This window comes from Pinus tabuliformis, chromosome 9 (assembly GCF_031772625.1).
Source record: "Pinus tabuliformis cultivar Carrire ecotype Pingquan chromosome 9, CPIR1, whole genome shotgun sequence".
NCBI classification, from domain to species: Eukaryota; Viridiplantae; Streptophyta; class Pinopsida; order Pinales; family Pinaceae; genus Pinus; species Pinus tabuliformis.
In genome coordinates this window covers 5,125,918-5,198,006 of record NC_142307.1, presented here as the reverse complement: position 1 = coordinate 5,198,006, position 72,089 = coordinate 5,125,918, and the positions used below count along the sequence as shown (strand labels likewise).

Sequence of the window (72,089 nt, the reverse complement as noted above, 5' to 3'; positions counted from 1 at the left end):
GTATCATGTAGAACCGATTGGAGGCATCGTTTTTGTTTTAAAATAAAATGTGATAATGATGTAGAATATTCTAAACAACGATAATAATGGAGTAGTTGATATGGAAACAAACTGTATCGATGGGGATCAAATAATATAATAATGTTTCTTAAATATGGATGCATCGTCATTAGATTTTTATGGTGTAGTCTAGATTTTTAAGTTTTTTATATTTTATTATTGGTATATGTGTTATGCTTTATTTTGTATATTTTAAATTGTGTTTTTATGAGATTATGAATTTTCATTGTTTAAAATGTGTTTTTGAATATATATTGTGCAAATTGTAGAAATTCTCTTGTAGATTAAACTGATAATGCAATGTAACTAAAGCAATATACTTAATCTATTTCTACAATCAAACTTGCAGAGGCTTAATCGATTTTGAGTAAGATCAAAGATAACACATATAACAGATGAAGAAAAAATCAGTCATACATGAAACACAAAAGAATACTCTAGGGAAAGCCTCAGCAAAAACCTTGATCTCTGTATTATCATACAAGTGGAAATATCTCAGGATTACACAAAGCTTTAACTCACAAACTATTCAGTTCTCAGTACAATCCATCACTGCTGCTCATAGATAGAATAGACAACACGTATGCCTTTCCTCTGCCCTCCAAGCCTCCTATTTCCTTTCACAGTTTCTCCTGGGTCCTCCAGCTGTCACTTGTGTAAAAACTCACCTCACACACTGCTCTGACCTCTGTAGAAATTGCGGAATCCTCAAGGAAAGAATTTCTTCTGCATGCAAGGGATATCCTCATGGGAATAATCCTGCAACTGATAGTACACTGTCCCTTCCTTTAATCTCAACTAGGTCTTTGTTTGAACTGACATGCATGAGTTATTTATGAGAGAATATTCAGTTATCTGAAGTACACTAGTTGCATGCATGCATGCATTAACTAACTGAACTCACAATCAGTTCCACAAACTGTTGGAACTAATATAACTAGTCTTAACTCAGTTAACTGAGCTAACTAATTACAACTCAAGTACAACTCATCCCGATCTCCTTAATTAAGGGATAACTTCCTCAATCAAAGGGATAACTGTTGCATGACTTCACAAAGACTTCATGTTTGATTTTCTCCAACTAATTAACTCAAGATGAATTAATTATTTTTTTTCAAACAACTGCCGAGACCAAATTCGAATTTTAATTCTCTATTTTAATTTAGGGACTAATTAAAATTGGAATATATCCTGAAATGCTATCTATAGCAATGCTATTTTTAGCATTTCTTGTTGCTATTTTCAACACTCCCTCTCAACAAGAAAGGGACTATATGCCATCCCGATCCTGTCTCTATGGAACTCGAATTTACATTTTGACAATGCTTTAGTCAAAATGTTTGCATCCTGCTCCTCGGTCGAAACATACTGCAACAACATGATCCTGTTCACCACACAGTCTCGAAGATGATGATACCGGATGTCGATGTGCTTGGACCTGTCATGAAATATTGGATTCTCAGAGAGTTTGATACAACTCTGATTATCGCAATAGATCACAGTTGGATCCATCCTCTGATCAAAAAAACCAACTAGAATTTTCCGCATCCAAATGGCCTCACATGTTGTCTGGGTTGCGGTCATGTATTCAGCCTCTGCTGAGCTAAGTGCAACTGACCTCTGTTTCCTGCTGTACCAAGAAACTGCAGCTGAACCAAGGTTGAAAATTTCTCCTGATGTGCTCTTCCAATATGATGGACTCCCTGCCCAATCTGCATTTGTGAAGCCCTAAAGCTTCACTCCCTCTGTCCGTCTGTACCATAATCCATATTGAGATGTGCCTCTGAGGTATCTCAGCACATGCTTAGCTGCCTTCCAAAATAACTTGGTAGGTTGAATCATAGCTTGACTTAGCTGGTTCACTGCAAAGCACAAATTTGGTTGTGTGTTCACTAAATACATCAATGAACCCACAAGCTGCCGATATAAAGTAGCAGCTACTACCTCACCTGAAGTAGCATCCTCCTTCCTCCAATTACCTATTAGAGGAGTCTGCATGGGCTTGCACTGCTCCATGTGGAATCTCCTGAGTATCTCATTGGCATACTTTCCTTGAGACACAAACACTTCCCCATCCTTATGCCACACTTCCATGCCTAGAAAGTAGTGCATGAGACCCATGTCTTTCTTCTCAAACTCTCTTGCAAGCTCCTCCTTGCAAGACTTGATCAACTGATCATCACTTGTTAATATTAGATCATCAACATAAAGAACAATGATCAATGGCTTACCTTCTACCATGATGTGGTATAGGTTCACATCTACTTCACTCTTTGTGAAGCCCAACCCAGTGAAGTAGCTGTTGATCCTGGTGTACCAAGCACGAGGTGCTTGCTTCAGCCCGTACAAAGCTCTCTTGATTTGGCACACATGTGACTCAAGATCGAAGGTCTCAAATCCTTCCGACTGCTCTATGTACACCTCTTCCTCAATCTTGCCATTGAGGAATGCAGTCTTCACATCCATCTGATGGATCATCCAACCCATCTGTGTTGATAGTGCCAACATCGATATGATAGATGAGTATCTTGCTACAGGAGCAAAAGTCTCATCATAGTCGATCCCCTCGACCTGTGAGAAACCACGGGCAACAAACCTTGCCTTATGTTTCTCCACACTACCATGAGCAGCTTACTTTACCTTTTAAAGCCAATGAGAACTCACAACTGACTTGTTCTCCTGTCTTAGAACCACATCCCAAACACCGTTCCAAACTATGGAGTCATACTCCTTCACCATAACATCCACCCAAACTGGCTGTTGCACTGCTTCCTCAAAGGAGGATGGTTCGGTCTCTACACACTCCCCAACAAGGGCCATGTAACCAGTGTACCGCTTAGGTGACCTCCTCTGTATACACTGAGAAGATGGCTCTCCCACATTCTCTCTCGCATCCATCAACAATCTGTTAGCTTCCCTTGTGCATTTCCGCCCCTCTCTAGAAGACACTGCATGAGTGGATGTCTCCACTCTTGGAACCTATGCATGCGGCTACTCTGCATTAGTTTGAGGCTCCTCCTCCTTAGGAACCAAAAGTTCCTCCTCTGCATGCAACTTGAGCTCCCTCTCAAGGGAAACTCGCATGGCCTTTTGCTCGTCAAACTTTAGATCTCTGCGTACCACTGTCCTCTGACTAGTAGGCAAGAACACCAGATAGTTGTGGGGTGTATTAGTGTACCCCACAAGTATCCCCAACTCAGCTATTGGCTCAAGTTTCTTCCGGGCATCTTTGGTCACATGGAAAAATACCAATGAGCCAAAGATCCTGAAGTGACTCACATTTGGTCTCTTCCCGGAGAAAGCTTCCTCCGGTGTCTTCATCCCAAGTATGCGATGCGGGCTTCTATTATGCAAGTATACCGCTGTATTGCATGCCTTAGCCCACAATTGATGTGGTAGGCCTTGGTCATGCAACATTGCCTGAGTTGCTCCGACAATCATTCTGTTCTTCCTCTTGGCCACCCCATTCTGCTGTGGGTTATGGGGTACCGTCAACTCCCATTTAATTCCTTCTGCTGCACAGAAGTCCTTAAAATCTTGAGAGACATACTCTCCACCGTTGTCACTTCTCAAGGCCATTATCTTCTTCCCTGATTCCTTCTCAACCAAAGCTTTGAACTCACAAAACTTGGAGAAGGTCTGATCCTTCTTCTGCATGAAATAGATCCAGAACTTATGAGAAAAATCATCAATGAAAATAACGTAGTACCTTTGTTTTGTGGTGGATGCTGTCGAGAATGGTCCACACACACCTGTATGAACTCGCTGCAAGATCGCCTCAGCTCGAATATCTCGATCATGAAAGGAAGATTTTGCATACTTACCCAAGTTACAACCTTTGCATGTATCTACTTGCTCAAGTTTACCTTTGGGAAGTCCAGTAGAGATCTGTTGCATGATCTTGAAGGCCCCATGATGCAAGTGGCCCAACCTTCTATGCCATAACTCGCCAATATCTTGGCTTTGCATCAACTCTGCTTTGGAACTCAATACAACACAATCATCTACCTCCAGCTTGTAAAGATTCTTTACTTGAATCCCAATCCTCTTGGTCTGACCTGTGGCGATATGTCTCAGGAACACCTTTCCTTTGCTGAAGACTACATCATAGCCTTTGTATTCTAACATAATGACAAATACCAGGTTCTTCTTCAGTCCAGGCACATGCTTTACATCAGTCAGGGTGAGAGGAACTCCATGCTTCCTCAGAAACAAAACCATCCCTTCACCTGAAACACATTATTTTCCATCATCGCCAATCTCTATGCGCATCTAGAGGTCTTTCTCCTCTAAGGTACTGAATAAAATCTTATCGCCGGTCATTTGGAATGAGGCTCCACTATCCAGGTACCAAACACAACCCACCATCGATGAAACCATGCATGCGATGAGGGTAAAATCCAATTTAAACTGTGAGGCCAGTGCCTCACCATCCGATGCCTTCGAGTATCCCTTCTTGGATTTCTTTAATGGAAAATTAGTTGCATAATGGCCCACCTCATGACAATTAAAGCATCTCACTTTAGATTTGTCAATATTCTTCTCACCATGAGAAGAACTTGATTTGGAATGGGAAGCTTTCCCTTTCCCTTTCCTCGCCTTACTGGCTAAGGATAGATTTTCTTCATCATCATGCTTAGATGAAGAACCATATCTGGTGCTTCTCCTGATCTCCTCCTGCATCAGATCCGACCAGAGTCGTTCCCAATCTAGTAGTTTCTCTCTTCCATTCACTGAGTCTTGGTAGCTATGCTAGATCTTAGGAAGACCGAGGAGAGCAAGACTCAACATATCATCATCAGCTGTCGTGATTCCTAGACTTCCAAGCTCATATCTGCAGGTGGTGAGCTTGTTCAGATATGTAAAGATCGCGTCGCCCTTTTCACACTTGATTTTCCGAAGCTTATCCTTTAGTGCCAGTTTCCTTTGGTCACCGCTGTTCTGATATAGATCCTTCAATGTCTTCCACATTGAAAACGAAGTCTCCTTCCCATGGAGACTCGAGACAATATGGTCTCGAATTCCCTCCAGAAGAATCCTCCTCGGTCTCACCACACATTTCTTCCATTCCGCCAATTCTTAGGCATTAGCTGCTGCTGGCTTGGGGACTTCTTGATCAATGAAGCCCTTCAAACCATTTTCCTTTAATACCGCTTCCATGCAATCCTTCCATTCTATGTAATTCAAGCTGCCATCCAAGGCATGCTCAACTCTCAAGCCATTGATCGCCATTGGTGAACTTTGAGATGTGATAAGAAATCGATTTTGTACCTACAATCAAGAACTTCAAAAACTTCGAATTTCTCCCTTCACAGTATACTGTTCTCTACTTTGATCACCTTTGCTCTGATACCATGTAGAAATTCTCCTGTAGATTAAACTGATAATGCAATGTAACTAAAGCAATATACTTAATCTACTTCTACAATCAAACTTGCAGAATCTTAATTGATTTTGAGCAAGATCAAATAGAACACATATAAAAGATGAAGAAGAAATCAATCACACATGAAACACAAAAGAATACTCTGGGAAAAGCCTCAGCTAAAAACCCCGATCTCTGTATTATCATACAAGTGGAAATATCTTAAGATTACACAAAGCTTTAGCTCACAAGCTATCCAAATCTTAGTACAATCCCTCACTGTTGCTCGTAGACAGAATAAACTACACATATGCCTTTCCTCTGCCCTCCAAGCCTCCTATTTCCTTGCGTAGTTTCTCCTGGGTCCTCTAGCTGTCATCTGTGTAAAAACCCACCTCACACACTGCTCTGACCTCTGTAGAAACTGCGCAATCCTCAAAGAAAGAATTCCTTATGCATGCAAGAGATATCCTCATGGGAATATTCCTGCAACTGATAGTACACTGTCCCTTCCTTTAATCTCAACTGGGCCTTTGTCTGAACTGACATGCATGAGTTATTTATGAGAGAATATTCAGTTATCTGAAGTACACTAGTTGCATGCATGCATGCATTAATTAACTGAACTCGCAATCAGTTCCAAAAACTGTTGGAACTAATCTAACTGGACTTAACTCAGTTAATTGATCTAACTAATTATAACTCAAGTACAACTCATCCTGATCTCCTTAATTAAGGGATAACTTCCTCAATCAAAGGGATAACTGTTGCATGACTTCATGTTTAATTTTCTCCAACTAATTAACTCAAGATGAATTAATTAATTATTTTTCAAACAGCTTCTAAGACCAAATTCGAATTTTAATTCTCAATTTTAATTTAGGGACCAATTAAAATTTGAATATATCTCGAAATGCTATCTATATCAATGCTATTTTTAGCATTTCTTGTTGCTATTTTCAACACAAATTTCAGAATTTAGACTTATATATATATATATAGCCCATTTATACTGATTTGATATATGTTTCCCATTGCAATCAAAAGTTTCTAATCTCAGTGGTTCAAGAAACACATATTTTAATTATAAGAAAAAATCACAATTCATTTGATAAAAACTTTACTATCATATTAAAAAAATTAAAAAACTAAAATGATAAAATCACTCAATTATATTTATAATTTTTTTGTCAATGGTTGTTTAAACAACCAATGATTTGCTTCATGAGAGTTTCAGGTTGAGTATTCTTTCACGAAACTTGATGCTAATATTTAGTAGTAGTGTTATAAAACCTATGCAACTCGAATCAACAATTTCAATTAATTTATGAATAATTAAACTCTTTGGTATATAATGAGATATTTTATGGAAAGGAAAAAAAAATATAACATTTAATTTATGGAAATAAAAAATTAGAAGAATGAGATATTCTATGCAAAAAGTTTAAAAAGTGAAAATGATGTCGCACTGAAAAATTTAAGCATATTTTGGATGGGGTTAAACAAAATAAAAAATTGAAGTAGTTGGTTTATGAAGCGATATTAACAAATAAATACATACATAATTTATAGAGAAGAAAAATTTTATACCATTTAGTTTATGGAAATAGAAAAATGGAAGAATATGAAATTTTATTAACAAGGTTTCAAAAGGAAAAAGTTTTCAAAATTTTACATCACACATTTAGATTAAGTTTAGAGGGATTATATTTCTTAATAGTGTAAACTTTGTAAACTTTGAAAAATAATTTATAATTTGAGAGATTTAAATATGGAAAGAATTACACATCCTATTCATTTTAAGTAATACATTGATAAAATGTTTTAACCAACCAACTGTTGGGACAATTAATTGTTCTAAAGAAGCAACTAATTACCACATATTAATTTGTTAACCCGAGGTTTCAACTAGTTATTTCATGGTTGTCCGCAAAGTATATGCAAGAGATAGTGCTGAAACTAATAGTGACTAATTTTCCAACAACAATCAAAGTAACTATGATGAAGAATCAACTCTTAGCTTGAAACACACATTCAAAATATCTATCTCTCAGGAAAACCATATCTTCTAGAAACAATTCAAAAATATTGAATTCTAATTACTCTTCACAAGAAACAACAAAGGAATCTATTGAATTATAAGCTTCTAGTTAAGAAATGATAATCACATAATTTAAGGAACACTAAGAAACTATACTTGTCACACGGAATGAGTCATTCTTGCGAACAAGATTGACCTTCCTAGTATCTAATGATATCTAGTGACAAGCAAGCCAATCAAATCCTATCTTTCTCTAAATATGCAATTCATAAACAAAGGCAAACAAGTGTTTTAGGCCTACCTTGGGTCCAATGCAAGTTTGTGGAAGCCTCGCTCCTTTGATCCAAATGAGCTCCCTTGTAGCGAATCTGCAAACACAAACAAGCACACAAATTAAATAGCACCTGAAAAGCCAATACCATAAAGCATACTTATCATGATGATCAAGGAATTCATGAAACAAATGACATAAGACAATTTGTTGAGAAAAATGAATCTGATTGTATTAATTCAAATCAAAGAAGAACTTTACAACCTGTGCCTTGATGTTGTACAAGCTCCTCCCAGGGTCCAACAAGAAGTCTCCTCTACTTTGACAAGTTTCACTCTCTTCCCAATGAAGCCAAAAAGGTATGTGATCTCTCCTCTCAAGCTTAACTAGGAAGTCTCAATTCCACCAGCATTTACCCTAAAAAATGTTCAGCTTCTAACCTCCCTAGCAATCAGCTCAATGCCTTAATTTATAGTGCAATGGAGGGAAGTTTCTAGGTCCTCCTTCAAAGGGATAGCTCCTCTCATCAAGGGATTAGCTCCTTCTCTTTTGGGATGCATGAACCACCTAAGAGCAAACCATCCACGTCAAAATTCCTTCTAGAATCATCTAGAATTAACCCAAAGTGAGTTTTTTAGAATAAACTTGCGCCTTTTTGACTTTCACAGGGGTCTGCACCCACTCCTTTAGAGACAGAGCAGGCAGGTTCGCAGGTAATGTGAACAGGGGGTGCGGGACCGCAGGCAATAGTGAGAGATAGTGAGGAACTAGAACTTTATTGATTTTCAAAGGTCTTTCTCTCATTTTCAAAGCTTGACATGAAGAGCTGAGGTCTGAGACTTGCTTAGGAGGACAGTATAAGTGATGATAGACCCATACTGACTGCAAATAGTCATGGTGACAATATTTTGTGTAACAATACTTTATGGGATAGAAAAGACAAAATAATAGAAAAGAAACTAAACTAGTGCATAAGCATCCACGATCTAGAGACAACCTTTAGGGAACAACTGTAAAGCAACAATAATTATAAATTGACTTATCTAAAGAGAAATCCATGCGAAGCAATATTAGGACTACTAATATTATCCCTAGTCAAAATAAAGCACATGATTTTCAATTAATCTAACAGATAAATGCTTGACATAAAGAGATAAAATGCAAAGATAGTGATACAAATGAAGGCAACACCTCATCCAGGAGTGGACCCGAACTACTAGAGTCATATTGCCTTGTAGAAGAAATCAAAGAAGTAAATTAACCCTCAACAACATAAACTTGCATTATATTATGAAGAACAATTACAACACTTCAACGAGTTTATCAAATGTATATAAAATTATTACATCTAAAATCTCTCTTTCAGGACGCAAGCCCCCATATTTATACCACAACCACGGAAGATAAAAATAGTAAATCTTTTAACAAAGAGCGATCCTGAGAATCTAAAGTTTCTTAAGATGCTCATTTTTAGTTACAAAAGAGTATTAATATGTCCTGGATGAGAGAATCAAAGACTTTGTCACTAACAAATTTACTCAGATAAGAATTGGGCTTGTTTTTCTACTATAATTAGCTGAGATATTATCACACTATCCCTATTTCACCACAAACAGATCAAGAAACAGCATCGAATTCCAACTGTCGTGAAACCCTTGTTCATAGTAAAGGTTCAATCATGAGAAAATAGTGCCTTTGTAATCAAAATAGTTCATCAGAAAGGCGAAATAGTAAAAATAAATTAATTCGTTCCAAAACCTACATTATATAGGTTAATGTATCATAAATATAGGAAAAAGACAAGAAAACAATATGAATACTAAGAAATAGAATAAGGGAATAATGACAATTGTGAGGCCCAACATCACCCCCCAACTGACCTTTTTACATGTCCTCATGCAAATAAATAACTAACATGTAAGGCAGTTAAGGAGTAGGCTCCATAGGGTTCTTCTCCTATGAGTTTCAATCTAGTCCTACTTTTGATTTCCTGGAAAGCCACATACTTATTTGCCTTTGACGATTCATAATCATACTTGTAGTAAGACTGAGGGCACCAAATCATTGGATATTTGTACCTGCATCCAATTCATTTGACCCCATATTCCATCACAATGTTGACATAATCTTTCACTCTGGACATAGTTTGTTGTAAATTATATAAGCCAAAAGGTTCCCAGTTTTTTATTTCTTTGGATGACACTTGCCATCTCATCTTGGCTCTGCGGATAAATTCATCTCTCATGTCTTCCAGTTGTTCCCACCCTGAGTGTAATACCTCGTTATGAATTTTCCCAAGTGAGGGAGAATTATCAGGCTTCTCTATAATGGCATTATGGCAGAGAAATGTAGCAAATGGATTTTTTGGCTCATCCCTAACCCAAAGATCAATATTATGATCTCTTCATTAAGATGTATGATAGGATTTTTTCCACTTTATATGATTTAATGCAAACGATATAAAAGCCCAGAATTGGACATCTCTGATGAATGGGGTAATGTTTTCATTTACATGTTCTTCTAAAAGAAATTTGTGCATGTAGAGATTGCACAAGAGATACTTTGTTTGCTCATATTGCTGATGGAAAAAAATGATGAAATCTAACACATTGTTGAATTTTGTTGACTCCTAATCACAGGGATTGAGTGAACAATTGTAAATAGTGTAAATAAATAATAGAGAAAATGGAGAGTCATATGGAGATGAAACTCAATAGTCACTCCCTCATGTATATAATAATGAACAACCTAAATGAATAACATAATCTCATTTTGAGGAGTTACCTCTTGGCCTGACATGGTATCAGAGCCAGCTCCATTCTTGGCTTCCCTCTTTGCCCTTGTAACTCCCTCCTGCCTATGTTCTGCCTATTTTGCAGAACTGACACCTTTGTCATGCTCCTGAGGCCTGAACCCACCTTACCTACACTATCATATGCGTTTTCTATTCCCTTCCTGAATGACTCGTCTCCCCATACCACTCCATCGTTGAGCGCCGAGACCTTTCAAGCCCCTACTGGTCATGTGGAAACCGAGACCTCGTTCTGGTGATGGCGCTACCCGGACATGGTGTATGATGCATGGTTTGTTGGAGGCGCATTCAACATCAAAGTGGAATGGCATTAGAGTGAAGCAGCGGAATGTCATATGGCTCAATGGTATTGAATTCCATTTTTTAAATGCAATATCAGTCAACTGTGTAATAACACCACTCGACTCCTCCGACGTTGCTTCCACAGAGTTGTAGAAATCTGATTTGTCTGCCTCCATAAGCATAGTGCTCGACCTCCATTGACTGCGTTACCACTGCCATACATAGCCCCAACACTCAGCCTCCATACTCGTGTAGTTTTTGTCTCATTATTTATTGTTGTAGCGCATAGGTTATGGACTCTGTAAGTTTCATTTTGTTGGGTTTGGTTTATGCCTTTTTTGCAGTTATGGGCGATGAATTTTTGATTGGGGTATTGATTTAATGCTTGGAGCGTTCCTTTGGAAGTCAATATTTTCCAAGGATCAGTTGTATGCATTTTTCTGTCTCCACAACTTGTTGTAGATCATGGATTTTGAAGTGGGCTTAATTAGATTCTATGATAGCGGTAGAACAATACCTTTAGAGCTAGTATTTGCCTGTCACGTGAGCCTTTTTTTCTGCAATAATTATTCCGGACCAACGCCTTGAATCAAATTGTAGGACATGAATTTTGTCTTGGATCTTAACCACACATTAATGGTATATAAAATTGGTATATACCCCGCCATACCGCTTCAAATACCATCAAATATACCTCTGCCATATATATATCAGAATTAGATTTTTTTACCATCAGGAGTAAAATTTTGTAGCAGAAGTATATTCTTTTTACAGTACACAGATTTTTTAAAATTCATTCATTGATATCTATTGTGGTAGTGGTTCTCACTGACAAGGAGAACTATCTAGAATGGTCATGGAAAATCAAACAAACTCTCATTTTTAATGAGCTATGGAAAGGAGTGTGTGTTGGAGATGGAAACAAAGAGCCAGGACAACCTACCTTAGACAAGGAATTCACCATTTGGAAAAATAAGAACAAAAAGGCTTATGCATTAATTGCAGCATCAGTAAATGAAGAGGTAAGTCGCCATATTTTTCCATTTTCAAATGCTTTCGAAGCCTTACAAAAATTGAAGGAACTCTATGACTCGCACTCTACACTTGAAGTTGTTCAACTCATGATTAAATTGTTCATCCTTGAATTACAAAATGATGATCCTCTTTCTCTTGCATCATAAGTAAAATCTATTATGCATGATATCAAAGTCACTAATGTTGAACTGGACATTCCTCTGATAGCTTTTCTCAAGGCACTTTATCCCACTTACTCAAATTATCTTGAGTCATTGCAAGCAAATGGAAACCTCAAAGATATTACCTTTGACTCCCTTGTGAAAAAATTTGTTGAAAGAGAGAAAGCTTTTTGGAAGAAGACAACCCCTCAGTCTTCTGAAGAGGCTATGTGTCTTGCACATAGAGAGAAGAATCTTGCTCAAGATTCTTCCAGAGGAAGAGGTGGTCGAAGAGGAAGAGGAAGAAATTTTAGAGGCAGGGGGGGCAGACACTCTCAAGGAGAAAAGTCAGATTTGCATTGCATACGTTGCAAAAGAGATGGATCACATGATGCATCCACATGCAAGTTGCCTTGGGACAGAATTGAGCAGGAAAGAAACCAACCCAAAGGTAAAACTAATGACAAAGAGAAAGGTAAAGCACCTAAATTCGCTCACTATGTTGTGGCACACTGTAATATCGGAGTAAATGAAGACTTATTTAATGCTTCACTTGCTTCGTGGAAAAGTGATTGGTTTCTTGATTCAAGAGAAATTTTCCACATGACTTTTAGAAGAGATTTTATTGAAGAATTTACTGACAATATTGATGGAGCAGTATACTTTGCAGACAAATCGAAACTCAAGCCATAAGGGCTTGACACAATCAGGATTAAATTGCTTGGTCTTCCAGACTTTCTTCTGTATCATGTTTTATATCTCCCACAGCTAAGGAGAAACTTGCTTTCCTTGGTCCACATCCACTAGCAAGGAAACTCCATTAATATGTTTGATGGCAAGGTTGAGGTGAGAAAAGCATCAGACCACTAACTTGTCATGATAGGGATAGAAGAAGAAAGGCTTCTCAAGCTGCAGGGTACCTCTGCTCGTGCACATATTTTCTCATACAATTCTCATTATGAAGAAGGTACATTTCCATCAAGTTTATTATGGCATGCTAGATTTGGACACTTAAATTATGATAGCCTCCACTTGTTGAAGAAAAATGGTGTTACTTGTTTGCATACAATTCCTAGGAAACTTAAGCAATGTGATTCTTGCATTCTAGGAAAGCATAACAAACAATATTTTCATGATTCACATTCCAGAGCACATAGAAAACTTGAACTCATTCATTCAGATTTATGTGGTCCAATGCCTATTCCTTTTGCAAATGGAAATAAATATATGATGACATTTATTGATGACTACACTAGAATGTGTTGGGTTTATTTATTGAAGAATAAATCTGATGCTTTTCAAACATTCAAGAACTTTCTGACATGGATTGAAAATGATGCACAATCTCATATTGGCTCTATTCGCACTGATAATGGAAAAGAATACACTTCAAATGAATTTGAAAACTATATTCGCCAAAATGGGATCAAACATCAAACAACTGTGCCTTATAATCCCAACAGAATGAAGTAGATGAAAGAATGAACATGACAATCTTAGTTATGGTGCGCTCCATGATGTTTTTCAAAAATGTAAAATTGATGTTTTGGGCTGATGCAGTTCTATGTGCTATATATGTAAAGAATAGATGTCCATCTAATGCTATTAGAAACAAGACTCCTTATGAAATGTGGTATGGACACATTCCTTCGGTAAATCATCTCAGGGTCTTTGGTTCCATATGTTATGCCTTGATACCAAAGGTACATAGAAACAAACTTGGTGCAAGGAGTCTTAAGTGTATCTTCCTGGGGTATTCAAACACCTCCAAAGCATACCGTCTCTATGATGAAGTCAATAAAAAAGTTTGCTGTATCCAGAGATGTAATCTTTCTTGAATCATCTAAAGCTGACAATGTTTTTGAGTGGCAACTTGATCGCTTAGATAGATTCGCAAATGCAAAATCATTTCAAGAATTTGATACTCAGATTCTACATCTTGAAGGGGGAATTCCTATACTGGATAAACTTGTGGAATCATCTTCTAAAGCACTCTCTCCCCTGCATGAAACTCCAACAATGAATGATACTTTGAGTGATGTGATTGACAGAATTGGGAGACTCAATCTTGATCAGTCCCAACTCAATCAACTCAGCAACCTAGACCATCTCAGAAAAGTCCCCCAAAGTGGCTGACAAAGACACTTGAAAGTGTTCATCCAGATGAGGTTGGAAAGACATGAACTAGAAATTCAACCCGACAAAATGGAGGTGATGTAGATGACTCTGATTCACCTGTTGATATGGATGTTTCTTATGATTCTGAATTGAATTTGTCTACAGATTTTGTATCAAATTCCTTCAAAGAAGCTGCTTCTCATGATGAATGGAAAGAAAAAGGAGTATGATGCCTTGATAAAGAGTGACACTTGGAAGCTGGTTGATCCTCCATTGGGAACCAAACCAATTGGCTGCAAGTGGGTCTACAAGAACAAGTATAAAGTTGATGGCTCACTTAAGAAGCACAAAGGTAGGCTTGTGGCAAAAGGTTTTGTACATAAGGAAGGGGTCGATTATGAGGAGACTTTTGCCCCCACAACAAAATGGGCTACCATCCGGACACTCTTTGCCCTAGCAGCTCATAACAGTTGGAAAGTCCATCAAATGGATGTAAAAACTGCTTTTTTGAATGGATATCTAAAAGAGAATGTTTTTATGTACCAGCCTGAAGGATTTGCTGTGAAAGGACATGAACATAAAGTATGCAAACTTGTGAAATCCTTGTATGGCATCAAACAAGAACCACAAGCATGGTATGAAAAATTAATTGAGCATCTTCTGAAACTCAATTTCGAACATTATGATCTTGATGATGCAAATTTGTTTGTCAAGAAAGTTGGCAAAACAGTTGTATATCTTGTGGTATATGTAGAGGATATTTTGATGACAAGGAACAATGAGAGCTACATTGCATCCATAAAGAAGGAATTGAGGAAAGGTTTCTAAATGAATGATTTGGGCTATGTTCATTACTATCTTGGTATTGAAGTAACTCAACATCCGAGTTCCATATTCCTTTCTCAAAAGAAGTATATTGGAGATATATTGAACAGGTTTGGCATGGCTAAATGCAATCCTATGACTACTCCAGTGGAACAAAAATTAAAGCTCACATCCATTGAAGGAAAATAATTTGAGGACGCAACAAAGTATAGATATCTTGTAGGAAGTCTCAACTACCTGACTACTACCAGACCACACATTTCGTTTGTTGTTGGAATCCTCTCTAGGTTTATGCAAAAGCCTTGTGAGGGACATTGGTCTGCTGCAAAAAGAGTTCTAAAGTACTTGAAGGGAACTCAAGACTTTGGACTCAAGTATACACAGGTGGGCGACTTCAGCTTGATTGGATACTTTGATTCAGACTTCAATGGAGACAAAAAAATTGGGGTATCTACTTCGGGTTATGCTATGAGTCTTGGATCATGAGCTGTCTCCTCGAGATCACGCAAACAATAAGTTCTAGCAGGTTCCACAACAGAGGTAGAATATGTGACAACAGCTGAGGAAACAAAAGAAACTGTGTGGCTCAAGAAAATTCTGGAAGATTTGCAGGTAAAACAAGTACATTTGACTCCACTCTTGATTGAAAATACCTTGGAAATAAAGTTGGCCAAGAACCCAAAGTTCCATGATCGAACAAAGCACATCAATACACAATATCATCTGATTCGACATCATGTTGAGGCCAAAACAATCCATATTCGCCATTGTTCCACTAATGAGCAGATTGCAGACATCTTCGACAATGCACTTGGAAGAGAAAAGCTTGAAAGATCCAGAACAATGCTTGGACTCACCAACGTCCCTTCAGATAAAGGGGGGAATGTTGACACCTTATCATAGGGATTGGGTGAACAACTATAAATAGTGTAAATAAATAATAGAGAAAATGGAGAGTCACCGGGAGATGAAACTCAACAGTCACTCCCTCATGTATATAATAATGAACAACCTAAATGAATAACAAAATCTCATTTTGAGGAGTTACCTCCTGGCCTGACAAATTTATATGGTTGGCCACATTGTATAGCCTTGGATTTGAGCAACAAATATTGTTGAAGTAGAAATAACACATAATTTCATGTTGGATATCTACATGCTAAGGCATCTGAGTAAATAGAACAATTTTCATCTCGTTGTTCTATGATCTTACAAATACACTCCTTCAAGGCCTGCGTTTTCTTTTTGGCTGCTCTTAACTTTGCATGTGTTTCATCCTTTATCATGGTTAGTGCCTAAAATAGTTGGAGTATTTTTTGATATTCCCTCTGAGGCACTACATCCCTTCGATATCTAGCTACGGTCTCTTTATCTTCTACCATGGTTTTATTCAACACCTTTATTGTGGCATCTACAATCAACAACGTATAAGGAGGTACAACATTTGTTTGTGCTCCTTTCTCAATAAAATGGGTACAATATTAGTTTGAGTCTAAGATTCAGTAAAAATAAGCGGAGGATCAATCTGAACCTTTTCTTTAATAAAGACAGATGAAAAATCAGTTTGGGTTCCTGCTTCAGTAGAAACAAGGACAAAAATCAGTCTGGACACCTGCTTCAATGGATAAAGGTACAAAATCAGTCTAAGTTTCAACTCATCTAGGTGGATATTGGTGGCCACTCTCCTATTCCACCTAGACCTCCATCCAATTTCATCAATTTCCTTGATTATAGCAGCATTTAATATTTTTATTATTTTTCGGGCGCTGAACTTCCAGGCTTGTTTTGACCCCCTAAACAATGTTTTTTTGAGGACCACATTAGCCCTGTTGCCGTAGGCATGAGATGACTATGGTCCTACTGCAAATCTTGCAGTACTTGGAGAGATATTTCCAACGCGGTATCATAGGCACCAAACGAAGATCTTATGACCACGTTACAACCCTGGGAAGTTGGATGCCCAACTAACCCCAACAGGGCCCACAAACTCTTGGTGTTCCATCTCCTGGGGTTAGGGTTTTGGTTGTTTAGGGTTTCCATTTATTTTTCAATATTAAAATGGCCCTTGAGACTCATTTTAACACAATTTAGAGCCATGTAGCTGCCACATCTATTCTTAGAGATAAGCTACCATTGTCTGAGCTAGTTTATTTCCATTATGCTTGTAACCATCTTCCAATTCTTTGATATTAATGAAATTGAATTTTTATTTTTGCTGCATTTCTATGTTTATGTTTATATCTATATTCTGTTGCATTCTTGCGTAAGTCTGGATCAGTGGTATCAAAGAAATTTGATCTTTCTCTATTTTTCTTTGCATGTCCCCAACAAGGTCAGGGTATAAGGATTTAAGGCTCCAACTGGTTGAACCTTTGCAAGACCAACCTCACAAACCCACAAGGCCTCCCATGGTGGAAGAAAAGAAGGTGAGGGAGCAGGAGATCCTTTCAAAATATTGCTCGAGGAAGCCCTCGAGAGACAAAGGAATGTGATGATGTATAAATTTTCCCACATCCTTTGGCGACTACCCACATGCGACACATATTCATCCGGAAACCACTCTGGAGGCACCATTCATTTTAAGGTACAATCCAACTTTGAAATTCCCATATTTGAAGGCTAGATAGATGAAAATGCTGTAGATAGATGGTTAAATATGTTGGAAGGATATTTTTTGGTTCACGACTTTTCCAATTAGGAAAATATTACTTTTTCACTCCTCAAAGCCACCCCCCAAGTCAAGAACTGGTGGGGAACCTACTATGAATAGAAGGACGAGAGGGAACCCTCACCATTTTCAGCCACACACACTTGGAATTATTTCCAAGACACCATTAAGGAACAATATTACCTGTTCAGGAGCTATGAAGATAAATACATAAATTGGACCGCGCTGTGGTAGGGAAGGGACCAAGACGTGTTAGAGTTCACAAATATTTTTCATACCCTTCATACGAAGTTGTGTATCAAGGATTTTGAGTAGAATTTGGTACTTAAGTACCATGAATTTATACACAAATACATCTAAAATGAGATGGATTTCTTGGACATCTCCTCACTTGGCGTTGCCTATCGATACACTATCAAAATTGAGCAGAAATTTAAATAGAATAAGTGATACTTGGATATACAAATTCAAAGCAAGGGAAAGGCGCCCCCAAACTGCAGAACAAAGCACAAAGCAAAGGATGGGTGACCTAGGTGTTATCACTCTGTAATTTCTGAGGTTGTGAAAGAAACCACAGAGGTAACGACAAAACCACTTTGGAGCTTAGGATCTAGCCTTCCTAAACTCAGAGAGGGATCTCTCTGTCAGATTTAACTTTGTTGTATTTGTAATTATAGGCAAGTTATGAGAGTTAAAAGTTTGATTTTAAAATTGGTTTGGTTGATTAAATTCCTGAAACTTCCATTGGGATATGGAGTCTACAAACTTAACGTGGATCTGTCTCATATTTTCAAAGGAGTTTCACAGGGAAAGGTAGCTGAACTAACTGGCTCTTTTAGATTTAAATGAAATGTAATGGAAGAAGAGAAAAAAGTTCAATTAAGCAAAAGATAAATTAAGAATTATTTAACTTAATATCAGAGGAAAACATTTAAATTATCCACAACCATAATTAGAGTGTATCTTTCAACAAATTCTGTTTATCAACTTTCTGTAGAATAATTCAGATTTAAGAACACGTAAGTATGAAAAAAAAGAAATAAACACATAGATAGTGAGAGAAGCACTTCACCAAATAGTCCAGCACATGAAAGTTCAGAAGAATGTCCTTTTTATTACTGATCAACCCATCAAATGGAAAAAGTACAATAGCTTTCTGGAATGCAAAAATCAACCCTTAATACTTCAAAAAGAGAAGTATTTATAAGTTTATTTACAAAATATCCTGTCAAACCTGATCAAGATGTATTTTAGGAATTTCTAAAACCAATTCTATCTATTTGTTACAAAATATAGGAAAATTAAAACTGCTTAGATTAGTGGCCCTAGCTTTGTGGAACTGCTGAATATCCGACCCTTGAATTTCTGCTGTGCTGTTGGGCCTGTGTTGAAAATTTAAATCATCTTATCACTCCAGTAACTAAAACAATTTATCCCAACATTGTTCACTAGGAATAGACATCTTGAGTAACTTTCTGTAGACCTCATCCACTTCAGTATATTTGGAAAAAGTTGGCTTGGAAATAAAGATGTGCTTGATTTCATACTGGATGTCTAAATCATATGTCAGTGCTTCTAAAAATGCTTTCCTTGTTATGCTGCCTTTCACTCCTACAAACTTAGTATTGTCTTTAGCAATGGTCATCAATTTCTGGCTATAATCTGGCCATGTGCTGAGCTTGTCATTTATCACTAGTAAACTGGGAAGTCCCTTTTTGTAGAGGACTTCCAATTTGCTGAAGAACCTCTATACACCTATGTCTAGAACTTGACATTTTTCTTCCAACTGCCTGATTAAGTTTCTTTTGGTCAGCACCTTTTTTACCTCTAGTATTGTCTCAGTCCTGTCCTCAATCTCTAGTTCTTCTAGCTCCTACTTGTTTTTGGAATTTAGGAACTTAATGAGCTCTGTAGCTTCACTTGGTTTATCGCCTAGCTGTTCTTTGATCTATTCAATAACTTCACTAGTTTTCTCAATTAATTCCTTCTGAAAAATATGATATGTATAGATGGTCATATTTCTATCATGGCTTCATTTCTCCTTTTCTAGATGTTCTCCTTGACCTGGGCTTGGGTATTACCCATGTAAATTTCCTTCTCTATATGCTGCATTCTTTGGGTAAGTCTCTAGGATTTCTGCATCTCTGTTAGGAGAGAGTTTTCATATCTGGTATTCTATTCCAGTAGGACCTTTACAACCTCCTGCAACTTTTTGATTTCTTCTCCTAGTATTGACATATTTTCCATGGATTGGGCCACTTTGATAGAATCATCTGTAGTTCAAGTAGAGGGTGTTGTAGAGGCAGATGCTCCTACTATTGTAGCTGATGTAGAAATGCATGTTTGAAGTATTGATGCAAGAGGCATTGCATCAAGGGGTACCAAAGCAAGCTGAGAATTATGCTCTTTCTCCTTGATGAGTTTGTCCATTTCTACTTCCATTTCCTTTATCTGAGCATTCTGCTCCATGATGAGCATGCACATATTTTATTTCTGACTTTCAACTTCTCCCATATCCTTAGCTTGAGGGTATTTAGTGGCTGGTAGTTTTTTTTTTTTTCCTGAGAGAAGCAATGTCAACATTTTTCTTTTTGATGATTTCTTCCACTGGATTTATGTTTCTTGGATCATACCCTGCTTTGATAACTAGATATTCTAAGGATTTTATTCTATTATCCTTAGCCAAAGAAGAAATCTTCTCAAGTTTTAGCTATGATTGAATGTTACTTAAAGATACCTGCAATTTGGAAGCAGTTATTGCAGTCTGTGTGAATGTGGAGTAAACCATCTCTATATTTGCATATGCACGTCCATCTGGTCCAAAGGATAGACATCCTTTGCCTCAAACTCAAGTGTGATTTACTTGTAATATGCTGCTGATTATGGATCGGGGACCTATGCTTGCAAGAATGCCATATGTATTATCCCCTTTTCTGTGTCAAATGAGGACATGAGCCTATGATGAGTGGTGGAAGTTTGCTTCCAAAACTGTGTGTAGGTGTTGATCTCTTTGTACTTTCAAAATATTTAATTCTTTCTGCTTATGGACAATTTCTAATGCTGGAGTGTTTTATGGATTACCCTACGAAAATGATGAAGTTGGGGACCCTGTAGATATATCCTCTGAATGTGTCTGAAACAATAGGCCTTTCAGAACTATTGTAGATGGTCCTTGTTCTTCTTCTTGTTCTGCAAACCATGTTGTAGGATTCTTCTTGGCTTTCTTTGTGTAAATATTGAACTCCTTGGCTGAGACCTCTGTGACTGAAGGTGAGTCCTCTTCTCTTGGTATTTTCTCTGTCTTTTCATGAGGAACAAGAGTATGTGAAGTGGTCCTCTGCAGAAGTTGTTCCTCTGCCTCTTGTAAAGTGTTTTCTTCCCACTAAGATTGGTTCATATATTTTTCAATTTCTGGTCTCTGAGTATGCACATATGGTGTAGTCTTCTGCTCCATCCTAAGATTTGAAATTATTTGAAATGGGTCATATGACTAGGTAAAGATTAGGGGAAATTTCATCTGTTTTAGAATTTCATCTACTTCCTGCCCTGCTGTCCTGCTATTACAGATAAAAGGTCCAACTTGCATTTTTATCCTGAATTGGGATTTTTTCTTGGCTGCAACAAAATGGATTTCATCATAATTAATCATTTGCCTAATGTATTCCAAGGCAAAAATCCTCATTGGAAGGTATCTGGGTAGCTTATAGGGTGGAAATTCACACCCATATACTCTGATTTCGGTGTAATTTTGGTACAAGTACCAGTCACCTGTCTTTGCTTGCTCACTATGATGTAGGATCTTATGGATTTATTGAATGACCTTGGGTTCTATCTTTTTTTTTTTTTTTTTTTTAACAAAGTCGGGTACTTATGTATTATAAAACCAACATTACAGAGTTCCAATTACATACGGGAGATGTTTCTGAAGTCTGAGGATCAAAAGTGGGTTCGCAGACCCATATTCCTCGTTGCTTCTTTTGATTTAAACAGAAAGCAAAACAAAGGCGACTATATTGCCTAACATAGGAACCCCCTAACCAGCTAAATTTACAATGCATTCCTTATGGAAAATGTTGTGTGACTGAATCATCCGGATTCCTGACACTTGCCATGGTTGAAGCTTCCGCCTGGTAACTCTGGGTAAGGGAGCGGATGTGCTCCATAGCCGCCTCCAAGTGGCTGCATCTCTCTTTCAATGCTTCAATCTCATTCTTGCTTTTGTCCAATTTTTTGCGCTTTGAGTTCCTGTCTGCATGATAATCCTCTTGCAGCTCTTTCAGCTGCTTGGTCAGGCTGTTGATCATGATCGTGTGGGCCTTACACATGTTGCAGTCCCTGTTGTTGAAAATGTTGTCCAAAAAGTTACCGGGTTGTGCCTGATCCGCTGGAGGATTCTGCTGTTCAACCATTCTGTCAAACAGAGGATCGGAGCTTGAGGGCTGGGAAGACCTGTGAGGAATCGGGCCTATAGAGGGAGGAGAGGGGATGACACTGAGATGCTGACTCAGAAGATAGAGGAGCGACGTGCTTAGAGGGCCAAGAGTGAGCTTCGGGGATATGCCTAAGACACTGCTGCAGTCCAGAAACAAAGAAGTTAGCGAATATAAGCCAACATAGAATAAAACTATAGTTACCAAGAGCGCGCTGCAGAGCTCTATCTCCTGGTGGAGGAAGAGGCCGTCCACGGGCTGCCTTCTGATGCTGGAGTCGAAATGCTGATGCGGAGCTTTCCCCAGAGCAGTGCGATTCCTTGGAGCCCGACTGCAATATATAATATCATGGAGGATCCGCATATGCTTGGGTCGATTCCGAAAGGATCTACTCTTGGGAGAGGAGAGGTCAGATGATTTGATTTGGCTGCTGACAAGGAGTGTGCGAAGGAAAAAGACACTAACCCATACCCTGAGAATGGCTGCGTGGATCAGATAATGAATCCCAAAGAGATATGAATCTATGATTAGATTCAGGTCATGAGGGCGATTCGAATTTCGATGGTACCAGGTAGAGCAGAAAAGAGATTTGGGGAAGGGCCAAATACGGAGGGGATTATACCTGTGGTGACTAAGTTTCTTGGGAGAGGCGATGGGAGAGGCCCGCTTAGGGGATATCTTTCTCATAAACTGTGTCATTCTCCTTGACTTTACCTGTTTGCCTTCCTGTAGCCTTGTTCGCTTGTTCATCTGCTTCCACATTGTTTGCTCTGAGGATGTGTTTGAAGGTGACATCGCCAAGAGACCTGATATTTTCCATTATCCTTACTCTGATGTTGTTTAATGCTGTTTGTCTGAAGTCTTTCCCAGAGGTTAATGCTGCTATGATGATAGCAGAATCGCCAAGAATTAAAAGGTTTCTCAGGCCAAGTTTCCTGGCAATGGAGGTCCCAAGAAAGAGGTTGTATGCCTCTGCCTTATTGTTTGTCATGATGCCTAGTCCCCATTCAAAAGTAACTATGTTTCTCCCTTGACAGTCCTTGATAACTCCACCTGCTCCCGCTTGGCCCGGGTTGTTCTTTGAAGCCCCATCAAAGTGGAGGGTAGGGCGGTTTTGATTATGAATCCAGTTTTTAACTTCTTCCCTAGTCCCTCTTAGTTTCCAGTTCGTGTTCCTCTTCCCTGTATTTTCTTTCTTCTGAGTTCTCCTTCCACATTTGAATTTGCTGATCCACTCTTTGACTCTTGTATCCGTTGGTTCCAGTTCTGCCTGGTTAATGCCATTTGCCTCAATGGTCTCGGTGATAAGTGCCATCGTTTTGGCTAGAACGCTGGAGATGCTTGGCTTTTTGCTCTTAAAAATACACTTGTTTCTGGCAATCCATATTTGCCAGCAGAGATTGGCTGGGATGCTGATCCATATCCTTTTGACTAGACCCTTGCATTTGCCGGGATGAGGGTAGCTATTTCCCCATTGTTTCTGTAGGATAGTGATTTGGTTGGGAAGATCGCTGATGCTTAGGGGGTTAGTGATAAGATTCCAGCATGCTCTTGCAAAGTGGCAGTCTATAAAGAGGTGGTTAATACTTTCCTCTGCATCCTTACACATGCAGCAAATTGATGGGCCTTGAATGCCCTTCTTCCGGAGATTTTCAGCAGTAAGAATTTTACCATGCAGAAGGGTCCAATTAAAAAGCTTCACCTTTGGTATACACTCAGTTTTCCATATTGCTTTCTGGAGTGGCCAATTGTTAATTGCTGAGGCGTTTTGCAAAACTTTGTAGCCCTCTTGGACTGTGTAGTTACCCCCATTAGGGTCCCAAACAAATTTGTCTTCCTCCCTTCTGTTTGTGGGGGCAGAGCCTATAAGCGAATTCTTGAGCTCAACCCATAGGTTCTTAAGGTCATCAGGGAGGGGAAGAGGTCTCCAACCAATCCAGCAGTTCTGATCCCAAAGAGAGATGTCATAAAGAGTTTTGATCTTTGCCTCTGCCATCCATCTTTGCAGTGGCCTGTAGTTAATGATCGTTGCCCTTGCCTCCTTGCCCATTATCCTGTCCTCCCATATATTGATATCCTTGCCATTACCCGGAGCTCTTGATATGCATGAATTAAGTTGAGGAAGAGTCTTTTTGATCAGCTTCCAAACAGGGGTACAATGTCTTTCAATGATGTTTCCTGCAAGGATGTTGCTTTTGATCCCATTTAAGTACTTCCTCTTGATGACCTCTGTCCACCAGGTCCCTTTCTCATTGAGAATTCTCCAGACCAATTTATAACCCATTGCCATGTTTGCTAGTCTTGGTATCCTGATTCCGAGCCCTCCTTTTTCTAGGGGAAGAGTGACCTTGTCCCACTTCACCAAGCTGAACTTTTTTGTATCTTGCTTTCCTCCTTGCCACAAGAAACTTCTGATGATCAACTCCATGTGCTTGTGGATGCCTGCCGGGGCGAGTGTGGTAGCAAATTGATAGATTGGGAGGGCTGATAGTATGGCCTTTATGAGAATGGTTCTACCTGCCAAGTTTAGCCAATACACTCCCCAAATCTGAAGTTTCCCTCTCAATTTCTCGATTAGTTTTGCCCAGATCTCAGCTTTGATTGTTTCCTTGGCTAAGGGAAGCCCTAAGTACATGAAGTGGGTCCAATTCCCTTGGGCAGGGATTTCCATGATTATGGAGATTCTCTGGGTTATGTTTCTTGGGACATTCCAGGTGTATATCATACACTTGTTGTTGTTTAGTTTGCCTCCTGAAGCTTGTAGGAAGAGTTCCAGAATTTTTTTGAATCTTCGGGCCATGATGCTAGAGGCTCCCCCTATCAGCAGAGTGTCATCTGCAAAAAGGGAGTGATTGATTCCCTTAGATCCTCTAACTATATCCACCCCTGTAATTTCTTTTAATTTGCGCTTATTCTCCAAATGTAAGCTGAGGGTTTCAACCATAATAATGTAAAGAAAGGGTGACAACGGGCATCCCTGCCTCAATCCTCTTGAACTCTTGAAGGCAGTGCAGGGCCTTCCATTAATGAGTGGAGCTGTCCAATTGTGGGAAATGCATTCCATGACCCTGCTTGTAAAGGACTCTGAGATGCCAAATTTCAATAGGACTGCTTGAAGGAATGAGTGGTTTACCCGGTCGAAGGCGTTCGCCATGTCCAGCTTGATGATCATACCCCTCTCCTTCCTGGATAAACTGCTGTGAATTACCTCCTGGATGAGAATGACATTGTCCGTTATGTGTCGCCTAGGAACAAAACCTCCTTGATTCTCGGATATGAGGGAGGGAAGGATTTTTTTTAGCCTGTGCGCCAAGATTTTAGTGATGATTTTGTAGGAAACGTTACACAGGGAAATAGGGCGGAATCTATCAAAAGATTGGGGATTTGGTTCTTTGGGGATAAGAGCTAAATGAGAGGACTTAATGCTGCTGCCCAGTTTGCATTTTGTAAAGAAGTTTTTTGCCATTCTAATATAATCTTTCTTAATAACTTCCCAATGGGTTTTGTAAAAGGCCACTGTAAATCCATCAGGGCCTGGAGCCTTATCCAATGGCATGCTTTGGATAGTCCTTTCTATTTCCTCCTTCGTGATCTCCTTTTCTAATTCTGCGTTTTGTTCCTCTGAGATTTTGTTCTCTATTATATTTAGAAAATCCGGATTTTCTTTGTAATGGGGATCAGCAGATAGAAGATTTTGAAAGTGACGAGACGCTGCTTCCTTGATCTCCCCTTGCTCTGTTAGAACTCTGCCCTCCATTGCAATTTTCCCAATATTGTTCCCTGCTCTCCTCAGTTTGATACTGTTATGGAAGAAAGAGGTGTTCTTATCGCCTGATTTGAGCCAGAGGCACCTCGATTTTTGTCTTTGCTCTTCCTCTTTCGCTCGATTATGCTTATATAGTTCCATGTACAATTCGTTTTCTTTCCTTAAGTCTTCTTCTGTGTCTTGGCCCTTCTCTGTTTCTTGATTCCACTCCTCAAGTTTCATTTGGAGGTTGATTTTCCTTTTTCCTTCCTCTGTTGCGAAAGTTCTGGCCCATTGCTTGATGGCTGTCCGTAGAATTTTGATCTTTGTCTCCCATATATAGTGCGGGGAGCCCATAATTTCTGTTGCCCATTTCTCCTTTACCAGGTTCCTGAAGTCTTCACTGTTTTCCCACGCTCTGTTATATTTAAAGGGTATTGGTCCCATATTTTCTCCTTTAACCAGATGCAGTGCCACTGGTTTATGATCTGATATATATCCTTGTATTACTGTGCTTTGGATCCTAGAAAAGTTGGCCACAATTCTTTCTTGAACCAAAATACGGTCCAGCCTCTCTTTGATGTTGTTTTTACCAGTTCTCTTGTTTTACCATGTGAAGCGCCCGTTCTGAGGGGGAATATCCACGAGGCTGTGAGTTTGGATGATTTTTTCTAATGCATCCCTTGAGGGATCTGCAAAAAAATTTCCCCCCATCTTCTCTTCCGCATTTCTTATTAAGTTCAGGTCTCCTCCCAGGAAGATATTTTTGTCCTGAGCATTCATTAAATCCATGATGATTGACTCCCAGCAAGAGGCTTTTTCTCTATAGTGGGGGGGTGCTTAGACATTGTATATTGTGTATTCTTCAGTCTTTGATATGTTTTGCATATATGTTCTTAGCCACCATTTATTCTGTCTGCTATCTTGGAGTTTCCATTTACTTTTGTCCCATATTGTTCCTATTCCACCTGAGGCGCCTATTGCACTCAATCCTATTCCTTCATAGCTTCTGCTTCGCTTAACAGTGTTTTGAAAATCCTGATCATTGATTTTGGTCTCCTGGAGTAGTAGAAAGTCTGGGTGTTCCGATTTGAGAAGGTCTCGGACTGCATTAATTTTTAGGGAGGAGCCCATCCCCCTACAATTCCAAGAGACCAGATTCATCATTTACTTTGTTTATTGTGTATTCCACTTTTCTCCTTCGTCTTCTCCCCGCTCCCCTTGGTCTTGTCTAGATATGTATCCATTGGCTGCTGGCTACCTGTAGCCATTTCCTTTGCTGCGTTCTCATCCCTTATCTCTTTGTTTGACTTTCTTCCTACTTTTCTGGGTGGGTCGGTGGATGTGATATTTTCCTTTGTCTTGTTCCTTGTTAGGATTCTCTCAACCGTTGGGGGAGGGGAGGCCGGGGGGGGAGAGGGAGGGGTTGCTGAAGGGCCTCTCGGAGAGGGGGGGGGGATGGAGGATCCTCTGCCGATAGGGATTCGAAAGGGTTGGAGGAAGAGGGGATAGAAGGGCCAGATCCGGATGGATGGGGGAGGGGGGGTTGGGGTTTCATTTAGGGGTTTTGAGACAGTTCCAGGGGGTGGATTTGACTTCTTCTTCTTGACTTTTTCCCATGTTTCTTCCGGAGCTTCAACATTATCAGAGTCCATTGGTTTATTTTTACTACATCTATTAGCAAAATGCCCGTATTCATGACATACCTTGCATTTGAACGGCAACTGCTCGTAGTCCACTTGCTGTATGTGCGTCCACTGGTCTACCTTGAGTTTGATCGCTTCCGGTAATCCTTTCCCCAAATCCACTTCTACACATATCCGGGCACATGCATGCATGTTCTCCCTTGGTTCCGATCTATCAATATATTTCTCCACAGCGTTTCCTATAGCTTTCACCGATTCATCTCCCCAGCAGTGGAGAGGCAGATGGGGAAGGCGGACCCAGACCGGGACAGCACTGGGGACATCCATCTCGGGATCAAAGTCGGGGGTCCATCTGTTGAGATACAGGCCTCTTGTGTCCATGAAGTAAGGACCATTCCTGAAGATGAGATTACGGTCTTCCACCGTTTCGAAGAGGAAGGTGAAGAATCCCCTCCCGCAGAACCTTATTGCTATCTTACCTTGGACCATTGAGTTCCAGTTTCTTTCCACCCAGCGTTGAACTGTGCGGGGTGAGGGCCATAGTCCGGTGAACTGGCCAACCAGGCCACGATCTGCCAAGGCAACTGCAGCTCTCCTCGGGAGGCCAGGAGGGAGCGAAACTTCCGGAATTTCATCGAGCTTCTTAATGAACTTTGTGGCTGTAGGGCGGATTTTCTCTGAGGAGATCTCTTTTGTGAGAGAGGCAAACATCTTTTCCAAATCTTCCTGATCATGGATTGGTGGATCCATTGCAGGAGAGGACAGAAGCGCAGGGGGCGCTCCAGCAAAAGGCTAAGGGGAAGGGCCGCAGGCCCCCAATGAGACGGGCAGGAGGCCCCAGGGTGGGAAAGGGAACGAGCAGAGGGGGAAAGCAGCCCAGCAGCAGCGCTGCCAGGCGCAGGCACGCTGAGGGAACGCACGCAGCAACAGCTAGGGTTGCCGAGCGCGCGCGGGAGAGCACCTTCAATCCGCAGACTTAACAGTTTTCAAGATCCTCCATGTGAATGATACTGAATAAAGATATATTTCGACCTTGGGTTCTATCTTATTGGTCAACAAACACGTTGTTGGATGCACAAACTGATGTATGAATTCTTTGAAAGCATATTCCTTTGAATTTCTTCTTAGAATGGAGGTCCAAAATATAACTGATTGTGCCCCCCGTGCTCATTGAGTTTCTGCACATTATTTGAAATGGTTCATATGGCCAGGTAAAGATTATAGGAAATTTCATTTGTTTTATATTTTCATCTCCTTCCTGCCCTATTGTCCTGTCGTTACAGATAAAAGGCCCAACCTATGTTTTTATCCTGAATTGTGATTTTTTCTTGGCTGCAACAAAATGGATTTCATTAGAATTAATCATTTGCCTAATGTACTCCAAGGAAAAAATCCTCATTGGAAGGTATTTGGGTAGCTTATAGGGTGGAAATTCACACCCATATACTCTGATTTCAGTGTAATTCTAGTACAAGTACCAGTCACCTGTCTTTTCTTGCTCACTGAGATGTAAGATCTTCTGGATTTCTTGACTGACCCTGGGTTCTATCTGACTGGTCAAAAAACAAGTAGCTGGATGCAAAAACTGATCTATGAATTCTTTGAAAGCATATTCCTCTGAATTTCTTCTTAGAATAGAGGTCCAAAATATAACTGATTGTGGCTCCCCCTGCTCATTGAGTTTCTGCACTGCAAATGGGAATTTTTCTGCTTGGAAAAATAAAAATAGGTACATTAAAACAGAAGCATATATGAACATTCCTTCAGTTTGGAGTTTAAGGAATTGTTCATGGATCCTATCAGCAAGAAATTGGCTAAAATCAAACACAACTGAGGGATTATCTTCAGTGGAAAATATGGACAGAAAACCTAAGATGGGTTCATCTACCCATTCATTAGAATAGTAACCTAATAAATAGGAAAGCATTGATATGATTTGTTTGGCTCTTTCTGGAAACATTGAAGAGGGATAGGGAGGGTTTTTCTTAGGTAACTGTGTATCTTTAGGTAGGAAAATCTCAAAAATCCTAGCCCTTCGGGAAAAATCTAGCTTTTGGTATAGTTCATTTAGGGCTTCTATTGAAAAGGGGTGGAGGCACTATTTTGAGGAATGTGCATCATTTGTTGGATGGAATGAGGGGTAATTGCAAATAAAACTTCACCTGTGGGGGCTATTATGGCTCTCTGATTTGGTATGTAGTCAACTTTGCATTTGAGGATGAATTCAGGAAAATAATGTGCTTGGGGAAACATGTAGAGGGGTAGATTTGATTCCCAGAGGTCGATTTCATCACTTTGGTTAAGATGAAGATCTTTGAGCCAATTGTGCAACTCAAAAAAATCGAATTCACACTTTGGTTCTGAGATCTTATAATCTCGGTCAACTAGGGGAAGGTGATCTAGGTCAATGGGTGGAGGGATCATGGGGTTTTCAACACTAGTGGCAGTCTGACTTTTGGGAGCCATATCAAGAAATGTGAGGAACAAACAGATAGGAGAATTTAGGGAATTGACCAGAAAAAACCTGAAAACCAAAGGTTTTTGGTTAAGAGAATGATGATACAACTGCTGGTAGTCCTCTGATCGTATCCAATCAGACATATGGGTAAATTGTGAAGTTTAATGTCTGTAGAGTTCTAAGACAGTGAAGGGAAAAAATGTGGTAAACTCTGGTGTTTTTATGGTTGGGAATGTTTCCGTTGCAGGCGTGGGACGTTAGAGATATTAACGGTAATTTAAGTAGGGGGAATAAATGTTTAACGGTTAGGGGATAGGGGGACATGTGTCATGGAGGGAGGGTGTGGGGAATGTTGGCGGGAAGGAATGGTGGCAAGGTGATTTTTCGGGGGGGAGGGTACGAAAGAATGATGGGGCGACATGGAGGCATGGGGTCAGATGGGGAAACCAACATTTTGGACCCCCCCTTTATCGATAAAGATAGACGAGGCAAGGGGGGGGAGAGGCGGGGGACAAAAGGCCTTGAGAGCCGTTGATCTAGCCTCCGATGAAAATCCGTGGTTGGATGTAGTGCATGACTTAATCAAATACGATAAAACAAATTTTGTCTTTTGTGACTTTACAATATGAACTCCAAACTTTGGATAAACTATATTTTGCGCCAAGCATAGGATGACCCGAAACATAATTTTGTTTTATTTCAACCTCTTTGATCTCCATTTAACTAGGGTAAATTTTGACTAACCAAGGGTGCATTTAGAGGTGCAAACCCTTGTTTTATTTTCTTTTCTTTTAAAAAGGGAAACTCATCTAATCTAACTGCAACCTAACCCTAGTAATTCATTGATCCATATTAAATTGTTGGATCAATTTATTCACCTAATCTACCTAACTATTTTTAGCCAAGATTACATAGTTTGGCTAATTTTATTCTCTAATCTAATTAACAAAAATTGAAACTTGTTTGATCATGATTACACTATATGACCTAAACAATGACTCAGGGTTGTGGCATTTTAAACAAGCTGCACACAACAATCAATTTATTCTAGAAAATGAAAGCATTTATCTGGTAGTGGCATTTGAATTTGCATCACTTTCAGTTGTATTCTTATTCATATTCTTATTATTATCATTTTTATTTTTTTATGGGGTCCTTTTCACCCTTTTTTACTTTTCTATTTCATTTTTTATATATACCCTCTTTTCATTATATATATATATATATATATATATATATATATATTGTAAATCATTTGCAATATACAATATTATTTACAATTGGATATATTGAAAGAAAACATTCAATCATCATTTGATCCTATGAATCATAGGACCCTAATAGTGGCTCTAGCTGGGGATGACACTCTCCTTGTGAGGTGTCAAGAATTGTAGACTAGTAGCCTTGAATCCTCTTCTTCAATGTTTTACTGCATTTGATTTTTGTTGTTGTTGTAGTTATGGTGGCAAACATGACTAAAAGCTTAGGGCCTTCTCCACAGGTTTCAACTTTTTGACATGAGCCACCCCAAACATAACAGTACAAAGAAAATGGTATCTACAATGATTTTGATGAGAAATTATTCTATTCCTGAAAAACATAATGTTTCAACATCTTGCCATTGACAGGTCCACCAGGTAGCTTTGTTCCATCCATGTCCTTAAGAAAAAATGCATTATTTCCCCTATAAGCATGGATTATGTAAGGTCCCATCCATAAATTATCAAATTTTCCATGCTTTCCCTTTTCTTCTCTTCTTGAATCCCATTTCAAAACATGGTTTCCTATCTGAAAATCATCGTCCTCAGTTATTCTGTCATATATCTTCTTAATATTTTCCTGGACCAATTGAGTCCTATTGTGAACTTCCTCTCTTGACTGCTACAGTTGAATTGTTTGATTTATTCTTCTTTGTAGGTCATTCGGTTCCACCTGCAATTCTTGCATCATTTTCAAAACAGGAATACCCAATGAAGTTGGAAAAACTTTAGGTTTTAACCCTGTACAGAAATTACCCGCATACGAATTCTAAAACAAAAAATAAATGAAGGCGAGATCATAACACATAAAACAAATATACACAGAGCTTTCCCTTAGACCCCAAAACCGGGACTACCAGATTGATCTTTCAATATGTTCCTTTCAAAGTTACAATACATATATATACATATCGAAGCATCCATAAACCCTAGATTAGAACATAACTGTAGTTCCCTTGACCGGATCTACATAATACCATGGATCGAAAACCATCGTGCCTAAAACCATGTGCGAAATCCATGCACAAAACCATAAGTAATATAGGGTCCAATTTTTTTTCTTTTCCTTGGGAGACCCTTGCATACCCTCTGACAGGGGGCCTGCCGCCCCCCCGTGACCCCCCCGCTTGTCGTGGAAAGAATATAACACAACCCAACAAAAATAACATCCATGCCATAAACTAATTGGTATGGAGACATGCCAATTGATTTCCTAGTAGTAAGTCTATCTTCCCATAATGCATTTACTAGCTTATTATGCCATGATTTCTTGTTATCCTGCAACAATTTTTTGATAATATTAATCAGACTTTTGTTGTAGGATTTTGCTAGTCCATTTCCTTGACAGTAATAGGCTATAGATTTCCCCAAAGTTATTTGATATTTGTTGCAAAATTCTACCATCCTCTTTGATTTGAATGCTACAGCATTATCTGTAATGATTTTCCTAGGACATCCAAATCTTGAAAGAATATTATTCTCTAAGAATTTAATGATTACTGCATCAGAGACTTGCCTAGTGGATATAGCTTCAACCCATTTGGTAAAATAGTAGGTGGATGTAAGAATTCATTTATGTTGGGCCTAGGAGGAAGAGTGAATTTCTCCTATGAAATCCAGGTCTCATTGCTGAAAAGGAGTTTCGGTTGATATGGGTTTTAAGGGTAAAGGCAATAGTTTCCTTTTGCCTTCAAATATTTGGCATAGGTGACATGAGGTGACTTTCTTTTGGACATCAACAAATAAGGTTGGCTAGTAAAAACTGGCTCTTAGGATCTTGTTGGTAGTGGTCTTCCAGTATAGGTGTCCACCACAGTCTCCTTCATGAAATTCCTGCATCACTTTATCTACCTCATCTTTCAACAAGCAATTTAGTAAAACTCCACCAGTATCTTTCCAATACAAATTATTATCTAAAATACAAAATTTCATGGCTTTGAGTTTAAGAAATCTAGCTTTCATTTTGGTCAGACCAAGAGGAGCTTGTAAATGATGTAGAACAAAAATAAGGTCTACATACTAGGGAGAGGTAGAAAAATCTTCTGCTACTTGTGGAGTTGCCTGCTCTTCTGGTTCGTTAAGTATAGCTAGAAAATTTATATCCAAAGCATGTAAATTAGATTCAACCATCAATTTAGCTAATACTTGACCTTTAATGAGTTTGGTAGGTTTGATTTCAATGTCATATTCTAAGATAATGACAACCATTTACCTCTTTTCCCATTAGGATCATTTTGGGTTAGTATGTCTTTTACCACAACATTTGGAACAAAGGCAATTATATGTGAGTGGAGGTATAAAATATAAAATCTTTTATTGCTTTTACCAAATAAAAAGGTTGTGTTTCCATGATATTATACTTCAATGCAACATCTCTTAAGGCTTTACTAAAGAAAGCAATAGGTTTTTCATGTCCTTCATTATTTTTCTGTAAGAGAACTGCAACAATAGTATGCTCATAAGCAAATGAGAAAATGAGAAAATCTTTTGTAAAATCAGGGCTAATCAACACAGGAGCCTGGGTTAAGGCTTGTTTTACTTTATCAAATGATTTTTTAGCCTCAATGTTCCACTTTATCTCTGTATCTTTTCTCAACATGTTTGTTATATTTCTTAGAAGCTCTGTGTTGGGTGGTGGAATTGCGGTTAGGTAGACTTCTTCAACACTTAATTGTCAACCCGGGGGTTTCGTAAACTTAGAGATGAAACACAAGAAATGCCAATAACGATATTAAATTTTCCAAACTCTATTCCTACTTCCTTAATTGTAATCTTGTAGTATCAAAAATAAAAGATCACTCGACAATTTCCACGTAAGATATTCTAGTGATGGAATGTGAAAGAAAGTACTTTTGCAGGAAAATAAATGAAATGAATTTTCTTCTTACAAACAATCTTTGACTAATGAAAATGTAAATCTATGTTTATCTTTAGTATAGTTGTGTGTTGGGTTAGTAATTGGACCCTTCAAGATATCTGACTCCTTGTAGATCTTTCTCCCTACACTAAGCTATTATTCATGTACTTCTGCAATGTGCTTGCACTAGTACCAGAACAAAGCTTAGGTGCTGGAAGTATATTTTACACCAATACTAAAGATTTATGTCTTTATGCAGGAGCTTTAAGCCTCAAGACTAGAGCACTATGTTCCTGGATCAGGAGATCGATTCCTGTATCGGGACAAACATTCCTGCACCAAGTTTTCCAATCCTTCTTATGAGAAATAAAGAATGTGTTAACCTGGGAAAAGAACTTGCAAAGGTGAACAAAACTTAAAAATAAATTATTCAAACTGAAAGATTCTTCAACCAATCTTAATATCTAAAACAAGAATTAATCTCCAAATTCAAATTTCACTCTTCTTTAATCAAGGAAATTCCTCATGCAACCTAAAAAGATCATTTAATTGTGACATCAGGCTTCAATCCTGTAATAGTTATTCACACAAACTGATCTACATTCAGAACCTTCTTAACTCAGAAGGATTCCATTCAAGAATAATTAAGCATGAAGTCTAATATTTCCTAAACAGCATGAAGTGCAGGCACATACTAGTGTGTCACAACATCATTCAGTTTCTGATTATCAAAAGTATGTTTAATTTGAAATATCAAGAACACTTTGGAATGAAAATCATGCTCTTTAGAATCACATTAAGACTCATCAATCATAAAAGTATAAAAGACTATTACTGTAATGAACCAGAGGAGTCAATATGCAGGACTGTAAATGTACTAGTGCAGGAATGCGTGCTTGCCCGATCCAGACATAAAACAAGATTAAACTTCAAAGAAGGAAATCATAAGATTAAACTCAATAGAGCATGCACACCATGAATCTATCACACTATAATGAAATCAGATTTAAACTTTGCAGAAGAATTAAAAAAAAAACATCTATTTACTTCACACTTTTCATTAAAATAAATTAACACACCTTAATCGAAAAAGAAGAACACGACGAAAACGAGCTGGGTTGGCTAGGCTCTAGCCAACCAGCTCATTTACTTGTTTAGGAAACATAAAGATTCAACTCTTTAATCAACAAATTAACACAAAATTACAATGCAATATTGATAAATCATGTAGCAGTTCCTTTCTATTAATAAGCAACAAATATACATCATGAGTTCGAATCCAGCCCTGAACGAGGGCGATACCAGCAAAATTAGAGAAGAGTGAGATCACAATATCCTTTCTATATCTATCGCTCCCTACCATTTTCTATCTAAGTCCTATATTTTATACATTCATTCAGGCCTACGACCGTAACCAAATTACATCTAGTGTTCCAATATGAGCCTTTCGGCTATAAGAAAGTAACAATAACAGTTCGTACTAAGCCTTTCAGCTATAACAAAACACTATTCTAGGTATTCAACCGACGAACCAATCTCCACCATATCCCTAACTTTCCTCTCCACTTTGAGCCCAACTTGAGTTGATCGTTCTCGAACACGGTGTCCCAATGGAGTGGTGAGCTGTCACGACAGTTGAAGATTTGCCAGTGGTGCAGGAATCCTACCTGCACTCGACCATGCTAATGAGATGATCAATACATTGCCTATCAAATACTTTTAGGAAGAGAAATATTAGTTGCAAATATTTAAATGTATAAAATCTTTGAAAATGATTAATTATGCACATTCGTAACCCTTAAACATGAAATTTAAAGCTAGTGCAGGAAAATACATGATTCTTGGACTAGTGCAGGAATAGGGAGGTTTGCAAGGTTAAAACAAAGGTCTAAGGTTATGGCTTTGAAGGGAAAAAGGGTTAAAAATGAAGCAATGTAGCCTACCAACATCCTCCCCTCCTTAAGTTGTTGTGGGTCCTCACACAACCTTTACCTGCTTACAAAAGAACCAAAACAGAAGGGCATTCTGAACTTGTATGCTGATCCCTGCTTTCATTGTCTTTTCCTTCCTGCTTCGAGCCTTTTTAAGTTTCTTGGTCACCTTCTTAAGACATTCATAACACTTTGAGGCCCCATATTTCCATATCTTAACTTGTCTTTTCTTTTCCTTCACCTCTCCTGCCAACTCTACATTTTCTCATTTATGCACTATACTCTGCTCTTTCATGGCTTCATTTAATACCTCCAAGCCATAAACATATTGCTTGAGTTCTTCTATCTGACTGTTCAGATAGAGGGTGGAGTTCTCCACTCTCAATTCCTCAGGCGCAGAATTTTTAGCAGTCGATTCCAGAGATGTGCCATCATCATCAAGGTCAAAGTTATCCTGGCCACCTTTCAATTCTTGCATTGTTATATCATCAAGGGTTTCAACACTCAAAACCTCAATGTTACTAAGGGTCTCAGTTCCCTGCAGTTTTACTCTATCAGGGCTTTCAATACCTTGTTCATTTGATTTACCAGGGGTTTCAATACCCTACTCCTCAAAGTCATTAAGGGCTTCAATACCATGCTTATCCATCTCACGTGGGGCTTCAGTACACTATTCTTCAAAATCATTGAGGGTTTCAACACCTTGCTCGTCCATCACCCCAAGGGTTTCAGTACCTTGTGCCCAGTCATCCACCTGACCCTCTGTTGGGTCCTTACTTGTACTCGACATCACTTTTATTTTCTTCATTATGCCAAAGAGGACCGATAAGGGAGTGTCGTCTTCCTTCTCCACATAGTCAACATCAACCACTGTATGAGCTGCTGCCTCAACGAGAACCAAAAGATTGTATTTACCTGGTGAATTAGGTGGCGAGTCATCCAACAATATCAGAGAGGTCGATTGAACATGACCCACCACTGAGGAGGTAGTTCTTCGCCTGGCCGACCTCCTGCTCTCGGTAGGATGCGAGGCCATCATTTTTGATTTCTCATTCTTGCCTACACTCCTCTTATGAGCTGACTTCCCTGCACTCTTCTTTTGAGCCAACTTTTCTGCACTCTTCTTTCGAGCCAGATTTTTTGCACTCTTCTTTTGGGTCAAATTCTCTATGCTCTGCCCCTAAAACTCCATGAGTTCCTCCCAAGTCACATTTTTAGCTTCCAGCTCTTTCTTAAATAAAATTGTGATCAGCTCGTGGTGATATAATTTGTATGCAGCCTGATTGGATTTTCCTTTCTGAACTCCTTTCGCCATCTTTTCTAAACTTCTGAGCCAATAATACGGGAAATTGATGAGCTTACCAGACTCAAAGTGCAAGATTAGGTGTATGTGATAGAGGAAAGTTAGTGAGTATCAGCCCTCACAAGTAAGGAACTTCTGCAACACAAACATGAGATCCTTCCACTTCCCGATCATAACGTTCTATTGGAGGCCATTCTTCCAATCCACCTTCTGCTTCGGGTTGACCACGAATTGACACCACATTTTCTTTTCTAAATTATCATTCTTGAACCATTTCTCCCCCACTCCTAGAAACCCTATAGCTTGAGATATGGATTCTTATGTAATTGCAAATTCTAATGAACCAACCTTGGCTCGGCTCCCATCGAAGGTCTGGGAAAATGTTATTGCAATTGTTGAGTCAAATCCATCGAACTTCTACAGGAATAGGAGGAACCCAGATTTTTGCAACATTACACGACTCTTCCTGCATTCATCTGTCTGTTCCATCTCTTGTATGGATCGTGGCTCAATCCTTACAGGCGCCATGTCTATTAAAATTCACCCACTCTCTGTCTCAAGTTCTAAAAATATATTACAACAAAAAGAACTCAAATGGTGATCAAGCTATACATCCGCTGTTATATCAACCATTTCCTGAAAGATCGTGCTTCATTATTAAAATTACATGGATGTGAATGCAAATTGGTGCAAGTACAAGCAGGCGATGATGATTGGAAGAGGCGGCAGTTTAGACAATAATTTCACATAACAGTCATGCAAGGTTGGATATGGAGTGAGGCCATTATTATCAGGTGATGAGTTTTCCAAGGGAAGGTAAGTATTGGATTTCAGGAGAATCGTACCACTCCACATTTACTCCATGATTTCATGTAAGGTGTACTTAGTACTCATTGAAAAGATAACATTTCATAGCCTAAAATATATTTGTACTTAAATGATTTCTTCCTAATTTAGTAAATGATGAAACAAAGCATTAATCATAATATAAATTGAATGCCATGATCTACAGGTGGTACAGTTATTCTACATGTACAAAGGTTCATGAAACAAAAGATAAGCTTCAACACACATTTTTGCACCAGGTGTTCCTGCACCGGAACATGTGTTTTTTTTTTGGGTGCGCTCAGCAGTGAGGATTCCTGTATTGAATGTGCCTGCACTGAATGTTCTTGCACGAACCATGCTTGCACTGAGCATGCTTGCACTTAGACATACTTGCACATAGACATGCTTGCACTACCCATGCCTGCACCGAATCTGCTTGCACTTGAACACACATTCCTGCACCAGGGATATTTGTAGCATAATAGGAACCAAAAGAAAATTATGATAGAATATAATTCATAGGCTGGATTAAAAAATTTGTTGAATATACAAAGGAGGTTTTATTCGCCATTCTTTGGTGTTAACATATGCCTCTCGATCTGATTAGTGAGTTCACATCAGATCTTGTAATCAATCCATGAGGGAAAAAAAAGAAGTGTGAAAAAGGGTAAATTTTTAGAATGGGAAGGAAATTACGACATGGAATTCAAGAGCGAAACCACTAAGAGGGATAAATCGAAAAAGGAATTTTGGGGAAAAATTTCAAGGGAAAAGAGGGAAATAAAAAATCAGATAGGGGAAACTTCTTTGAAGAAAGGGATGGTAAACTTTTGGGATAAAAAAGAAGAAAGTAAGGGGATTTTTTTTCAAAAATGGGAATAGAAGAAAGGCATAATTTTGCCTGACATCTTCCTGCACATCACTGATCCATAAAATAAATGCAACGGGAATTGAGTGTTTCCTAAATAAAAATTTTCGTGCTAAGTATTCCAAACTTGGATAAGGGCCTGGTTCCTGTACTTGAACCTGCTTCTTCTTGGTGATAGTTAACACATCTAAAGGTCAAGCAACATTCCCATTTTATTAGAATTGATCTTCTTGCCAGTAAGCTGGTTTTCAGGTTGATCCTTCTATAATCATGTGAGTAGAACTAATTTTCACAATCACATAATTCTTTTTAGTTATTTACATAATTTTTTTTTGGATTTTCCTTAAATTTTATTTCAAGAGAGAAGAAATTAGATTACAATAGGCTGGCATGGCCACCTACCAATTTAAGATCAGACTGCTACTGCACTTGCTGCATGAAGTCTTCCTTTGTGATGGGTTGTGCTATCACTCCTATGGATCTCCAAGGCTAAGGAAGAGTCCAACTGAGGTAACCACAGACCAACCTTTTGACTTGGTAGCTAGCCCTACCAAGCTAGAGAGGGATCTCTCCAAAGAATCACAGACAAGAGGATTGGATGGATTAGGGTTTTAGGCTAGGTATAAAGCGCATAGGTTGTTTTGATTTGATTTGATTGGGGTAGTCACTCGATGGGTGAATTAGGTCAGAGAGTGAAATAGGTCAGGGAAAAAGAGAATCAGAATTGCAGACTTCTGATGGGGCAAGGTAGGAAAGTTAATTTAACACTTTATAGTATAGTGATCAAATGGTTTAGACTAGTGAGGTGCTAAAAAGAGCATGAAAATCATGAATTATTTTTAAATTGTAGAAATAAAACAAATTATGATGATTTTCCCAAAACCGAGCATAGAAGATGAATTCTGCCTATCACACCTTGAAAATCAAACAGATTTAGAAGTGAAATGGATCATGGAAGATAAAAAACATTCACACACATGTAACTGAAGAAGAAACTGTTGGCATTATGAGATAAGTGTTGTCCTTGATGGCAAACCTTACTGATGACAAATCATAGTACAGAAGGTCAGCAGCAAGGAATTGATGATCAGAAGAAGAGAAAGCTAATACACGCAGGTTCGTTAAGCCCAAGTCGCGTGTACACGCTGGTTGGCTTCAGCAAAAGCGCGTGTATGTTGAAAAGTACCTTTGGTCCATGGCGGTTAGTCCTTGGAAGTTGTGCCTATGGTTTCAGACCATTATGTCTCGACGGGCGTGTCGATCCCTAGTTTTGAAGTTGATGGTATTGTGTTACTATGGTTTTGGCTCTTGGTATTGAACAAGGCCTAAGGCTATATAAGGAGAAGGAAATCATTAGGCAAGTGCATCTGAAATATCTTGAATATCTGATGAAGCATTATATCCAGTATGCAGGTTATGGGTTGATGATGCATTGCTTGATCTGAGCTAAGGAGAGATCTCATCGGTTGATGGAGAGCAAGATCTAAGGAGAGATCGGGATCAAATGGTTTGAAATGAACTATCTTTATGATGCTTATTCTAGATCTACATACTGACGCATGTATAGTTCTATAAGTGTTATGAGTATGACTGATGTCTGGTACAGCTGCAAGTTGATAGAAATTATTTTTAGATCTGTACGCGGGTTGGCTTTGATAAAAGCGCGTATACACGCGGGTTTGATTCATCGAAGTAGCGTATACATTGTAAATCTTAATATTTGAAGTTGCAGATGGATCTGATGGTTATTACAGAGTTCTGTGTCTGCTCTGTGTTCTGGTGATTGTTGTTAACAGGGTTTCAGTGATTCAGAGTTTGATGATTGTTTTGAGCTTCAATGATAGTTATGGGTCCAGTATGAAAATTGGATGAAAAGTGGCCTTACAGATTATGTGTTGTGCTTCAGTGTATCCAGTCTGAAAATTGATGAAACGTGGTACCTGGAGGTGAGAAGATTGTAGGCAAGCACCTACGTACTAGTATCTAAGCTAGTACAAAAGCTAAAGGAGATCTTTGGAGCATTGTAGCAGGTAGCAGCCTGCGTACTAGTAAATGGATCGGCTAGTACAAGAGCAAAGGGGGTTGTAGCTCCCGTACTGGTATAAGACTGCACCAGTACAAATATTGTAAAAGGTTTTCTTATTAAGAAGAAGATTGAGATGACTTGCAGCAGGTGGTTTTCACCCACATTGGGTTTCCACCTTATATCTTTGTGTTCATGTGTGTGGCTCTTGTGTAATGTTCTGTTTTGTTATCCTGCACCTGTTTACTGTTAATATGCTTAATAATGATCTGATGCATTTACTGAAGATTAAGCTAACTGAATTATAAGATCTCTGGATATACGCGAGTTTCATTAGACACAGTAGCGTGTACACGCGGGTTCACTAAATTTAAGTAGCGTATATGTTTCTGAGTATGAAATTGAAAAGTTTGATTGATCTGATAATACTGATTCACCCCCCCCTCTCAGTATTATTTCCAACAATTGGTATCAGAGCAGGTCCTTTGATAGAAGCTTGATCGCTTGAAGGAGATCCGTGGATCAATGGGAAAGAAGCTTAAGAAGAAAGCTCATAAGAAGAAGAAGACATCTCAGAAGGACTATGACAGTGGGAGAGTCGATTGGGGATTAGGTATAAGAAGCTCTTCAGATTCAGAATCAGATTCAGAATCATTATCAGGTATGAATGTGTTATCCTCTGATGTTCCTGCTATATTTCCTTGTGAAAGTGATGGAAGTGATAGTGAAACTACTGAACATGCTTTTATGGGTGAGCAAGAAAAGTGTCAAATAGAGGCAATGTTTAGAAGGCTTGCAGACAAAGTTAAAGATCAACAAGATCTATTGAACAAAAGGGAATGTGCTTTCAAAGAAGAAGTTACCAAACTAAAGGCCCAACTAGAAGAAGGAAACAAGGTGAGAAAGCTTCTCAAGGACAAGGAAGACCAATGTCAAAAATTGCAGCATGAAGTGACATCATTAAGAAAAGAAGTCAACGAAAGAAGCACAACCATCAAGAAACTCAAAGATAGATCCAGCTACTATGAAAATCTTGAAGCTACAATCCTCTCACTAAAAGGAGATCTTGAAGAGTCAAAGAAGCAGAATACAGATCTACTCCAAGCTATTGCAAAACAAGAAAACGAAGCCACCAGCTTAAAATCTCAACTAGAATGTGCCTTCCGAGTTCGTCAAATGCAGCAGGATCTGAATGAAGAACAAGAAAAGGAGATTCTCAGACTAAGGCATCAGTTGGAAGAAGGAAGGAAATATGGAGAAGACATGAAGAAGCAATGTCTAGAAAAGGAGGAACAACTTCAAGTTGAGGTAAATATCTTGAAAGGTAAAATAGAAGAAAAGGATAAGCTTTTACGATTTCAAGATAGTTCTAAAGTCTTGGATGATATTCTTAGTAGTCAAAGGTCTCCTGCTATCAAGACTGGTCTTGGTTTTCATGAATCTGTTGAAGGTGAATCTAGTTCACAAGGTGAGGCAAGGAACTCTAAAGAGAAATCTAAGATGATCAACAAGGAGATGAAAGGTCAACCCCATCAACAATCAAGGAAAGAGACTCCTCAAAGAAAATCTTTTACTCCTCCTATGAATAATGTTGAATGTTATGTATGTCATAATCTTGGACATGTTGCAGCTAGATGTAGAAGAAGAAGGGTTCAAGACCATCATGCAGAAAGATCATCACACTCAAGGTACTTTAATGGATATTGCTTTGCTTGCAATATGTTTGGTCACAAAGCTGCTGATTGCTACAGGAGGAATATGAAACATGTAAGATGTTATGCATGTAACAAGCTTGGACATATAGCAAAGGAATGCAGGAACAAAGGATGGACATCACACCAAAAGGAGAAAACCTCATCACACTTGAAGATATGGAGGAAGAAGGAAGTACAGTCAGCACAATGTACTGAGACACAGCACAGCACAGACATATCAGACTCAGGGGGAGCTGAAAGTGTAAAACTTCAGTGTCCTGAATCTCATACGCAAGTTCCTTAAAGGGAAGTCGCGTATATACGCGAGTTAGACACTGCAAAATCGCGTATATGTCAGTCTGAGGAAAAGCAGTGGGGACAGGATCAGAAAAAGGATATGATATGATTCAGTCTGTTATTTGCTCTATTGGTTACAGTCTGCTGAGGATGTGTGGAAATGTTTTGTTACTTGTATGATGTCTAGAAGTGTTTTTGATCCTAACTTGAGGATGATGATGTTTTGATGCTTATGCATGATCAGATCTAACAGATGGCACTAGTTGAGGGGGAGCATATGCCTTTAGTAATTCATTGTTGGCATTATGGTTAATAATCCTTGGTGATGATTCTTATATGGCTAAATGATATATCTTGCTATGATGTGGTTGTGAGTTGTCTATGATAAAATCTCATATGATTCTTGGGGTTACATAGTTGATGTTCAGATCAGATTTATGGATGATTCTTTGATGATGCATATATGGTGCTTACATGGTGATCTTCATAAGGACAAGAAGAAGTACAAAGCTTGAATACACATCTTCCTCACTTGATGATGAGTCACTTATATACTGCTGTTGTCATATGCATAAATATCATACAGTTATGATGCAGGCACTCATGCGGATAAGGATTGTTGCTGATGATGATATCAAGAATCTTTGTCAAAAGAATTTGAGCTCAAGATACATAGTGCTGATACATGGATGACTACTCAAAGTTGCTTTATTGAAGACATGGTGATGAGTTCTTATCTATATGATGATAGGTTGATCCTTACATATGTTAATTGATGCAGATGTTCCCAAGTAATGATACTTGGATCATGTAGAGCTTGATGAAATGGCTATGGTGGTTTCACACATGACACAATGTGAATGACTCTGAATTCTGTTCAAAGGGATGAATTGATGCAGACATACCTTGTTATAGGTTGATGACCTATTCTCTACAGGACATTTACAGGTTGATGATATGGAAATTTGTGTACGCGTGTTGTTTAAAGGATATCCGCGTGCATACGCCGTTTTACAAGGGGATAGTCGCGTATATGGTGTACGCGTGTTGCGTAAGGGATATCTGCGTATATACGCTTGTTTATGTGTATACAAACGCGTATATGGAGATTTGAAGGAAATCAGCAGGGACAGATGTTGGTTGCAGAAAGTCTGATATAGGTCTGACAGAGATCATCTGGCACAGGTTCAGGGGGAGCAGATAATCTTCCAATGATGCATTGTTGGCATTATCTTAAAGCTTTTGGTTCTAGTTCACATTTGGTGTTGATTTCAAGAGGAACAAAGGCGAAAGGAGAACAGAAGGATCTCTTGGTTGCTGATCTGAATGGTGATTATCAGATGCTGCTAGTGACTTTCATAAGTCTTGGTCTAGTTATTTCGTCTCTATGTCATATATCTCTTTTGTGGTATCTCTTTCATGGTGTCAAGGTCATGTAACGGCCTATTTTGGTTTCCCCACTATGCCTGGGATGATTGATGCAATATGATTGGTTGTCATATGTAAAATTTTGATGTATCCCCACTTGGTTGGGTGGATGAGTCAATTTTTGTATATCCTCACTTAGTTGAGAGATGGATGTATGTATGAGTCTTTGGTGATAGGAAGGTCTTTTATGATGTATAGAGTCATGTTCTTCTTGAAGAACATCTTATGCAGATCTTGCCTACAGTCAGGAAGAGCATGAACAACACACTTCAGCAGTACAGAGACTTGGCATGTACTCAGGGGGAGCATTGACAGATTGTTACACCTTGGCATATACAAAGGGGGAGATTATTCAGAGATTTCAGCAGGTACTCAGGGGGAGTATGGACAGTGGAATGTTTCAGCAAAGGAAGAGAATATCTTGGTCCACCCTTTGCCCTTGATGTCAAAGGGGGAGAGTGATTTGGTGTTGTTGCCATCAAGTCCAAAGGGGGAGATTGTTGGCATTATGATGCATGTGTTGTACTTGATGGCAACCCTCTCATAGAAGAATATCTCACTTATGTATAACTGGGTGAATCTTCAGAAGAGATATCAGATGTGACTGATGGAGGACAGCTCAAAGGAATCAGATGATGAATCTTCAGAAGAAATATCAGATGTGACTGATGGAGGACAGCTCAAAGGAATCAGATGATAGTTCTAAGTCAAAGGAATCAGATGATGAATCTTCAGAAGAAATATCAGATGTGACTGATGGAGGACAACTCAAAGGAATCAGATGATAGTTCTAAGTGTGACAAGTTAGCTTTGCCATCAAGTCCAAAGGGGGAGATTGTTGGCATTATGAGATAAGTGTTGTCCTTGATGGCAAACCTCACTGATGACAAATCATAGTACAGAAGGTCAGCAGCAAGGAATTGATGATCAGAAGAAGAGAAAGCTCATACACGCAGGTTCGTTAAGCCCAAGTCGCGTGTACACGCTGGTTGGCTTCAGCAAAAGCGCGTGTATGTTGAAAAGTACCTTTGGTCCATGGCGGTTAGTCCTTGGAAGTTGTGCCTATGGTTTCAGACCATTATGTCTCGACGGGCGTGTCGATCCCTAGTTTTGAAGTTGATGGTATTGTGTTACTATGGTTTTGGCTCTTGGTATTGAACAAGGCCTAAGGCTATATAAGGAGAAGGAAATCATTAGGCAAGTGCATCTGAAATGTCTTGAATATCTGATGAAGCATTAGATCCAGTATGCAGGTTATGGGTTGATGATGCATTGCTTGATCTGAGCTAAGGAGAGATCTCATCGGTTGATGGAGAGCAAGATCTAAGGAGAGATCGGGATCAAATGGTTTGAAATGAACTATCTTTATGATGCTTATTCTAGATCTACATACTGACGCATGTATAGTTCTATAAGTGTTATGAGTATGACTGATGTCTGGTACAGCTGCAAGTTGATAGAAATTATTTTTAGATCTGTACGCGGGTTGGCTTTGATAAAAGCGCGTATACACGCGGGTTTGATTCATCGAAGTAGCGTATACATTGTAAATCTTAATATTTGAAGTTGCAGATGGATCTGATGGTTATTACAGAGTTCTGTGTCTGCTCTGTGTTCTGGTGACTGTTGTTAACAGGGTTTCAGTGATTCAGAGTTTGATGATTGTTTTGAGCTTCAATGATAGTTATGGGTCCAGTATGAAAATTGGATGAAAAGTGGCCTTACAGATTATGTGTTGTGCTTCAGTGTATCCAGTCTGAAAATTGATGAAACGTGGTACCTGGAGGTGAGAAGATTGTAGGCAAGCACCTACGTACTAGTATCTAAGCTAGTACAAAAGCTAAAGGAGATCTTTGGAGCATTGTAGCAGGTAGCAGCCTGTGTACTAGTAAATGGATCGGCTAGTACAAGAGCAAAGGGGGTTGTAGCTCCCGTACTGGTATAAGACTGCACCAGTACAAATATTGTAAAAGGTTTTCTTATTAAGAAGAAGATTGAGATGACTTGCAGCAGGTGGTTTTCACCCACATTGGGTTTCCACCTTATATCTTTGTGTTCATGTGTGTGGCTCTTGTGTAATGTTCTGTTTTGTTATCCTGCACCTGTTTACTGTTAATATGCTTAATAATGATCTGATGCATTTACTGAAGATTAAGCTAACTGAATTATAAGATCTATGGATATACGCGAGTTTCATTAGACACAGTAGCGTGTACACGCGGGTTCACTAAATTTAAGTAGCGTATATGTTTCTGAGTATGAAATTGAAAAGTTTGATTGATCTGATAATACTGATTCACCCCCCCCTCTCAGTATTATTTCCAACAGAAACAATATCAAAATACCATGCCACAAGAATCCCACCAAAATAGCTGCAACTCATCTAATATATTCCATGCCAAAGTCTGAAACACTAATACAACATACAATAGAGTCCAAACTATAGAATGACTGAAGCATTACATGATATAGGCCTCAAAACCAACTCATCCAAGCCTCAGGGGTCGAATCCATGAGAGGAGGAGCAGTTACAACAAAAATTGAGCTGATAGTTAGAGTGTAGGGTGGTCAAAGTGACTCATCCCTAACTTAAGTAAACTGATTCATTACAAGTCATGGAGGCCATTCACCTAATGTAATTACCCTAGGTAATAGTAAAAATATAATAATTACATCAACCACATCAATTACATCAGTAAAACATCGATTTCCCATAGGTAAAAATCAAATTGGGAATTGGGCCAACTATCAAACGAGCAACGCTAGTGTCAAACACGTAGTGCCATATTTAGACCCACTTTTTCCTATCTTCTCGGTGTCAAAATTGAGCCCAAGATAGCTCATTGGAAAGCTTATCCTGTCTAGCTTCCAAAACTTCCCTTGGTTTTTAAAATGTGGTTGATTTGACCCTCCAAAAATACATTCTCCCAATACTACTCAAATATAGCGCCTGGTCCAGAAATGAGGCAAAAACATGATTTTTAGGTAGTTTCTTGCCTTTTTGACGTGCCAGTTTTGCATTCCAAGGCTGGAAACATGGTTTTCCAATATTTGGTGGTCCTTATGAATCCACTGGTGGGTTCCATTCCTCTAAAACGTTCCTTAGAAACATAGGTGCTGCGTGTTTGACCAGGAGCTGATATGAAATTGCCACAAAAAAGGCAGGAATGACAATATTACAAAAAATGAACCAAGATTCTTCAAAATTGGTCAAGGAGTTGATGTTTTGTGTGGCTAGGCATGGAGTGAGGCCTCTGCAAGTATATCAATCTTCTTCGTTTCTTCTTGGTGAGTTAGGGTTTCAATTCTTGCCCTAGTAACATTGAGATTTTCCTTTACTATCTGGTTTCTTTGGAAATAATACTTTGCCATATTTCTCTGAATGTCATTGTCTCTTTTGGCCTTGTCTAGGAGCTTTTCAAGATGGTTTTTCACCCTCTCAAGCCAATTCTCCCAGTTCTCATCGATAATTTTGGCAAATTGTTCATTTAGGGTGAGATCATTAGCTAGTTCAACCTCTTTCTGTTTTTCTAGCTCCAATTCTCTTTTTATGCCTTTGGTCCTTGGCCTTATTCTTGGCACCTGGTCCTCAAACTAGTCAATATATTCTCCATATGCTTCATCAAATAAAGCCTTAGCCTTTTTAGCCTCCCGCTTTACCTTGATGAGCTGAATCTCCATGAGCTCATGTTTGGTCTCAAATTGCTTGTTTTCCTGCTCATAATATGAGATGATGTATTTTTCCCTTTGCAAGTTGACCCAAAGCTCCCTTATGAGTGCATACTTTTCTTTGATGACAATTCCTGTGCTCTCACTATCATCATGATCACTTAGGTACTAAGTAAAAATCCTACTCTGTCTATTGGAGGTCCTGCTGCTGCTGCTGGATCTATGTCTCTGTCATCTTTTCCTTGCTCTTCTGTACCTGCTTTGCTGATGAAGAAGGCAAGGCCCCTCCCAAAATATATGGGGCAAACACTTGCCTATGTCCTATCTGATAAGTATGTGTCAGAGTGCCCGAATCAACCCCTTTAGGCTTGATGACCTCACCCTCTTCAATGTGCTCTTGCTCTCTGATTTCATCTATGTTAGGTGAATGAATATGCTTATGGAATGGTGATGATGGAGGTGACGGTGAGGCTGACTCATCAGATGAGGATGAATGATCTATGGGCTAAGATGGAGGAATGGAGGTGGAAGGATGAGATGATGAAGGGATGGTTTGAACATTCTGAGTAGATGAATGAGTGAATATGGGATTAGTTATGAAGGTACTCCATGCAATGTTGAGTTCCTTGAGATGATAAAGGACTATAATTTTAATGAGGGAATGATGAAGGAGACTCTTCATTTGATCTTTATCTCCATCTTTTGGGCAATGTAGGCCATCTTCTCAACGCTCTGGAAAATATAGTAGGGTATATTGAGAATTTTTATCCTAGTGAAATGCATTAAAAGCCGAATTTGATAAGAATGGAGCCTCGAAAATCTACCTTCACATGAAAAATATTTCATAATAATCTTCATCATTGGGGCATATCTGTCAAGGAGGTGTGAAAAAGGAAAATAGCCCCTTATTTATTTTCTGTACCTTGGTTTCATGTAAGGCTCATAATAATGTCTCTCCAATTCACCTTGTTTAAACCATTTCTCCCCAACGTCTGGGATTTTGGTGGCAGCTGATATAATTGTAGTAGATAAAGTAAAATTGATACTTGATAGAGTGATTTTGTTGTCTTGGAGTTTGGATATGAAGAGCCTAGTCAACTCATGATGATGTTGGACTGCCTGAACCTGTTCAAAAAATCATAACAACCCAGATATTTGAAGGATGTCACAGTCATAGGAGATGCCAAGAGTTCCCTTAGATCTGTTGGCTCAAATCTATGTATTTTCCTCCTTTGTGCATTTTCTTGACCTCGGTTTCTTCTCTATCTGTTTGCTCTTCCTCACTGTGTGGTTTGTATTCCTCTTCTGCCATGGTGTTTAATATCAAACCCTAGGAGGTATAAGCTAGTTGGAATGTGGTCTCTTGGGAATAAGAAATGGGGAAGGGTAAATATGAAGGAGGTGGGTGAAGGGATATATGTAATGTAGGAGGATATAAGGGATTAGTATGATAGATTTTTGGATGGGGGAAATTGTTGCAATGTAGGGGGTTTGGGAGTCTAGGTAGTTGTGGCACCTAGGAATTAGGGTTTTGGAACAAAGGGCCTAGAGGGTATTTGGGATAAAAAGGTTTAGGGAAAAGGAAGGAAGGTGTAGGGGAGTGTATAAAGGAATTGATAGTGCAAGGGTAGTTTTGGGGAAGATCTAGGGTTTAGATATAAGATAAACACAAAATATCTAATTAAACCTTTAAAAACTTTGGGAGTGACTTGAGGAGGAATAAACACACATTGCTTAGCTGGTACTTACTTGTTTGGAGGTTGAATGCACTTTGGAGGAGTTGATGAGGTGACTGTAGCCTTCCTGGACAAACGCGCAGTGCCAATGGAGAGTGTGCAGTACCTCAGGAAAACAAGAAACGCCTTAAGGGAATGCTCAATGCCTTAAGGGAACACACAATGCCTTAAGGAAACACGCAACACCAGAAGAGAACGCGCAACGCTAGAAGAGAATGCGTAACACATGCTCTGTTTTGCTGATTTTCGCCCATAACTGTAAAAAGGGTCTCTTGGGGTTTGCTAAATCAGTAGTAGGAAGCAAATGAAGCTGAGTTTGAAGCCAAGAGGTCCTTTATAGCTGAGTGAATTTGATCTTTTAACTTTAAAACCCACTTTCTAATGTTTCATTTCACCTTTTTGTCCTCTTTGCTAATTTCCTTTTTGACTTTTTTCTTTACAGGTGGACGATGTAGGAGTTTTGACAATCTTTACTTTTGAATTTTTCTTGGATGATATTGGCAATAGAGTTCGAGTAAATAACTAGAAATAGTGACTTATTACATATGATAAACATAAAATTACATAAACAAATAAAATTATTGCATCTCTCTTTTTGAAATAAAATTACAATCTGAAACAAAACTTATGCTTTTGGAATGAAAATTAGAGCTTTGGCAACCATAGTTACATGTTTTCAAATCCTCTTTGAATGAAAAAGGGATATTATTTCTTTCACTCTCATGCTTTTGTTGGCCTTATGCATTGAATGGTGTTTTTATTGGACCTTGGAGGTGTTGGCTTGTTGGGGTCTGACCCATGTTCGGAGTTAATTAACCAAACAAATCCCTGTAATACTGGCCCTTTCGGCAATAGTGCGCAGAGCACGGACTGAGGTCTCACCCGAAGCAATATAGGGGGATGATGGAACCAAGCTGTCTGCACCCTTCAGATGTCTAAGGGGTTGATCTAGTTCAACAGTGACTACCTTTGCGCAGGTCACTTCGCGCACTTTCTCGACCTGTGAGGCCATCGCACCCTATTATACTTGACTTTGCACAGCCCTAACCAGGGGCTGAGGAGCTTCGCGCTGCTAAAGCAATGATCTACGCGATTTTCCCAAGTCACACTAGGGATCTTACTTATCTTCTTATAAGAGTTAGTTATATTTGTGTAAACAGATACCTTATATTATATTCACTTGCTTAGCATATTCATATAAGTTTGCGCAATAATAAATAGTAAACTTGAAATTCATACCCAATACTACTTCAATGCATAAAACAGGAAAAGATACATAGGAATATTGTAGAACTTCTCTTTATTAATGCTTTAATTGATTAAGGCTCAACTTGCCCTGTGCACTCAGTTGCATGGGTCCGCGCACTTAGCTACGGACTACTAGGCCTCTGTGCACTCAGCTGTAGAGCCTTCTCCTACTCTATGACCCAAAGATACAACTCTACACTTCGACTCAATGCTTCATGGATTGATTTTCTCCCATGATTTTCCCTTCTTTACACTCAGAGCCTCACTCTATTTATACAATCCCATGGTCCACAGACCATAGTAGAACTCTCAAGCCGACACTACATTTACAAAAGTAAGGGCAGACAACCCTATGACTTAATTACAACTTCACGCTTCGCGCCCACAAATCGTGGAGTCTTTACATCAGACTTAGTCAAAACTTGGGATTTAAGCCCCAAAAATTGCCTTGGGGGGATCCCACGCCCAACAGGCCCCCAAAAAAAACATCGTGACTCGCCCTCAAGTCACTTGGTCAGTGCAGAAATCTTTGCGTGAAGACCTCCCAACTATGCTTGGACTGTTGCAAGGTTGGCAATGCACTGAGCGACTGCCTGTTGTATCTCCTGTACGCGTTGTTCCGAGATCGTAGTGTCAGAACTACTTCCTTGTATCTATTCCTGTGTCCCCTGCATCTATGCGAGCTTGCCTTCAATTTTTGCTGTGATTATGAAGGCCTCATCAATCCAAGGCTGAACACGTGCCTTCAAAACTGCTTCTCTGTGTCGCACTGTGTCTACTTGCTCCTTAAGCGCTTTGGCCTATTGCATTCATGTGAGCCTCTGTGTGAGGGCCACCGTCTGCACGATACATTTGACATTGTCATACTACTGCTGTAGCTCACGCGCCTCTATTTCTACATGCTGTATGTTCGGGTCCTCCTGCAGAGTGGTGAGGATCTCGAACGATTCTTCCAATATTCTGGTGCAGTTCCTCACTGCATCGTTGATCTCCTCCATCCCCAATGTAATGGTGCTGGTGCACTATTCCCTTGCCTCTGGAGGAGTTGAAGGATGCGACTTCAACCGTAGCTCTGTTATCTGATGGTTCAGCTCCAATTTAACATTGATCATTTCTTCTCGCGCCTTGCTCACCCCAGTTGCTAATCTCTAGATGCGCGCATCTTCTGGTGCTTCCACTAGTATGGCCAGCTCAGGGACCATCTGGAAGGCTTCTTCAATTACCTGTACCATCTTCCTATTTTGAGACATGACCTCGTCACGTTGCAAACTCAACTGCTCCATGTTGATCCTTTGTTCGCTCAACACCTGCAATGCGTGGCTCTCCCTAGCCCGCAATTCTACAGTAATCCCATCCTGTAGAACATAGAGTGTCTCCCGAGGGAGCACAACCATGTTGATCCCTATTCCTTTCAATGTACTAACCGTAGGCCTGTCGGCCTCATTTTCGGTGACCAGTTCCCCTTCTGGCAGTACTATTGTGTTGGTCATACGGGCGCACAACATTTCCTCGGCCGTGGCTGTTCCTACTGCGAGGTTGGTTGAGAGAGAACCAGCCTGAGGAGTGCGCACCTAAAACTCCTAACTCTGTGCTCTGAGGGCCCCCAACACAATCTGATTCTCCTCCACAAAGTTTTGGAGGGCTTCTATGGTGACGTCGCGCACTGTCTCTCCTATATCATGCAGATCCTGCTCGGTAAGGGTGATCGGGTCGATATACATCTTCGATGATTTTACCTTCTTGCTCGACCCCATCTGCTCTCTCGAGCACTGGTGCTTCAATAGTGTCAACACTGTTTGTGGGTCTGTGCTTCCCTCCTCTACCTCTGTTTCCATCTCTTGCTCCTTCTCAAGCGAAGGCGACTTATGGGCCGCACATTATGTTTTTGTTGTCTTCTGTTGTTCTACTGCTATTTGTGCAGCGTCCCACACTTCATGTGCCTTTGCTACTGCTGCTTCTTCCTCTTTTTCACCAACTCTTCCATGCGTAGTTTTGCTTCCTCCTTCTTGTTCTTCGCAACATACTTTTCCACCGCAGAGATGTCTGGGGTGCGCCATTCCGGCAGCCATGTCTCTAGTAAGTCAAGTATCACATCATCTGTGGCCATATGTGGTAGTTTGTTCCACTTCTTTGCAGGGTCTTTGCGTGCCCTGAGGTAGATGTGATGAAAGTCCACTTTAAACTCTGCAAAACTTTGTAGGTTGTTGTAGACACTGGGTGATAACCGTAGCTTGCGGATAATCCCCATTCTAATGTTCATCTCCATGAATACCTAGAATATTTTACTATCTCAGATGTGGTGTGCATCTTTAGTAGCCCACAGTGAAGAGTACTTCGCGACTTCTGGGAGATCCCTTGCAATTGTGGGGAATTGGTTGTCCTTAGGCAATTCCCCAGCCACAAGCACTATGGATAGCAGAAGCCATGCATAGTGAAAGGTTTTCCCTTGTTCATGTGCCTCGCGGTAATTCTCCAGGGCCCCCTCTGCGCACTACTCGGAAAGTGCAACCAACGGCATGGGCACCTCATCCATGCAACACTTCCGCATGACCTTACCTACCAGTATCTGAGTCGCAACTTTGACTACCTTGTTGTTGATACTGGAGATTGCGTAGCCCCTCTTTTTCTTCTCCAGCTTGTATTTATTTTTCATGGCCTCCACGATTTCCAAAATAATGCTTTTATCCTTAGAAATGCTTGTGGGGTCTTCTCCTTTACACGAGAGTTAGGTAATTCGATGGATTAGGTGGTCTGTGATGGGGATGGGATCCTCCAGCCATAACCACCCACCATGAACTAGGCAGAGCAGCTACCTGATGACGAAGATATTCACTGGGGCGCGATGGTAATGTGGCACCCAAAGCAGGTTCAACAACCCCGCCTTTTTGACTCCGCGTAACCACTTGCGTGGCTCGAACTCTATGACTCCTGCTACAGTGTTCTGCTTCAGCTTCATGAGCTATGCGGCCACTAAGTGAGGGAATTTCTCGTGGTCGGTGAGATCCCAATATTTGAACTTTAGACTCGGCACCCATTCAAGGTGCATTCCTTCAAAAATGATATCGTCTAGGAGGAGCGGAGTCTACAGAGAGCTCTTGCTCTCATTGAGGTCATTGGGCACCTTTACCTTCCCCTTCTGTGAAAGGACATACGCTGGTAGCCATGTTGGAGGGTGCGCAACATCGGTTTCTTCCTCCATGTATTCATCCTCATCCTCTTCGATCAGGATGTCCTCAAGATCTTCCTCCTCCTCATCGGTTTCCAAATTAACGGCTTTCCCTTTCTCCTCCATGGTCAATTTAATTCTCAGCGGGTTTCGAGGGGACATGCACACCAGAATCATGGGCTGCTGACCCTTCTTTGGTCTCGGCGTGCATGGTAATTTAGGGATTTCCACAACAATCTCGATGCTCTCAGGGGAATATTCTATGGTCATGGCCTACGCATCTTCTTCGACGGTCATTTATGTGATTTCCCTGGTTTATTTGGATGCTGCCATCTCGTTTTTCTAGAAGTCTCTCAACTGCTTAACTAGGTGCTCAAACAATGCTCTCCATGGGGCAAATAGGTCTCGGTTTGGAATACTCGAGGCCCACGACATCTCAATTCGCAAATGACCAAGTGTTGCTTGTTGGGCAACCCTTTGCAATATATAGCGCCTTTTGAATTTGAATTCGACTGTTCCCCCCAAATCCGGTCCGTTAATGCTCCCTTAGCAGCAGATTTTCCCACATCTTGCCCATAACGCTCATTTTAAATGCCTACCGCCAGCTCCATTTGGTCTCAAGTCAAGCATCACATCGTGAATAGCGACTGCAACGATCACTTTCCAGCCAACCCGCGCGGCAACTTAACCACCCTTGCATGGTTGCGGACCTTGTGACACTTTACTTGTGCGTGCAGCCCCGATATTGCACAGCTCTTAGGCAGAGTAGTTTATAGTCCCGTGCCTCCTTTCAACTATCTGGAGTGCTAAGACTGTACTTCCCATGGCTAGTCAGGTGGCTGCGCCACCTATATAGGTTTTTAGCTGGTCATCCATTACTTTTCCAAGAAAAAATCCGCTTTTTGTTTTTACTGTCTGCGTCGCATACTTCACCATTTTCATCGCGCCATCAAGGGTGATCCTTCTAGTAATATATGGTCCAATCCCAGACATCAAGCTGATCAACTCATGGTGGTAGCCCCTAAATTTTCCAAAGTAATCGTGCACACCCTAATTTATCACTACAATTTTCTTATCGAAAAATTCCTTCTTTATTTCTTCCTTAAGCTTCTTGACTTTTGCTTCCACTAGAGCACTTTTCTCCCTTAATCGCACCCTTTCTTTCATGGGTCCTTGGAGCCTAAGATCACCCTGTCGGATTTTGTCCTTAGGTCCCAACTGTTCATCTTCGTTCAGCTGCACGATCCCTGTTTCCAGGGCTTCATGAAACGTCATCTCCACTGGCGCTGTTATGCACGGACTAGGCATAACATACTCTTTTGGGACTACAACGATTGCTCCATAAGACAGCCTAGAAAGCGTTTGTCCTGTTAGTTTCTTATATGTTTTCCTATAAGCCCATAAAACTGCTGGTACGTGCAGGTCCCAATCACTGCGTTGCGCGTTATATACCTGGTTCAGTGCTTCACAACCTTCGTTAAAGGCTTTTGCATGGGTAACCTTATACACACTTTTTCTTTCCACACTCCATCGTCCAAACTGGAGGGATCATTCGTGCAATTGCCTCGCCCACACATGCTTATGGACCATGTCCCCTAACGCGAAGTTTTTGTGCATTTGCGTAGGTCGTTTAACATATGCCTGTACCCACTTGGACAGATGCACGCGTGGACCATCCTGTCCATTGTATTTATTTATTAGCCACATCTGAGGTTTCCCAAAAATCATGCACATCATTCCCCTACATTTGCGCCAGTCTCAAAAGCATGCTTGGTGCGTACCCAACCACCTCGCAGGCATAGCACGTAGTACCCATTTCAAAGCCTTGAAACATTGTTGTTCCAACACCTCTCTTTCAAATTTGTTCAAGAAAGCATCTACCTCACTTAACCCATCATAAGTAGGAAGATCCCTCACTTCCATCGATGCACAACGCAACGATCTTGTCATCATGTTATAGTTTAGTGTGGTTGCCTTGTGTAACCAGTTCTGCCATCGTTCTATTTCCTCGTTAGAATCTGATGTACAGGAGCTTTCACACTCCCATGAGATCCGTCCATCCGCAGTGGGATTTACCCAGTCTTGCTCTCATGTGGTTATCTTGTAGATGTAGCCTAAATCATCACTTTCATAGTCACGCATTGGATCAGTGTAGCACGATCCCTCAACAAGGTCCAAAGGTACGACTACGTGCAACGACATTTTCTCAAAATCATCTTATTTAGATTTATCACCCCGTTCATGTCAGTGACCCAATCGATTCCTAAGAGTGCGGGGTAGGGATTGCTGTCATCAACAATCTTTATCACTTCAAAGTCTGCTAGCACGCTTTCCCCTTCAATATCCACGGTGATTCCCTGCAATCTCCCCATAGGTATGATCTTTTGCTGGTTTTCCATTCGCAGCTAGATAAGAGATCATTGCAGCGTAGGCCTTCCCATGCGCTCCCATGTTTGCTTCGTTAGAAAATTTGCATCTGATCCTAGGTCCAGAATCACTTGGTCCATCTCATATTCTCCAATCTACATGATCAACCTCCTTTCTCTTCCTATCCTTGTTGCATGCTTTCCAATCTTCCAGACTACGTGCAGTTCTCTTGGTGCGGTCCCAGTGCATCTATTAATGAGTTCCTGTAATCCCTTTACAACCTTACTGTCGCGCAGTAGATTCATGCATGTTTCTAGGAATGTCGTTAACATTGATGGGTCCATTTTTGGCTCTGGTCTATCTTTTCTTCCTGAAGTGGAGGCATCAGTGAAGCTCTTCCTGGCTTCCATGAAGGTTTCCTTAGCACACTCCAAATCAAACTCTAGTTCTTTCGTCGGAGCCTTGCAAACCCAAGTACTACATTCCGGTTGTTTGCCTTTATCATCTCCTATCGTAATTCCACTTCGGAGCACAATGTTCACGTTTGGGTCTTCCTCGCACGACTCAGACCTCATAATTTGCAGGTTCTGAGTCATGGGAGGTTGGAGTGCTCCCTGGACGCGCAATCTAGCTATCAGTGTGGGACAATCCTCCCTGTCATGATCAAACAAGGTACAATACAGACATTATGGATGCGTTGGATTTGTACAATCATAGGCATAATGTCTGGCCCCCTTGCAATTGTAACATATCAGTTGTCCATGACCTCTTCGAGGTCCTCCTCCACCCCAACCTTGTCCGCACCATTCCTGCGTTCTGGTCAAGGGGCCGCATTTTGGCCTGAACTCTATAGGTGGGAGTCTTATCCATCATTAGGTCATAGCTTCTACAGGTATGCTCATCATGTCTGCTGATCTACATAAATTACAGAACAGTTGTTGCGAATTCTGTGTGTACTTCTACAACAGATGACAATTGTCCGTAACATGCTTTCCTCCTATTTGACAAATCAAGCACCACAAAATAGGTGCCACGCTAGGTCTTGCTTGTCCCTCTGGTCTTACCGGTATTGGCCTTCCTCTTGCTAGGTAATTTGCGAACACCAGGTAGTGGTCCTTGTGATGTCCCTGACCCTTGCACTTTACGCACCATACTTCTTCGCGTACTTCCGGGCGAGATATCCTGTCCTGTTTCAGACTCTGCATCTCAAGGCATAAGTTTTTCAACTGCGCGTGAATCTACTGAACTCCTAGGTTAGGATCCTATATCGGGGTCTCATGCAGCTTCATTGCGATCTCCGAGGCCTCTACCTGAGTCGTTAGCCTTTTTTGTGACAACGTGTTCCTTAAATGTGGCGTTAGCGATGCTACAAACCATTCGCGGTGCTGTCCATTTGTCAAAGTCATATTGGCTTCACGAATTGTGCACTTCAGTCTCTGATCTGACTCCTAAGGAGTCTCGCCTGGTAGCATTGTGATATCCTTGAACCCAATGATCGACTATGCCTCTGAATTAGGCCTACTAAATTCTCTGTTCAGCGCAATTTGGATATTCACGATCCCCGCATTCGGATTGTCATTAGAATGCTTAATATACCAAGTCAACGCGCGATCCTGCAGAGCGATGACCAAAATTTCTTTCTTTATATTGTCATTTGTAACTCCCTGTGCTTCACATAGGGCTTTTATCATGAACCAAAACTGGTCTAGATCTTCATTTCCTACTCCCTTAAACACCGACAACTTTATCGCGCTTGCCATATTGACTCGCGATGGTGGCAGAGGTGGTACGGGCAAAGATGGGGGTGAAGGCCGTGAAGCTAGTGGTGGTGTCTGTGGGGGTGGTATACGCAGAATCCTCTACCTTCTTAAATTGATCACACTTCTTGGTGAGACCTTCACGAGCTCTTCCTCGTCCCCTCATGGAGGTGAAATCAAGGGGCTCGTTTCTAGTTCTGCACTACCTTCGTTTCTGTAAATTCTCCCGCTTCACATAGCCCCATACATCAATGTATTCAAATAATCGGCTTTTCACACAGTAGCATTTTAATCCAAGTGTTTAGAGACTTAATGTACTTACCTTGCGGTCCTTTGAGAAGCCGTTGCTCTACCTTGCTATAGCTAACTGAAGACCGTGAACTCAGTAATGAAACTTCCTATAATCTGATCAAGCCAGTGATCAACAACACACACGATATTATTCTCTGATACTTCCAATCTGTGCACCAACTCTGGAGTCCACACAATAGGATTATTGAGTTTCCACCTTCCTTGGCTATTTGCTAGCTTCACGATCCACTCGTATAGATCAGTAGGGAAAGATGCGAAGAAAATTTCATGGATTTCCATGTACAGGTAGTAGTCTAACCACTCTTCCTTTGATAGTCGCAGATCCTTGTTCTCTTGTGCCACAAACTCATGAATTTTCCTATCCAACCAATCTTCAATTTCTTTCTTAGTTGGATTCCAATGATACGACATCAGACATCTCTATGCAGATTCCGATTCCAGCAATGGAACCATTTGTTGGCTTTTTGGGGCCTGAACTAGCTTCAGAGTTAATTAGCCAAACAAATCCTTGTACTACTGGCCCTTTTGACAACATCCTGTGGAGCGCAGACTGAGGTCTCACTTGAAGCAGTATGGGGGAATGCTGGAACCAAGCTTCCGCACCCTTGAGATGTCTGAGGGGTTGATCTACTCAACTGTGACTACCTTTGCGTAGGTCACTTTGCACACTTTCCCGACCTGTGAGGCCGTCGCGCCCTGTTATACTTGACTTCGCACAACCCTAACCAGGGGCTGAGGAGCTTCACACTACTAAAGTAGCAATCTGCGCTCTTTCCCAAGTCACACCACAGATCTTACTTATCTTCTTATAAGAGTTAGTTATATTTGTGTAAACAGATACCTTATATTATATTCACTTGCTTAGCATATTCATATAAGTTTGCGTAGTAAATAAAAAGTAAACTTGCAATTCATACCCAATATACTTCAATGCATAAAACAGGAAAAGATACACAGAAATATTGTAGAACTTCTCTTTATTAATGCTTCAATTGGTTACAAACTCAACCTGCCCTGCGCACTCAGCTGCAGGGGTCGGGGCACTCATTTGTAGACTACTAGGCCTCTGCGCACTCAGCTGCAGAGCCTTCTCCTACTCTACGACCCAAAGACATGACTCTACAATTTGACTCAATGCTTCATGGATTAATTTTCTCCCATGATTTTTCCTTCTTTACACTCAGAGCCTTGCTCTATTTATACAATCCCATGGTCCGCGGACCATGGTTAGAACTCTCAAGCTGACACTACATTTACAAAAGTAAGGGAGTACAACCCTATGACTCAATTACAACTTTGCACTCCACTCCCACAAATCGTGGAGTCTTTACATTGAACTTAGTCAAAACTTGGGCTTTAAGCCCAAAAACATGCATTGGGGGGATCCCACGCCCAACAGGAGGAATGAAACCTAGTGACCTAATGGGACCTTGAATAACCAGACTTCATGTAGACTTGACTGACACAAGACATGATGAAATGATATTTTAAAATGAATGTATGTGTAGTAAGACATAGGAAGGTGGACCAAAAAATATTAAGTTTTTGAGGGAGAGTGGGATTTTGACTTGGGCTACCATCAGTGAGTAAATTTTTGCATGGGGACCTAGGTGGAATGATAAAAATTTCAACTTGGGACACTAATATGATATAAAAGAGGAGTTTTGATCACTGATGGAAGTATGCAAATACTGACTCTAACATCAGCCTTATTTGGGGATGACAACTCCTTTGAGGTGTCAAGAACACCTTAGACCAAGTGCCTAACCATATGGGCCAATACGATAAAAAACTTAAACTGAAATGCATGAGTAAATGCTAACAACTCAAATAACTCAAACTGACTTACTTAACTGACGACTGAACACTGAAAATGGAAGAAAATTAGTGAAGCTCCATGGCCTTCATTTCGGGCTCCGAACTCTAGTGATCTTCTACTTCACACTTGCTGAAAACTATTCTGTATGTACAATGAAACCATGACAATTTAGAAAAGATAGTGCTTCAAGAGCCTACTATTGACTGGTCCTCTTAAGCATGGTTCTCCATTCATCTCATCCAACAAGAAAGCATTTTATCCTCAGAAAGCTAAAATCTTATAAGGGCCTTTTCATACGTTTTCAAATTTACCATGCTTACCCTTGTCTTCGTTTCTAGCATCCAAATGAAGCACCACATCTCTAATTTTGAAGTCATCTTCCTTTGTTTTCCAGTCATAGATTCTCTTTATCCCCTCATGAAGCTTAGAGGTGTTCTGAAATACCTCATCCCGTGTCTGTTGTAGGTGAATCATTTGATTGATCTTGCGTTGAATATCATTCTCTTCACTTCCCGCTTCTTGTAACAATTTCATGACCGGTGCTGCTAATGATGAAGGAAAAACAATATCTACTCCATACACAATCTGAAAAGGAGAAAGCCTAAGAGATTTATTACTACTCACCCGATCTTCCCATAATGCATTGATTAGCTTTTTGTGCCAATTCTTTTTGTTGGCCTCCAACATTTTATTGATGATGTTGATTACGGATTTATTGGAGGACTCCGCCAGACCATTTCCTTGCAGATAGTATACTGTAGAATGTCCCAAATTAATGTTTTATTTGTCACAAAACTTAGTCATCTTTTTGGACTTGAATGTTTCCGCATTGTTTGTGATAATCTTATTAGGACAACCAAAACGGGACAAGATATTAGTTTCTAAAAATTGAATGATAACTGAATCTGTTGCTTGCCTAGTTGGGATCAATTCGATCCACTTAGTAAATTAGTGTGTAGCTGTCAATATCCACTTGTGTTGTGCGGATGATGATGGATTTATCTCACCTATGAAATCTAGGCCCCCTTGCTGAAAAGGTGCATTAACTGATCTAGGTTGTAGAGGCAAAGGAAGAAGCATTCTTTTACCGTGGAAAACTTGACACTCATGATAACTCATCACTGCCTTGTAGAGAATTGCAAAAAGTGTAGGTCAATAGTAACCCGCTCTCAGTACTTTGTTGGCTATGGTCTTCCAGTCCAAGCAACCCCCACAATCTCCTTTGTGGAAGTCATTTATTACTTATCTGGACTCATCTTCGGTCAAACAGTTCAGTAACACACCTACAGGATCTTTCCAATAAAGTGCATTGTCCATGATGCCTTCAACTTCAATGACCTACTCTTAGCCTTAGACATGCATGGAGGGGGATTTGGATGTTGAAGCACATAAATAATATCATAATATCGTGGGGATGATAGAAATATTTCATATACCTGAATGAGATCCACTTCTTCTTGATTGTCAGACAATGTTGCTACAAGGTTGATATCTAGAGCATGAAGGTTTGACTTGGCCATGACTTTGGCTAGGCCTTGACCCTTGATCAACTTGGTAGGCTTGATCTCAAGATCATATTCTAATAATGTTGTTATCCATATACATCTTCTACCTTTCAGGTCATTCTGCACAAGAACTTCTTTTACCACTGAATTAGGCACATAAGCAAGAGTATGCGAATGTAAAATGTAAACTTTGAAATATTTTATTGTCTTTACCAAAGCCAAGGCTTGTTTCTAAATAATTTTGTACTTAAGGGCTGCATCCCTGATGTTGCGACTGAAAAATGCTATTGGCAGCTCGGTTTTATCCCTTTTTGCATTAGTACTACTGCCATGGTATGCTCATAAGAAAATGTAAATATAATAAAATCATCGGAGTAATCAAGAATGATTAAAACAGGGGCAGTGGTTAAGGCAAGCTTTACTGCATGAAAGGACTTGTGAGCTTCTTCGGACCACTTCACCTCATTATCCTTTTTCAACATATTGGTCATTTCTCTAAGATGTTCAACCAAATTAGGAATAAATCTGCGTAAGAAATTCATCTTACCATTGAATGCTTGGATTTATTTCTTGCTGTGAGGGAAGTCAATTTGCTGAATGGATTCTACTCGTGAAGGGTCAATCCAGATGCCATCCTTCGAAATGATGTGGCTGAGAAGTTTTCCTTCCTCAATAGCAAACAAACTTTTCTTCGGATTGAGAGAGATCCCGAACTTTCTACATTTATGAAAAATGACTCTTAAATGATGCAAATGTTCATCATGTGAATGTGAAAATATGGTTACATCATCTAAGTATACAACTAAGAAAACATCTTTTTCATTTGAAAAGGCTATGTCCATGGCATACTGAAAAGTGGCCCCTGCATTTTTAAGACAAAATGGAATTTTTGCATATTTTAATGTGCCCCAAGGTGTGGTGAACGCTGTCTTGTACTGATCATATTCATGCACTAAAACTTGATTGTAACCGGAGTAGCCATCCAAGAGTGACAACCGGGAAGCACCCACAACTCTCTGAAGGATATGGTCCATTTTTGGAAGTGGGTAATTATTTTTCAGAGATACTTTGTTCATGTTTTTGAAGTCTATGCAGAGCCTTATTTCCCCGATCTTCTTTCTTATTGGAACTATATTTGATATCCAATCAGAAAATCTGTTAGGAATAATGATGCCCGCCTTGTAAATTCTGTTAACTTCTTTCTCTATGGATGGTTGCAGTCTTGGGTTAATCCTTCTTAGCTTTTTTCTGAAGGGATTTTGATCAGGCTTGATTGGGATGGTGTGCTAAATTATTTTCTTATCATACTCCTTCAAGTCTACATAATCCCAAGCGAAAACATCAGAAAATTCAGATATTAAATGAATGTATCTCTCTTTTACCTCGGGAGATAATGATTTGGACAACTTGATCAGTTTTGGTTTGTCTGTTGTCTCGATGTTCACGTCTTCAACACCTTTCTTTGTAGGAACCAATGTAGGCTTCCTTGCTACATCATCCTGATCAAACAAGTCTTCCAAAGTTATAAGACTTTCAGAATATTGTTATCCTTCAATTGTAGTATATCAACTTGAGCTACCTTGATGAATTAATCATCTTTGTCATAAACTTCATCCATAGAACAATTTTCAAACTCTCATTCGCTCTGAAGAATTTTATTCACCTGTTTGTCATCCCATAATACTTGCCAATATCACAAGTTGTCAGGAACAGAGGGCCGATGCTTCACATGAATCTCAAACTTCTTGTTTGAAAAACTGGGGATTTTGAAATTGCTTGCAACTGTAGCTAATAAATCCGCCATAAGATTCTGACTCCTTGGTATAAATGAAAGTGTATATTAAGGAAACATACTAAGAATATCTAAAACCAAATTTCTATATTGTTTCATTCGCGGATGGTGAGCTTGATATTCACCTTTAACTTGCTTGATCACAAGTTCTGAATCACCATACACCGAAATTTTTCATGCATCTAACCTTTTCAATATCTTTAAACCTGTGATCAACGCTTCATACTCTGCCTCATTGTTAGTGCAATCAAAAGCTAACTTGTATGAGAATAATCTAACATTCCGAGGGAGATCACCTTGCTGATAATGTGGACTTCGAATCCAAATGCTAATACCTACTCCATATTTCCTAAGAGCACCATCAAAGTCCATGGTCCAAAGGCCATGTTCCTCTTCCAAGGGCTGTACATCTTGTTACTGTTTTGGGTCAATTTTCTGAACTTTCTCTTCAAACTGTTATGAATTTTTCGTTATTTTCTCTAATGGCTGTTTTGAGCCTTTCTTTGCCTTGTCCAATGGTTGTTCTGATGAACTTGGCAACCTTTCTTTTTCCTGATCTGAAACTATCCTTATACAATTGAAAATCACTGGCACATATTTAATTTCCACAAGCTGACTATCTACATCGTTCCATCCACTATCATTATATAAAATAAATGACTCTAAATCTATATGTACAATATTTATAAGATGATTATTGGGCTTCTCCTTGTTAGTTATCATGAATTTCATTTTGGTTTCTTGGTACAACTTCCTTAATTTCCCAAAAACTGGGATGGTGGTACATGAGAAGTCTAACTCCATTATGCCTCTTAGTTTCACTCCCCAGGATCTTGACAATAACATCCAAAACCATGATGGTATGTCAACTACCACCACATCCATTAAAATATTCTTTGTCGGGATTTGTTCCAGGGATACTACCAAATCTTTGATTAGACCAAGACAATGGACATTACCGGAATCAAAAGAGTACAAATCATGCTACTCACGAGTTATATCTTGACCCAACCTTTCCATGATGGATTTGGGCATTAGATTATGGGAGGCTCCAGAGTCAAGCATGGAGTTATGAAGAACGTACTGATCGATTCTTAAACTCAGGTAAAATGGAGGAACATCACTATCTCCTGACTGACCATCTATGGTTGGACCAAAAATTAATTCAGGCTGGTCATCTTCAATATTAACCATGTCAGACATAGGATCAACTTTCAACATTTTAACTATATCAGACTTGTAATGGCTATTTTTGACAAGTTCAGTAAGAGGGATTGACACTTTCAACTTTGAAATTTCAGTTTCTAAATTGAATGAGCTGGATTTGTCTACCTATTTTTGGATGATGTCTCTTTTCTTGGGCAGATCTCTTGGTGTCTAATCCTTCTTCTGACTGTCATGGTCTTTGTTTGGATTGCTTGTAGATGCTTGATTTACTTTGCTTTGGTTAGCTGCGACAATCTCTTTACATTTGCTTTGATTTCCTTGAGGATTTATTTTTGGATGAGTATCCTTCTACTGTGATGTCCTTTACTGAATGAGAGTGATTTAGTGGTAGAGGGAAATGTTCCCCTAGGGTTTTTTGGGTTGAAACCCTAGCAGATTGAAAGTTATCTATTCAAAGAAACATACATTCATACAGCCATTATGCTATTATAAGCAAATTCTATGATAAGGGTACGTACCTTTGGTCCTATGTTTGAGAAGACCTTTAGGGTCCAAACCCTTCTTGGAGTTCCCTTCTTCTCTTTTTGTCCTGCAAAACAACCAATTCAAAGCATACAACAGTACATGGACAAAACTTATAAAGAAACCATCTTCATGTTATAAAGAAAGGTAGTTAGTTATGAAATCCAAATAACCATTTACATATGAATTCTAAGCATGAATATCATTAACATAAAGAAGATTCATTTCGGGAACCAAGACATGTGTTTCTTTTATTATAGACAAATAAAGTACATATAAAGGAATATTTTCACCTGAGTCACCTTCAGCAGGCTCCAAGCAAAGCTTCCTTCCGGATCCGTTCCAGCCTCAAGCCTCTAACAAAACTCCTTCCATGACTCTCTCCATGATGTCATAAATGGTGGATGAACATCAACACACAAGGAAACAAAGGTTTCCTGTACAAAATGGGGGAAGTGCAGAAGGCACAAGGGACTTTAGACCTGGTCAAGGGAAAAATCTCAGCATAATAACCTTTCTCTCTCCTTTCTCCTCCTTTAGGCCTTCCCTTTGAGGTCTTTTTATACCATCTCCAAAGTAGTTTTTTAGTTAGGAGTTGGTTGGGAACAGTTGGGCCACGGGCACTAACAGGTGATCAGCAGGTAAAACCCGCGATCTCCGCCCTAAAATGAGGAGTTTTATATTTTTTTTAAGTGTTTTAATACATACACGCGGGTTGGATATACACATACCCATGTATACACACGTTTAACTCAGGGCAATGTCGCGTATAAGGGATAAAACACTGTTTTTTAAATTTTAGGACCAGGTCTGGAAGGAGGGGTTGCCCTAGGCCATGAGTACAACATCACAAACCATAAGAGTGAGATTTGGAGCTATAACATTTAGACATCTCTATTTCTCAAGGAATATTTCTTTTGTTGAGAGTTGAGTGCATTTAAGTATCCTCTTTGATAATCATCGGATTGAGTTTCAAATGCATTATCATTTGCTAGTATGTAGTCTTCATCCTTAGGATCCTCCATCTCCTCGACATACTTCTCATTTTTAGTCAAGAAAATGTGATGGTAATCTTCCCTAAAGAAGTGATTTTCCTCGACAGGTCTATTTCATCATGAAACTCTCCTTAAGCATAGTTCTGCTGCAAGGGTGTCCAAATTGGCTGTTGAGATGTGAATGCTTCGGAAGCTTTCTGTTGTCTCTATTTTATCCTGTACTGAGGTTGCTGCTAGATTCTGAAGTTCAGATTTCTAACTTGTGGCTCCTCATGTCTATCTAAATTTATCATCTGGTCCCCCATTCTCTCCATGGTTCTGATCAGTGCATCTAGTTTAAGATTGGTGAAAGAATAAGGTTATTCTTTGATGGTTACTTTCTTTTTCGATTTCTCATGTTTCAACTGATACTTTTTAATCATCAAGTTTGCTTCTACACTTACTGCATTATTTTTCATTTCTTCCAGAGTTGCAGGATCTCTTTCCCTTTCTTGATAAGCCATCTTCAGATCAAAAGCATTTGGGTAATGTTGAAGTGCCAAATCGGATGGAGGTTTCATGTTATCCGGAATGGAATTGTAGATATGATTAAACCTTATAGTGAACTCTTGAACCATCTCGTTAGGATTCCTTTTCAATGTATTGTATTCCGCCAAGATCTGCAATGGATTATTCTTTTCCCACCACCTAGATAAGAACAACTCATTTAACATTTGAGGAGTATCAATAGAGCGTGCTTCCAAATGACAGAACCATTTTTTCACATCTCCAGAAAAACTTTGGGCCATTAGTCTCATTTTAGCATCATCTTTATCAACCTCCTCTAAGTCAATGAAATCAACTATATTATGAGTATGTTGCTATGCCGTGACTCCCAGGATACCATCCAAAAGAGGAAGTATCTGGCCATAGGTCTAAGGTAAAGCTACCAACTAACTAGGTAATACTAAGGGTGCAAACCTCACCATGACTCTTAGGGAATGGTGAATGGGAACTACAATGGGTTGAGTTGGCTGGGATGAAGATGAAGGTGGTGATATGGATGTTTTCAGAGGTGCAGTAGGGGGTATGGCAGAACCTCGTGCTCAAGTTTTGAAAACTGTGATGTAGAAAAAGGTTGATTAAACAAGGACTTTGAGGCGGGTAGGTATGAATCAAAATTTATGGGATCAAATACGTCCTCTGTAAGACAGGACTCAGACTTCGAACAAAATAGGGATAGCTCAAATTTAATGTTAAAGGGAATATCCTCAATACTAAGTATCTGATCTGGAAAGGAAGTGGTCCTTTCCAATTTTGTGCTTTCAGTCTCAAGGAAAAGGACTTTAGGCTTTCTTAACAATATTTCAAGATCATCAACTGGAGAAGGAGGATTTGGGTCAGGGTTTGACCTGGTATATCTTTTCGGAGCCAATATCTTAATAGGGTCACAGACTATGTGAGGTAAAAGACCCAGAACTTTGAGCTGAATGAAGATATCTTGAAAGGAAATTCTTCAATAGAGAAATGTTAAATTGGTAATGATCAAGAGCTTACCAATGGAATGAAGTCTGATTGAACTTGTGACGCGTAACCTTCTTCGATTTTTGAACAAGATCTGTTTTCTTCGACTAAATTAGTTGGATCAAGATGCAAAATTTTGCCTTGTTTGTCTCCTCGAGGCCAGCTCTACAAACTCAACACTACAATTATGGAATCAGCCTTTATGAAGCTTAGTCCCATCATCCAGAGGACCAAACTCGAATGAGAACTAGTCGTACACCCAGGTAAAATGAACCTTTCATTCCCCGGCAATGGTGCCAATATGTTATCACTCCTCTGGATCTCCAAGGCTAAGGAAGAGTCCAACTGAGGTAACCACAAACCAACCTTTTGACTTGGTAGCTAGCCCTACCAAGTCGGATAGGACTATCTCCAAAGAATCACAACCAAGAGGGTTGGATGGATTAGGGTTTTGGGCTAGGTATAAAGTGCATATGTTGTTTTGATTTGATTTGATTGGGATAGTCACTGGATGAGTGAATTAGGGCAGAGAGTGAACTAGGTCAAGGAAAAAGAGGATCAGAATTGTAGACATCTGATGGGGCAAGGTAGGCAAGTTACTTTTAACACTTTATAGTATAGTGATGAAATGGTTTAGACTGGTGAGGTGCTAAAAAGAGCATGAAAATCATGAATTCCTTTTAAACTGTAGAAATAAAACAAATTATGATGATTTTCCCAAAACAAAGCATAGAAGATGAATTCTGCGTATCACACCTTGAAAATCAAACATATTTAGAAGTGAAATGGATCAAGAAATATGCACATCATTCACACACATGTAACTGAAGAAGAAACAATATCAAAATACCATGCCACAAGAATCCCACTAAAATAGCTACAACTCATCCAATATATTCCATGCCAAAGCATGAAACACTAATACAACATCCAATAGAGTCCAACCTGTAGAATGACTGAAAGATTACATGATATAGTCCTAAAAAACAACTCATCCTAGCCTCAAGAGGTGAATCCATGAGAGGAGGAGAAGTTACAACAAAAACTGAACTGATAGCTAGAGTGTAGGGTGGTCAAAGTGACTCATCCCTAACTTAAGTGAATTGATTCATTACAAGTCATGGAGGCCATTTAAAATGTACTTACCCTAGGTAGTAGTAAAAACATAATAATTACATCAAACACATCAATTACCTCAGTAAAACATCGATTTCCCATAGGTAAAAATCAAATTTGGAGAGAAAAGGTGAAAAACTGGGCCAACTGTCAAACGCACAACACCAGTGTTAAACACGTAATGCCATATTAAGATCCACTGTTTCCTGCCTTCCTGGTGTCCAAATTGAGCCCACGATAGCTCATTGGAAAGATTATCCTGTCTAGTTTTCACAAATTCCCTTATTATTTAGAATGGGCTTGATTTGACCCTAAAAAATCTATTCTCCCAAGACTACTGAAACCTGCAACACCTGGTCCAAAAATGAGGCGGAAACATGCCTTTTAGGTAGTTTTTTTGCCTTTTTCACCTGCCAGTTTTGCATTCTAGGGCTGGAAACATGATTTTCCTAGATGTTGTGGTCCTTATGAATCCACTAGTGGCTTCCATTCCTCCAAAAAGTGCCTAAAAAAAATATACGCTGTGCGTTTGACTAAGGAGATGATATGAAATTGCCTCCAAAAAGGAAGGAAAGACAATACTACAAAAAATGAACCAAAAATCTTGAAAATTTGTCAAGGAGATGATGTTTGGTGTGGCTAGGTATGGAGTGAAGCCTCTGCAATATATCAAACTTCTTATTTTCTTCTTGGTGAGTTAGGGCTTCAATTCTTGCCCTAACAGCCTTGAGCTTTGCCCTTGCTATTTGGTTTCTTCGGCAATAATACTTTGCCATCTTTCTCTCAATGCCAGTGTCTCTTTTGGCCTTGTCTAGGGGATTTTTAAGATGGTTGTTCACCCTCTCAAGCCAATGCTCTTGGTTCTCATTGATCATTTTGGAAAATTGTTCATTTAGGGTGACCTCATTAGCTAGTTCAACCTCTTTCTGTTTTTCTAGCTCCAATGCTCTTTTTAGGCCTCTGGTCCTTGGCCTTCTTCTTCGCACCTATTCCTCCAGCTGGTCACTATATTCTCCATATGCTTCATCAAGTAAAACCTTATCCTTTTCAGTCTCCCTCTTGACCTTGATGAGTTGAATCTCCATGAGCTCATGTTTGGTCTCAAACTACTTGTTTTCCTACTCATAATATGAAATGATGTATTTTTGCCCTCTGCAAGTTGACCTAGAGCTCTCTGATGAGTGCATCCTTTTCTGTGATGACAATGCTTGTGCTCTTACTGTCATCATTCTCACTTAGGTAAACTAAGTCAAAATCCTTCTTTGTCTAATGGAGGTCCTCCTCTTGCTACTGAATCTCTGTCTATGCCATCTCTTCCTTGCCCTTCTATACCTACTTTGCTGATGAAGAAGGCAAGGCCCCTCCCGCAATCTATGGGGAAAAAAATTTCCTATGTCCTCTCTGATAAGTATGTATCAAAGTTCCCCAAATTAGTCCCTTTAGGCTTGATGAACTCACCCTGTTTAATGTGATCTTGCTCCCTGATGTAGGAATTTACAGGGTAAGTTCCTCAGACAGAACACCAAAGGAGACCACTCACAAACAGATCACAGATCAATACACTAATATTATTGATGTCGTTAAAACCATCAAAGAGGGAAATAGTCCACGACCTGAGCCAATGCAGCCACTTCAGACAATTTATTAATAAAATAATGAAAATTTACATAAGCTTCGCTCATGAATAGTTACCCTCTAAATGACCCTCCATGCTCTTTAAATAGAGATCATGGACCAATCGGGTGTTAAGCCACGGATCAAGTGTCAGTAATACTACGGAGAGAATGAACCGTCAGATCACTACATATCGTGACCATCAGATTGTAAGTAACAAAAGTACATAGTAAAGAAACACACTTTACCTAACTCTACACTACACCAAGTTATACTTAAATATTTCCTATGTGTCGAAATATCCTAGCATCCCCCCTTAAGAACAACTTGGGATATGATTGAAGGATGTACAAATATGACACAATAGGAGAAGGAAGGAGGCATTAGAGCCTATCCCCCCTAGTGACAACTTCCTGGACTCCAACCATAAATTGAAGTTTAGTAAACTTCGCCTCTGTGAGAGCCTTTCTAAAGATGTCTGCAACTTGATCATTTGTCGAATAATATTTCACTTCAAGAACATGGTCGTGAATGAGCTTTCTCATGAAGTGCATGTGCAGTTCAATGTGTTTTCTGTGCTGATGTTGGACTGGATCTTTGCATAATTGAATGACACTTTTATTATCACACCAAAGTGTAGTCGGATGCTGCTTCTGAAAGCCAAAATTTGACAGGATCCGACGAAGCCACAGGGCTTTCTTACTAGCTTCTATGACACCATGATACTCTGCTTCTGCTGAAGAAAGAGAAATGGAAGTTTGCTTCTTGCAAGCCCATGTAATAGGTCCTCAACCAAGAGTGAACACATAACTTGCAGTAGAATTCTGATCATCAGGGTCACTAGCCCAATCAGAATCAGTGAAACCAACTAATAGAGAAGATGCTTTTGCACTGTAATGAATACCAAACTGAACTGTACCTTGAAAATAACAAAATATTCTTTTAGTTGCTTTCTAATGACTTTCATGTGGGTTTTGCATAAACCGAGCAATAAGGCCAACAAAAAAGGAAAGGTCAGGATGAGTATGGGTCAGATACAAAAGTTTTCCTACAAGTTGACAGTATAAGGTAGCATCAACTTTAGGGAAAGTACAAGTGGCTGAAAGTTTGGCTCCAAACTGAAAGGGAGATGGGGCTGGCTTATAGTCTTCCATGTGAAATTGGCGTAGAATATCACATGCATACTTGGACTGGGAAAGGGAAATACCTTCCTTGGATTGCAAGACTTGAAGACCATGAAAATAATGCAAGTGTCCTAAGTCTGTCATTTCAAACTTCTTTTTAAGGCTGGACTTCACATGGTTTATAAGGTTGGTATCACTACCAGTAAGGATAATATCATCAACATAAAGAAAAAGAATGATAAGAGACTTGCCCACTTTCTTGGTGTAGACAGTATTGTCAGAATGACACCTAG

The 72,089-nt window shown here is 39.6% G+C and overlaps 1 protein-coding gene across 1 annotated transcript; it reads right to left on the bottom strand.

Moving 5' to 3' along the window:
• Window positions 1-22,714: 22,714 nt before the first annotated feature.
• Window positions 22,715-26,239, bottom strand: LOC149146827 (uncharacterized). The gene has a single exon (XM_089441637.1). It carries the CDS (start codon window positions 26,237-26,239, stop codon window positions 22,715-22,717), a length of 3,525 nt encoding a protein of 1,174 aa, XP_089297763.1.
• Between the last annotated feature and the right edge of the window lie 45,850 nt (window positions 26,240-72,089).

Bases quoted from the DNA above. Each gene is read 5' to 3' on its own strand.
- LOC149146827 (XM_089441637.1), bottom strand. From the start codon at position 26,239: ATGGGACCAATACCCTTTAAATATAACAGAGCGTGGGAAAACAGTGAA.